Genomic DNA, 72,089 nt, shown 5'->3' with positions numbered 1-72,089 from the left:
AGAAGAACTAAAGAGCCTCTTGATGAAGATGAAAGAAGAGAGTGAAAAGGTTGGCTTAAAGCTCAACATTCAGAAAACGAAGATCATAGCATCCAGTCCCATCACTTCATTGCAAATAGATGAGGAAACAGTGACTGACTTTATTTTTCTGGGCTCCAAAATCACTGCAGATGGTGACTGCAGCCGTGAAATTAAAAGACACTTACTCCTTGGAAGGAAAGTTATGACCAAACTACACAGCATATTCAAAAGCAAAGACATTACTTTGTCAACAAAGGTCCATCTAGTCAAGGCTATGGTTTTTCCAGTAGTCATGTATGGATGTGAGAGTTGGAGTATAAAGAAAGCTGAGTGCAGAAGAATTGATACTTTTGAACTGTGGTGTTGGAGAAGACTCCTGAGAGTCCCTTGGACTGCAAGGAGATCCAGTCAGTCCATCCTAAAGGAAAACTTTCCTGGGAGTTAATTGGAAGGATTGATGTTGAAGCTGAAACTCTAATACTTTGGCCACCTGATGTGAAGAGCTGACTCATTTGAAAAGACCCTGGTGCTGGCAAAGATTGAGGGCAGGAGAAGGGGATGACAGAGGATGAGATGGTTGGATGTCATCACCGATTCATTGGATATGGGTTCAGGTAGACTCCCGGAGTTGGTGATGGACAGGGAGTCCTGGCGTGCTGTGGTTCATGGGGTCGCAAAGAGTCAGACACAACTGAGCGACTGAACTGAACTGATACCCATGACCTATATACTGTATGGTTCAGTCATGGTACAGTCAAGCTTCCGATAATCCTTCAACAAATGTAGCAGCAATAATATAGCCAGAGCAGCATGGTTCCTTCAAGATGAGGCAATGATTGGTTATAGCAGAAGAGTAAGCACCCCTCTCCCATGTTGGGTGACTGTCCTTCAACAAGTCCAAGGCTCCCCAGGCTGCCCAGATGGTAAAGAATCTGCCTGCAATGCTGGAGACCCAGGTTTGATCCCTGGGTTGGGATGATCCCCTGGAGAAGGGAATTGTGATCTACTCCAGTATTCTTGCCTGGCAAATCCCATGGACAGAGGAGCCTTGCAGGCTACAGTCCATGGCGTTGCACAGAGTCAGACACGACTGAGCCACTAACACACTTTCTTTCTCCTTCTCCTCTTCCTCCTCTTTCTTTCCTCCCTTAATTTATTTTAATTATCATCTGATTATGTGGCAGTGTAGAAATTTAGGAGTCATAGAAAAGAATTAATAAACAGAAAAACATCCCCATGCATGATCCCACCATCCAGCAATAACCAGTATTAACACAGTAGCATATTTATCTCCTAACCTCTATTGCTACATATTTTCTTGATATGGTTGAAATCCTGATACTTCAAACTTATCACTACCTTGTTATTGCCTGTTTCCCCCTTAATGACTTTAGGAATTGTTACCACAATTTTAAATGGAGGCATCATCTTCTGTTTTACATATGCACTGCCATTTGTATAACTTTGGGGAGAGTAATTCTTAACCCTTTGTCTTTCAGCACTAAATTTCATAGAAAAGTCTGGTGCTGTGGTATTATGTATCCTAATAATCCCTGGGGTCTTTGCTGAATGCCAAGATTTACCTCAACCCATTTGCTGAAGCTGAGAAAACCTGATCCTGAAAATTTTTGCTGTCAACCTCATGTTTAAAGTTGAAGCATCTTTAGCTGTGTGGCTTCCACGTTCTTATGTGGCAATGCCTAATGTTGTCCATTCCATGCTTCTAACATGCAGCTCTGTTTCCTATATAATATGATGCCCAATTCATCTAGGTTTGACTAGGACTTTCTGGTTTCAACACCAAAAATCCCATCCTGGACAGATCTGAACAGCACAGAGACTGTATTTTAACACTGAGAAGTCCTACATTTCCCAGAAACACTTCACTCCCAGGTAAACATATATATTTGGTCGTTCTCTACAAGATTCCATAAGGAATTGGCTGATGGCACTCCTTTTACCAGGAGTATTTGCTTTTTAATAAAGAAATTTTCTAAATCGTGAATGAACAATCCAGAGAAATGAATGTTTAATAGTTGAATCACAGTTACTGGGAGAAGTTGGTGTGATAGAGACTTTCCTCCTTTCGCATGCCTTTCAGTTCTCATTCAGGTGACTGCATACTCTGCCAGTTCCTTCCAGCAGGCAAGCTGCAGTGCTATATTGCAATTGTTGTGAGTCCTTATCCCATAGGACATGGTTTTCAGACTTGAGCTTAAATCAGAGTCACCCAGAGGGCTTGCTTAAAACATAGATTTCTGGGTCTCATTCCCATAATTTCCGATTCAGGTGGTTTGGGGTGGAGCCAAGAATTTGCCTTTCTGAAAGTTGTCAGGTAATGCTGATGCTGATGGTCCTGTGATCTTACTATCGTAGTGAGTGAAGTCACTCAGTCGTGTCCGACTCTTTGCGACCCCGTGGACTGTAGCCTACCAGGCTCCTCTGTCCATGAGATTCTCCAGGCAAGAATACTGGAGTGGGTTGCCATTTCCTTCTCCAGGGGATCTTCCTGACCCAGGGATCAAACCCGGGTCTCCTGCATTGGAGTCAGACGCTTTAACCTCTGAGCCATCAGGGAAGCCGTGATCTTACTGAGAACCACAGTATATTAATTAGCACAATCTCTGTGGACCAACTGCATGAGTTTGAATCTTTACTTTAATACTAATCAGTTTCACAATCTTAGCTAGTTACCTAATGCCTTGTGCCTCAGTTTCCTCATTGGTAAAAATGGAAGTAATAACAAGACCTCTTTCATTGGATTATTTGAGGTAATGAAGCAGTACTAGGCTATAGTGAGCTATGTATGTGTGTATTATCATTACCCTCAAGCTCATAAGAACTGATCTGCTATTTTTCTTCTTTAGACTTAAAGCAAGCTGCAAGCACTTTGCACTCCTACAAGCATTCCTGCCATGCCCAGCCCCTGGGTAGGATTTGCAACTGCCCTGATTCTCCCAGATGTTAAATGCCCTTCTGGAAAAGTTTGGCTGAGCTAGCATTTGATATTCTCTCGATCCCACCCTGCAGGTTTCTAGAGAGCTTCCAGAATGTTTCCAGGAGAATGTCCAGCAGTGTATCCACAAAGCAGCCTAAAGTATTTGACTAACTCATGGCCCTATAAACTCCGTAGACAAAGTCTTAGTTGTTGAGGAAGCAAGACCACTTAGTTGAAATAGATACACGCAGACTACCTTGTTTAAGGAGGGATGAGTTCATAGCAGGATGCAAATATTCAGTGTCTATATACATGTAGATATATGTATTTTTCCCTTCTGTGTTTTGTTGTTGTTGTTTAGTTGCTAAGTGTGTCCAATGCTTTTGCAGCCCCATGGACTGTAGTGCACCAGGCTCCTCTGTCCGTGAGACTTTCCAGGCAAGAATACTAGAGTGGGTTGCCATTTCCTCCTCCAGGGGATCTTCTCGACCCGGGTTTTGAACCCACATCTCCCATGTCCCCTGCACTGGCAGGCAGATTCTTTACCATCGAGCCCCCGGGGAAGCCCCTGTTCTCTGTTAAGAGGGGTCATTTGGCCCATTGTCCAGCAAAAGTGTCCTTCCCCAGGAGAAGGGACACATCTCTTTTCTCCCCTGTCAGAAAGTAGGCAATTGAGTTTCGTGAACACTTGAAACCCTTCCTTGACCCCCAGGGAAGATAAGCCTGTTTTCTGTTGCCAATGATTGGGACTCAAGTTTTAAAAGACCCACTGAGGCTCTTCCTGGTGGCCCCTGAAGGGCTTTTGTTGGAGTCCATGAAAGAGAAGTGGATCTGCTGGGGATAACAGCCAGCCTAAGAGTGCATGGCAGATTTTAAGAGGGCAGGCACAGTCAGAGGAGACAGATATTTGCCAATTAGAATTTGAGCCTGTGTTGCTGTATCTTAAGACTTAAAAAAGGAACAAGAAAAAAAAAAGCCCCAAATCCAGCTTTTAAAGAAAATTTCCTTTTGTGTTTTTTCTGCTGTGCCACTTGTGGGATCTTACTTCCTTGACCAGGCATTAAACCCTGACCACAGGGGAAATTCTGAAATCTCTTGATTTTTAAATATTGTCAACCCATTGAAATCTTTTTAAAAAATATCATGTAAGCCAAACAAATATATTCACAGCACATACTTGCTGCCAGCATATGACTTCCCAGTCATTACGAGAGAAAAGACACTAGGGCTTTTAGTATGGATGGCAAATGAGGTTAGCAGCAGGCAAGCAAGAGAGGCTGGGTAGGTAGAGCAAGAAGAGAACAGGAGCTCTGAATATGGTCCTTGAATGGGGGTGAGCACTGCCAGCTAGCTACCCAACCTACAGTGGGTAAGAATAACAACTAACATTTGTTGGACACTTAAACTGTGCCAGGCATTGTTTTGAAAGTTTTACTTGTATGGCTTAATTCAATCTGCACAATATCCCTGGGAGGTCAATCTCATTATTAAGCCCATTTTACTTCATTTCACCTGCACCCCAGGCTTGCCCCAGTTGACTTCACGGACCAGGAGCTTTGCCCTGTCTGGACAAAGTAGCCTACAACGCAATGCACTGCTATAGGCAGAATGCCCAGTTGGTAGGTACCAGGGATATATATGCAGCAACACCACCTTACCCTAAGAAACTTAGGACTCCTGGCTAGGCATCACAGAGGAACTCCTGAACCTGTTGGCTGGGGCCGTGAACTGAGTATGCCAGAATTTAGACGGTGGGAAGTAGCTGCATTATTCTAGTCTTATCTCCTGTTATCTTAGAAACCAGTAGCAAGTAGCAGAACACTGAGGGAGTGACCTACAGGACACATCAGCTGTGATGGGAGAGAGAGAATGAGCTCACTATGCCTTGGAAAGCTACCTCATACAGGACATTGCCGAGTGGGGGTGGCAATTTGAGGGGCTGGAGCAGAACATGAAGATACTGGTAACCTAGAGCAGAGAGTAGTGGAAAGGAAAGCTAGAAGGAGGCAAAGAGAAAGTTAGCCTGCTACATGACTTTTCCAAGGGCCAGCCTTGACTGGAGGCCCTTAACCTGGCTGGGAAAAAACTGCAGAAGGAAATGAGGTTAGGAAATTCAATCAGTCCAAATGTTGGACTAGGGCCCCTAGTTCTCTTTGAACATTTTTTCCATTTCCTCACAGAACTACAGCCACAGAAGCGGGGGAGGGATTGTGAATTTGGCCTAAGGTCATGGTTTATCATTATCTAAATATATATTTACCAAAGACTTACCAAACAGGGTTTTTTTTTAAAGTTCCGGGTGATGTCCTTCCTGGTATTTTCTTAGGGAAATGAGATTGTTGCTTCATCAAATGATGGGTTATTTATTGATGGAGAAAAGTAGCCAGCAAGGCCATTTCCCCATACTGCTTAGTAACTTTTACACACACTCATAAGTCATATTTATATATTGGCTTAGCACTGCTGCCTGCTGCTAGTAATTACTAAATAACAGGAAATTCCTAAAAGGTTTTGGTATATAGAAGATATCAAAATTTTTTGACTACACAGTTTCATGTTCACTTTATGATGTCAAAGCTGAAGTTGTGGGCTTTCCTCTCTCAGCTACTAAATATGATTACTTTGGATCCACTTGTTAGTTGGTCATTCAATAGCATCTCTTGGGCATTCTCTGCTACCATCATTGGGCCTGGTAACAAAAGCTATCACTTATTGAGCACCTGCTATTTGCCAAACATTTGGCTAAGTTGATTATCTCATTTAACTGTAATAACCAACCTCCTCAGTAAGTATTGCTACCTCCATTGTACAAATGAAGAAACTGAGACCTAGAGGAGTTGAAGTAACTTGCCCAGGATAAGAATACAAGCCTAGGTCTCTCTGCCTTCAAAATCTGTTAAAATCTCCTAAACTACAATAACAACCACTACATCATCAATGACAATGATTGATTTTTATTGAATACTTTACATTCCAAACATAGCACTAAGTGTTACATATGTGCCATCTCATTTAATTCTCAGAATGACTGTGTGCTCAGCACTATTATGGTTAGCACTGTTCTTAATTCCAATCCCAAAGAAAGACAATGCCAAAGAATGCTCAAACTACCGCAGAGTTGCACTCATCTCACATGCTAGCAAAATAATGCTCAAAATTCTCCAAGCCAGGCTTCAACAGTACGTGAACTGTGAAATTCCAGATGTTCAAGCTGGATTTAGAAAAGACAGAGGAACCAGAGATCAAATTACCAATATCCGTTGGATCATGGAACAAGCAAGAGAGTTCCAGGAAAACATCTACTTCTGCTTTATTGACTATGCCAAAGACTTTGACTGCGTGGATCACAATAAACTGTGGAAAATTCTGAAAGAGATGGGAATACCAGACCACCTGACAGGCCTCTTGAGAAATCTGTATGCAGGTCAGGAAGCAACAGTTAGAACTGGACATGGAACAACAGACTGGTTCCAAATTGGAAAAGGAGTACATCAAAGCTGTATATTGTCACCCTGCTTATTTAATTTTTATGCAGAGTACATCATGAGAAATGCTGGGCTGGAGGAAGCACAAGCTGGAATCAAGATTGCCAGGAGAAATATCAATAACCTCAGATATGCAGATGATACCACCCTTATGGCAGAAAGTGAAGAAGAACTAAAGAGCCTCTTGATGAAAGTGCAAGAGGAGAGTGAAAAAGTTGATTTAAAGCTCAACATTCAGAAAACTAAGATCATGGCATCCAGTCCCATCACGTCACAGCAAATAGATGGGGAAACAATGGAAACAATGACAGACTTTATTTTGGGGGGCTCCAAAATCACTGCAGATGGTGACTGCAGTCATGAAATTAAAAAAACACTTACTCCTTGGAAGAAAAGCTATGACCAACCTAGAGAGTGTATTTTGCCAAGCAGAGACGTTACTTTGCCAACAAGGTTCTGTCTAGTCAAAGCTATGGTTTTTCCAGTAGTCATGTATGGATGTGAGAGTTGGACTATAAAGAAAGCTGAGCACCAAAGAATTGATGCTTTTGAACTGTGGTGTTGGAGAAGACTCTTGAGAGTCCCTTGGACTGCAAGGAGATCCAACCAGTCCATCCTAAAGGAGATCAGTCCCAAATATTCATTGGTAGGACTGATACTGAAGCTGATACTCCAATACTTTGGCCACGTGATGCAAAGAACTGACTCATTGTAAAAGACCCTGATCCTGGACAAGATTGAAGGCAGGAAGAGAAGGAGGTGACAGAGGATGAGATGGTTGGATGATATCACCGACTCTATGGACATGAGTTTGAGCAAGCTCCAGGAGTTGGTAATGGACAGGGAAGCCTGATGTGCTGCAGTCCATGGGGTTGCAAAGAGTCAGACACAACTGAGCCACTGAACTGAACTGAACTGCCCCCTATTTTGCATGTGAAGGAAATGAGGCTCAAAATGTTAATCTGCCCAGATTCACACAGCTGATGAGTGAAGGAATTATGATGTAAAATAGCTCCATATAACTCCAGAAGACAACTCAAAGGGCATGACCTCCAGGAAGATTTCTGTAAACCCTCTAAAATGTTTTAGGTGTCTGTATACCATGTTCACATTGCATCTTGCTTCTTCTATCACACAGTGACTATTAATACTAGTATTTTAATCTTTTGAATGTTTCATGCAAATGTTATACACACGTTATCTCTAGACCTCACAATGGTATGGGGGGTGAAAAGCATTATTCAACTTATTATCTGGAAAACAGGTTCAGAAAAGTTAAGTAACTTGCCCAAGATCACACAGCTTGCAGAAATGGATCTGGAATCCAAATCCAAGTCTGTTGGCCTCCATTGAGTCAAAACCCATATTCTTCCTACCCAAAATGTTACCTTCCTTCATTTTTTAATTGAAATTATGTTTATGTATCTGCATGCCCCAATAAACCAGGAATCAGCACACTTGTTAGATAAAAGCTCAGGTAGTAAATATTTTAGGCTTCACGAGCCATACAGTCTCTTTCACAACTATTCAAGCCTTCTGGTTGTATCAGGAAAGCAACTATAGACAATATATAAACAAATTAGTCTGTCTGGGTTCCAATACATCTCCATGCATGCTGAAATTTGAATTTCATATAATTTTCATGTGTCAAAAGATATATATATATTCCTCTTTTAATTGTCTTTTCAACCATTTAAAACCATTCTTTGCTCTCAGGCCATAAAGAAGCAGGCAGCAGGCTGAATTGCACCAATGGGCCCCAGTAACAGACGGTAAATCCTTGAGGATAGAAGTTGGTGTTACACATTGCTCTTTTCAGAATTTCACCCAGTGCCCACAGTTAGCTGAGAGGCAGTCTAGAATAATGTTTGTTGAGAGGTGGATTTTAGCCAGAGCATAGACTCTAGCGGCAATTTACTTTGTTTCAAATCCTGGCTTTGTCATTTTCTAACTGAGTGACATTAGACAAGTCACTGTGGGGTTACGCTCAGTTTCCTCATCTAAAAATGGATATAGTAACAGCACCTCTGACACAGGTTGTTGTGAGGATTGAATGTGTTAATAAAGCACAGTGGTATCTAGCAACGTAGCATTTATTATTAATATTATTGAAAGGAGAAAAAGACAACCCCATTCCTATCTTCAAGGAACCTATAGCCTCACCTGCCAGGTAACAAAATATAGCAGAAAGTAAGTGTGAAACCCTTTGCAAACAAGCATGATGACAACGAAAGACTTGGCAGCAAAATCCTGTTTCTGAAAACTTCCTGTCTCCTGTTTTTGGCTTGAACTCTTGGGTGACTGGGCTTCCCAGTTGGCACAGTGGTAAAAGAATCCGCCAGCCAATGCAGGAACTGCAGGAGACCTGGGTTCAATCCCTGAGTTGGGAAGATCCCCTGAAGGAGGAAATGGCAACCCACTCCAGTATTCTTGCCTGAAAAATCCTGCAAACAGAGGACCCTGGGAGGCTACAGTCCAAAGGGTCGCATAGAGTCAGACACGGCTGAGCATACACCCTATGAGCACGCACCTATGTGACTATAAGAACTCTCAGGAAGCCTTCTAACAGGGGTCCAAAGAAGATGTGGTTCATTTTTCCTGCACAGTATTTTGCTGTTTGCTTTTGTCTTTGACTTTAATATATTAAAGTACAACGTGTGCAATCCACCTCACTATGGGCACTACTGCTCTCTACTGTTTTAAACTCTCAATATCTCTGCTTAGCCCTTGAAGGTCTTTGAGTTGGAAAGAGTCAGACATGACCGAGCAACTAAACAAATAGTGAGTACATAGATTGCTATATTTGATATCAAAATCTTGATTGTAATATTTTTCTATTGTTTTAAATTGCAAACTTTTAAAAGCTTCTTCCAAAGAATAAAGGTTAAGCATGAAAAAAATGAAACAAAACCAAACAGCTGCCCAGGAGAGCTGTTTGAACAAGATCTGCCTGTGACATGAATGACAAACTTTTATTGTGTTGAACCACTGAGATGTGAGGATTGTTTCTTACAGCAGCTGGAAATAATTACCTTGATTAATATATCTTCCTTATGTCATAGGACCTAAAGTATTATTCGCTCAGTTGTGTCCGACTCTTTGAAATCCCCTGGACTATAACCTGCCAGGCTCCTCTGTCCCTGGGATTCTCCAGGCAAGAATACTGGAGTGGGTTGCCATTGCCTTCTCCAAGGGATGTTTCCAACCCAGGGATCGAATCCAGGTCTCCCACATTGTGGACAGATTCTTTACTACCTTAGGCACCAAAGAAGGACCTACAACCCTGATAGTGACTGCCAATTTGCTCATCTTTACTAGTCATTAAAATGTAAGCTGGAGAAGTTCTGTCTGTTTCGTTCTCTACTATTTCTTTAGCACCTAGGGTGCCTGGCACTTATTCATTACTCGATAAGTATTTGTTGAATAAAAAATGAATGAGCATCTTATTTCTTTTAAATCCCACATTGAAAGAGTAGAAGGAGCCATACCATGCCATCAAGGCCATCATAATCAATGCTTCCTGAGGGAATTGGCCTTGACCAATTGATGACATTCTAGATCACAGCTCTAGAACCAACCTTATGGGGATAATCCCATCATCTCTTATATTTCTGTTAATGTCAGCCATTGCCAGTCTAACCCTACCACCCCCCACCACCCCCATCCCAAAACATTTTGTCAAGGTGACTGAAGACTTCCATGTTACCAAATCTAATAGGGTCCTTTTTGTTCTCATCTAATTTGATCTTTCAACAGTGTTCAATACAGTTTACTACTCTCCTCCAACAGTCTCCTCTCTAAGCCACTGTAACACTATAAATTAAAACAAAAATTCTCCTGTATCTCTGACTGTTTTTTCACTCTGTTTTGAAGTCTCCTCCCCTAGCCAGTGTCAGCAATTTGGAGTGCCCCAGCACCGGTTCCTTGTCTCTAGCTGCACTCTCTCCCTGAAAGTGAAACTATTAGTCACTCAGTTGTATCCAACTCTTTGTGACACCATGGATTGTAGCCTGCCAGGATTCTCTGTCCATGGATTCCTACAGGCAAAGATACTGGAGTGGGTAGCCATTGCCTTCTCCAGGGGATCTTCCTGACCTGGGAATCAAGCCCGGGTCTCCTGCATTGCAGGCAGATTCTTTACCATCTGAGCCACCAGTGAAGCCCTAAGTGACCTCTATTCCCACGGCATTAAATATCAATTGTAGGTTGATTTCTTACATATTCATATCCCCAACCCAAGCTCTCCTCTAAATGCTAGACTCACATCACCCATTGTCTAGAGATCTACTTGGAGTTCTCAGAGGCAGTTTAAACTTCAGCTGTCCAAAAAAAAAGCTCTATTAGTGCCCTCTTCCCTACCCCTTCAGTATAACTGTTCCTTTCCGTCTTTTCCATCTCATCAAAATGAATCACAGTCTACCATGTTATTGAAGCCAGAAACCTGTAAGTCATTCTTGATTCTGCTGTCTTCCTCACTTCCAACATCTAATCAGCAGGTTCTATAGTTTCTAGCTCCAAAAAACACCATGTACCATTGTCCTTTACTTCCACGGTCAACTTTTTAGTCTAAACCACTATCACTTCTTGCCCGTACTACTGTTATATGCTCTTCACTGGTTATCCAACTTACACCCTCCTTCCTTCTAGTCTAGTCTCCACATATGAGTCAGAATAATCTTATAAAAGGGTTTTCCTTGGACTTTCCTGGCTGTCCAGTGATTAAGACTCCATGATGCCAATGCAGGGGACATGGGGGTACATTTATGATGCCTGGTCAGGGAACTATAATCATACATGCCACAGGGCACAGCAAAAAGAAAAAAAAGGGTTGGGGAGCTCTTGCACTTGAAGTCCACATTCTTTCAATGGACTCCAAGTCTCTATGTAATCTGGCCTTTGCCGACTCCCATCTGCTGTCCAGTGCTACTAGTCTAGTCTAGTGTTAGTTAGCTCAGTCGTGTCTGACTCTTTATGACTCCAGGACTATAGCCTGCCAGGCTCCTCTGTCCATGGGATTCTCCAGACAAGGAGTGGGTTGCCATTTCCTTCTCCAGGGAATCTTCCTGGCCTAGGGATTGAACCTAGGTCTCCTGCACTTCAGGCAAATTCTTTACCATCTGAGCCATCACTGTTTCCTTTCAGGTTTATTAATAATGCAAGCTCTTTCCTGTCTCAGGACCCTAAAACATGCTAGGCCTTCTGCCTGGAAAACACTTTCTTTCCTCTACTCCTGGTTGTTCTTCATCAGGCTAACTCTTTAATAAAAATATCTCCATATACAAAATCTTCCTTCCCTGACCACAATTTCTAAATATGCTCCCTCCTCATTCTTTACAACTGCTCTTCTGTTTTCTTCACTCACCTATCACAATTTGAGATTACCTATTTATTGCTTATTTACTTGGTAATTGTCTATTTCCCCTCACTGTGCTTTAACTTTATAAGGGCATAGACAGCATTGGCTTTATTTATCAGTGTATTACATAGCACCTAGCACAGTGCTTGGCACATAGTAGTTACTGAATAATGTGTATTGAATGAAATAGCAAGCATTTCCACCTAGCATGTGGGATTTGAAGAGGATGGTGAGGTGGCCTCCAATCTCATCCTAGAATAGTCTCTCTCAAGAATTCGCTGCTCTTTTGTTCCATTTATTCCCTTCTCCATTAAGGAGTTTATTTTCTGCTACAGTCTTAGGGCCCTAGGGGACCCCCAGAGCCATTGTCAAGGTAATTTAGGGGGAAAGCCCTATATAAACATTCTCACGGACCTAGGTGGGGGGGTCTGATATCCTGGTGGTTCAGTGGTTAGGACTCCGCTTCCATGCAGAGTGCATGGGTTCCATCCCTGGTTGGGGAAATAAGATCCCATATGCCACATGCCAAAAAATAAACTTTCTCTCTCTTCCATCTCATTCAATTATAATAACATGTATAATCCCCATTTGAATTGATTGCCTAGACAAGGCACTAGTTGACAAACTATAGCCCACTGGCCAAATCTGTCCTGCCATCCAAGAATTGTTTTTATATTTTTACATGATTTAAAAAATTTAAAAGAAGAAAACTATTTCATGACATGAAAATTACATGAAATTCCAATTTGTTTATGAATTATGTATCGCTGCTGCTGCTGCTGCTGCTGCTGCTGCTAAGTCGCTTCAGTCGTGTCCAACTCTGTGTGACCCCATAGACGGCAGCCCACCAGGCTCCTCCATCCATGGGATTTTCCAGGCAAGAGTACTGGAGTGGGATGCCATTGCCTTCTCCGTATGTATCGCTAATGTCATCCTATAATAGCAGAGTTGAATAGTGGCAGCAAAGACTACATACGGCCCTCAAAGCCTAAAATATTTAGTATTTGTTCCATCCCAGAGAAAGTATGCCAATCCTTGGGCTAATCTATTGAAAGTTCCTATTAAAATATGTTGCCTGAGAAAAGTAGCTGAGTGAGCCATTATTTATCTGACATCAACACTCAAACTTGTATTTGTCTATCTGATCTCTTTCAGTCACTCAGAAGGGGCCAAGGAAAATGGGTTACAAATCAGGAGAAGTTTTGTTGGGGAAGAGAGTAAGACAGGTCCAAAGCACGTATCCCTGACCTTCTTTGGGGACGAGAGCCATAAGTTGTTCCGCAGTTTGAAGTCCTGAGTGGGGACCAGGAAAAGGGGACAGTGGTACCTTTGGATGAGCCTGTTGAATGGACATTGGGGGGGGGGGGCGTGATGTCTGACCTTGGACAGTGGGAGAAAGGCAAAAGAGTATCTTCTTGCCCACATCTCCTCCTCTTTGTTTGACACTGAAAGTACATAGGAGCTACAGAGAAGGTAACCCAGCAGAAGCTAAGAACCTGCCATGGAGTAGGTCAGGCTTTCCACTCAGTGGAAATTTATATCACAGTTTCCACTGTGATGAACACATGGGCTAGAGCACCATCAGTCTGGGGGGAAGAAATGGGCCAAGTTACTTCAAGGAGCACAGAGCAACAGGAAAGCCTGGAGTCCCAGCAGGCTCAGGGAAGGGATAAGACTGAAAGTCAGCAGCACTTCATTCACTGTTTTACTCTTTGCTCTCCTTCATACACACCCTTCAGATCACTAGGATCTAAGAAACCCTTCAGATTTACACCCTTCGGATTTACACCCTTCAGATCACTAGGATCTAAGAAACCTCATCACTGTGAAGTCTTCTGTGACCTCTTTCCCCCAAACTCAAAACATGACAGTTGGGATTAGGGCAGGGGTTTTCTACCCTCTCCAGCTTCTTTCTTACATCAAAAGGATGTCATGCCCCTGGGCCTCAAGGGGTTTTCTCAGGAAAGTTCACTTATCTACTGGTTTAGCTGAGTATGCTACCGCCCAGGCAACTGCCCTTCATGCTCACACACTGGCCCAACTCCCTCTCCCTCCTCTACCAGTCAAATTATTCCTGCTGCTCAGCCTGAGTCACCACACAGCAAGAGCTACCACAGGGTCAGGGCCCCCAACATGCTGTTTTTTCACAGAGGGTGGGGACACAGGAGGGAGGGAAAGAGAGAGGGCAGAAGTGGGGAATGGAACAAGGCGAGCAGACCACAAACTGAAGGGGTATTCTTGTCCTCGACTTCCTATTGGCATGGCAGGCCCTTTGATGTGTTAGGCAGTCTTCCCCTTGCTACTTGGTTTCACTTCCCTTGCTCTTTTGTTCTGTTTATTCCCTCCTAGGATAAGGAATTTATTCTTTGCTACAGTGTTAGGGCCCAAGGGGGGCCCCCAGGACCATCGCCATGGGGATTTCCAAAAAGAGGCCTGTATGAACATTCTCACGGACCTAAGTCAGTTCAGCTCAGTTCAGTCTCTCAGTCATGTCCGACTCTTTGCGACCCCATAAACCACAGCACGCCAGGCCTCCCTGACCATCACCAACTCCCGGAGTCTACCCAAACCCATATCCAATGAATTGATGATGCCATCCAACCATCTCATCCTCTGTTGTCCCCTTCTCTTCCTGCCCTCTATCTTTCCCAGTATCAGGGTCTTTTCCAATGAGTCAGCTCTTCGCATCAGGTGGCCAAAGTACTGGAGTTTCAGCTTCAACATCAGTCCTTCCAATGAACTCCCAGGATTGATCTCCTTTAGGATGGACTGGTTGGATCTCCTTGCAGTCCAACGGACTCTCAAGAGTCTTCTCCAACACCACAGTTCAAAAGCATCAATTCTTCAGTGTTCAGCTTTCTTCACAGTCCAACTCTCACATCTGTACATGACCACTGGAAAAACCATAGCCTTAACTAGATGGACCTTTGTTGGCAAAGTAATGTCTCTGCTTTTCAATATGCTCTCTAGGTTGGTCATAACTTTCCTTCTAAGGAGTAAGCGTCTTTTAATTTCATGGCTGCAGTCACCTTCTGCAGTGATTCTGGAGCCCAGAAAATAAAGTCTGACACTGTTTCCACTGTTTCTCCAGATGCCATGATCTTCGTTTTCTGAATGTTGAGCTTTAAGCCAACTTTTTCACTCTCCTCTTGCACTTTCATCAAGAGGCTTTTTAGTTCCTCTTCACTTTCTGCCATAAGGGTGGTGTCATCTGCATATCTGAGGTTATTGATATTTCTCCTGGCAATCTTGCTTCCAGCTGTGCTTCCTCCAGCCTAGCATTTCTCATGATGTACTCCGCATATAAGTTAAATAAGCAGGGTGACAATATACAGCCTTGACGTACTCCTTTTCCAATTTGGAACCAGTCTGTTGTTCCATGTCCAGTTCTAACTGTTACTTCCTGACCTGCATATAGGTTTCTCAAGAGGCAGGTCAGGTGGTCCGGTATTCCCATCTCTTTCAGAATTTTCCACAGTTTATTGTGATCCACGCAGTCAAAGGCTTTGACATAGTCAATAAAGCAAAAATGGATGTCTTTCTGGAACTCTCTTGCTTTTTTGATGATCCAACAGATGTTGGGAATTTGATCTCTGGTTCCTCTGCCTTTCCTAAAACCAGCTTGATCATTTGGAAGTTCACAATTCACGGACCTGAGTAGGGAGAGTCTAATCCTACAAAGTTAAAGGTACTGTTGAAATACTAAACATGGTACTGAAATCCAAGGGCAGCATAGAGAACTCGTGACCATAGTAGGACAGGGGAGACTGAAAGAGTTCTTAACCCTGGTAATAATAGTATTAATAAGTTATTATTAAAACACTGTTTTAAGTCACACTCATATACACACATACACACATATATGTATATAATGTGTTTAATAACACAACAAAATGAGGTATAATACTGTAATTAATGCCATATCCCAGTGAGAAAATAAGGGCTCTCAAATAAGGCAATCAACCCCATTGTCTCTAGGCTACTAAAACACTGAGCCAGAATTTGAGCCTAGGGTCCTGGCACTGGAGTCCATGCCCTTAACCACTAGATCGCTGCTCAAAGCCATAGTGCTTAAATATAAGTGACTATTTTGACCCTAGATCTGAAAAGTCCTATGATCAACCCTTTCCTTCCAGGGTAGACATTCTGACATATAGCTTTGGGGAGAGAAAGGGAGGGGGAGAAGGAAGTAGAATATGAGATGTTCTGCACTGCCACTTGCCCCTCGCCCCCCGTCTTCATACTGAGGCACGTGCTTAGCTTTGGATGGGATTGGCAGAGTCTAGCCCACCAAAAGTCTTTGAGCGAAACCTTCACACTGCTTGTGTTTCCTTGTGCCTGTATCATGGATTTGTTGCTCCTTGCCACCCACCATTTCCTCTCATATGCATGCTAAGTCACTTCAGTCATGTCTGACTCTTTCCGACCGCATGGACTATAGCCTTCTAGGCTCCTCTGTCCATGGGATTCTCCAGGCAAGAATACTGGAGTGGGTTAGCATTTCCTTCTCCAGCGGATCTTCCTGACCCAGGGATCGAACCTGTGTCTCTTATGTCTTCTGCGTTGGCAGGCAAGTTCTTTACCACTAGCTCCACCTGGGAAGCCCCTCTTCTCATATAATAGGGTTTTATGGGGCCACTCGCACTCTCAGACGACAGCATACACATTTTGAGCTTTAGGAGGGAGGCTTTTTGGTAAGAGAGAAAGAGGAAGTGACTCACAACTGAAATTTTCCAGCTGGTCAGAACACTCTGTCTGATGCATCGACCACTGATAGAACAAGAAACTAGTGTATCATTCCCATCTTCAAAAATGAAAGCTGCCTGGGGTAACTATCATGCTTCCCACTGACAGAGAGTTCACCATCAGAAACTTTCTGGGTTTGACTCTTAGACAAAATTGCAGTGGTATGTGCCCAGAATCACATTGTAGGTTTAAGCTGTAATGAAGGACCTTTGCTTTACCAGTAAAATCCAGGAGCTGGGTTAAATATTCAATGAAGGTCAGGTCCTGGAACACAGCCAGTCTACTTGTTAAGAAACAATAATCATTGAACAGAGCTTCTCCAGGATGGAAAATGGATGGCTGTCCCATATTCACCCAGCTGCAAGATGATAGATTGAAGTGGGATAGCCACAAGCAGGGTAGACAGAAATGTGGTCTAAAGATGTACCAAGTCATGACTTTAAAACACAGACTGCAGTGACTGGGGAACACTACAACAGGTGGAATGTAGGTATGCCACGAGTCAGACGAGAGCTGCTGCTCTTTCTAAGGAAGGGCATTGCGAAGACCAGGGGACAAAGAGCTTCAGGCTGAAACTATAGTCCAAACGACAACATTTACATGTGGAGTATATGGAATGTGGATGATACTAATTGTCATGGCTATAGATCTGAATGTATAACTGTATAGGGGTAGAGTTGTAAGACCTAACAGTGATTACTTTAAAGAGCATTAATGGTTAACATATGGAGTAATACAATTAAATTACTTAGATTAAAATGCTTACTGACCACCAGCTATAGACCTTCCCAACAGAGGGAAGTGGAGAGGAACAGAGGAAAATAACAGACGGAAATGTTACAAACCAGCAAGAAAGACTTCTGTTCATCTTTAAAAAGAAGAAAAGGAAATAAGACAAAAAGGTGGAAACTGAGACTGTGAAGCCAGGTTCTTTCAAAATGAAGCTTTGAATAAAAGATAATAACTTAAAAAAAATCTCCATTCACCTAAAATTTTCTGCAAAGAATTTTACAGGTTTATTAACTATCTGAAGAGTTGCCCAACCTTTCAAGTCTTGTGTGCCAGAGGTAACCTGGGGTTTCAAGAGCCTGTGAAACCCATGAGATTATATGCAGAACTCAGTGCATTTATGTGTACATTTAAAGATGTGTGCATATTTTTCCCTAAAGAGGGATTTCCCCCTTTTTTTTAATATTGGCTGGGCAATGTTGACATTAGTTGATATTTAACATTAATATAATCAAGACATACATTTCTAACTTCATGGGAGAAGGTATTTGCAAATGACATATCTGACAAGGGATTAATATTCCAAAAATACAAAGAACTCGTACAACTCAACATGAGAAATACAAATAACTCAATAACAAAGTGAGCAGAGGACCTGAAGAGACATAAACACAAGATGGTGCCCAACATCACTAATTAACTGGGAAATGCCAATCAAAACCACTCTGAGATATCACCTCACATCTCTTATGAAAAAGACAATAAATCACAAGTGCTGGTGAGGACGTAGCGAAAGGGAACCCTTATGTACTGTGCGCAGAAATAGAAATTGGTGCAGCTACTGTGGAAAGCAGTCTGGTGATTCCTCAAAACATTAAAAATAGAACTACCATACAATCCAGCAATCCGTACAATCCATCTAATCCACTTCTGAGTATTTATCCTAAGAAAACAAAAACACTAATTTGAAAAGATACATGTACCCCAGTGTTCATAGCAGCACTGTTTATAATAGTCAAGCTATGGAAGCAGGCTAAATGTCCATCAACAGATGAATGGATAAAAAAGATGTGTATATCATTTTGAAATGTATAGAAATATCAAACCATTATACAGTGTTGTAGGTCAATTATACTTCAAAAACAAACCCAAAATCTTATAGAAAGAGAAGATATTTATGGTTACCTGAGGTGGGGTGGAGGAGCGGGAATTAGACAAAGGCAGTCAAAAGGTAAAAACTTCCAGTTATAAGATAAATAAGTACTCGAGATGTAAAACATGATAAATACAATGAACACTGCTGAATGTTATATATGAAAGTTGTTGAGAGCAAATCCTGAGTTCTCATCACAAGGAAAACATGTTTTTCTATTTCTTTAATGTTGTGGCTATGTGAGACAGTCGATGTTCATTGAAACTTATTGTGGTAGTAATTTCATGATTATGTAAGCCTATTCATTATGCTTAAACTTATACAGTGGTCTATGTCAATTATATCCGAATAAAACTGAAAGAAAAAAGATACATTTCTGGACAGAGTAGTACCCATGGGGGGAAAAACACAGAAGATGTAGACCAAACAATTTCTAGAGTATTAGGCTGATATCTGGATCCTGTGACTCTGTGAGAATCTCACTATATGGTTCCATTTCATATATGGCTGGGAAAGAAAGAAGAGGAAACTACATCTAAAAAACATCTATTATGTGCCAGGCACCACCATTCATTTATTGAGTCAACAAATATTTATTGAGTGCTTACTGGCTCAGATGGTGAAGAATCCACCTTTAATGCTGGAGACCTGGGTTCGATCCCTGGCTTGAGAAGATCCCCTGCAGAAGGGAAAGGTTACCCACTCCAGTATTCTGGCCTGGAGAATTCCATGGACTCTATAGTCCATGGCGTCACAAAGAGTCAGACACGACTGAGTGACTTTCACTTTCACTACTATATTTACATATATATTTTCTTTCCTAAGCCCCACACTGTAAGCATCATTTCCCACACTTTATGGATGAGGAACCAAAAGTTCAGAGAGGTTAATTAATTGCTCAAGATCAAAGAGGAAATGTTAGAGTGGGGATTTGAACCCTGGCCTTCTTGGATTCAAAACCTGAGTTGCTACCCTTAATCCCAAGTGACAAACAAAAATATTGGGACCTAGAGAGTCAAAATGCTTAACAGGATGTAACAAGTAGCAAAGTGATGAGAAGAACTCAGGGCTGCCTTAGGCTTCTGCTCTCTGGGTAAAACCATCTGAGGAGCCAGTACCTATGACCTGCCTCTGGGACTCCGCCAAGTGACCTGGCACTGCTCAGGTTGCCTTCTCCAAAGCAGCCTTGCCCCTATGCTCTTGTTTCCAGCAGAACTGATGCTATTAGATTACAGACTTCCCTGGGTCAAGTGACAAATGGCTTTTCCAACCTGCCAGCTGCCTGACTGAATCCCCAGAAGCAGACTCTCCTCACAAGGCAAACTCTAAAGAGTCAGCTATTGGTGACGCTATTGTTCGACTTCACATTTTGGCCTACCACCAGCTTGCAGTGACAGAGACTACCTTTTGGCTAGCCATTTCTGATTTGTAATTGATCAGTCTCTCCCCTTTAACTCCCTTCAGAAACCTTAGACAGTATTTGACATCTGTTTCTTAAATTAGGGCTGTTTTTTGTCCAAGTCACTCCTCCTCACACCAGAGCTGTTAAAGGATATTGTCCTTGAAGATCAAAGCTCCCACGAGTTTTTTTTTTAGGACTCAGGAGCACTCATGATGAGGAAATAGAAGACAGTGCTTCAGGGGATCCCTGAGAATATAGGAGCTATATACTGCTTCGGGGCTTCCCAGGTGGAGCAGTGGTAAAGAATCTGCCTGGCAGTGCAGGGGACACAAGAGACATAGGTTCCATCCTTGGGTCAGGAAAATCCTCTGGAGTAGGAAATGGCTACTAACTCCAGGATTCTTGCCTGGGAAATCCCGTGGACAGAGCGGTCTGGCAGGCTACAGTCCCCTGGGTCGCAAAGAGTCTGTTAAGTCTGAAGCGACTGAGCATGTGCGCTCACACACACACACACACACACACACACACACACACACACACACAAACACACACACACACACATACACTGCTTCAGCAATCACACAGATCTGTTAGACCCAACTTCTGGAGGCTAATGGTGAAATGCTTGACATAGCAATCACATACGTTAGGGTCAGAGTCACATGCCCAAACTCACACCCACACTTCTAATGTTTCCATGGCAACAGTGAAGGCACAAAGGCTCTTCTCTCTCTTATATATGATAGCAGTCCCAGATTGCCCAGTGCTAGTCCTCTGATTGTGCAGTTCCCTGGAGTCTCCTGCCTCGGTTTTCCAAACAAGATTCCAGGAAAATGTAGAAAGGAATTCAGGACTTTCTGGTGGTCCATTGCAGGGTGGGGTGGTGGTATGGGTTCCATCCCTGATCAGGGAACTAAGATCCCACATGCTTTTCTGCTCCATAATATGAAACAAAAATACTGGGGGTTATTTAGCAACACCTACAGTTAGTTTGCCAGGGCCCTGTATCTCCAAAAAACTGAACTTGAGCTGCTTTCAGAATCACAAAGCAAATAATGAAAAAGTCAAGAATTAGGCATTTTCAGGGCTAAGGACATTATAGGCATACTTTGGAATGCAAGTATTGACCAATTACAGTATCTTTACCATCAAGATAAGAATACCCTGTGTACTGTAGCATATTCTTTTTAACTCTAAGATTTCTCGGAATCATCATTATATTTATGGAACCACTAGGTATACTTCATTGGAAGCTTGAATGACCCAAGTCCACCTTTTGGTACATGGCAAACTTGAAAAATCCAAAATGATCTATTTTTAGAAACCACTGCTGTCCATGGGATTTTCCAGATAAGAATACTGGAGTGGGTTGCCATTTCCTTCTCCAGGGGATCTTCCTGAGCCAGGATCGAACCTGAGTCTCCTGCATTGACAGGCAGATTCTTTACCACAGAGCTACTAGGGAAGCCCTGAATTTTGTTTTCTAACACCAGAGACCGTAAGTGTCTTTGAAGTAGAAAAACTTCATAGAATAGAAAGGTACCCAGTTTACCTCGTCCTACTGTTTTGCCAAAAAAAGACTTCTTTGGAAAGCCAGGGGAAAGATCAAATGCCTTCTGGGTAAAGCTCCTTTAGAAGTTCATTTTTGGCCATGCTCTATACTTTTGCAAGCTCATTGTGCAATCCTGTAATTCAGGAGAGGTGGTTGTTGGAGAAATGTTGTAGGGCCTTACTTGACTGTTTATGTGTGGGAGTTCCACTTGGTGTATCCAGCTCAAGTTCCAGGAAGGAAAGATAGGACGGAAAGATGTCATCACTCAATGAAATTCCATTAATATGACTTCAAGTTCAGAAGGAAAACTGAATCATATAATAATGAGCACTANAGCACTATTTACAATAGCTAGAACATGGAAGCAACCTAGATGTCCATCGACAGATGGATGGATAAAGAAGCTGTGGTACCTGCTGGGCATAAACACCAAGGAAACCAGAACTGAAAGAGACACATGTATCCCAGTGTTCATCACAGCACTGTTTACAATAGCCAGGACATGGAAGCAACCTAGATGTCCATTGGCAAATGACTGGATAAGAAAGCTATGCTACATATACACAACGGAATATTACTCAGCTATTAAAAATGCATTTGAGTCAGTTCTAATGAGGTGGATGAAACTGGAGCCTATTATACAGAGTGAAGTAAGTCAGAAAGAAAAACACCAATGCAGTATACTAACGCATATATATGAATTTAGAAAGATGGTAATGATGACCCTATATGCGAGACAGCAAAAGAGACACAGATGTAAAGAACAGACTTTTGGACTTTGTGGGAGAAGGCGAGGGTGGGATGATTTGAGAGAATAGCATTGAAACATGTATATTACCATATGTGAAGTAGATCACCAGTCCAGGTTCAATGCAAGATGTTCAGGGCCAGTGCACTGGGATGACATTGAGGGATGGGATGGGGAAGGAGGTGGGAGGGGGGGACACACGTACACCTGTGGCTGATTCATGTCAATGTATGGCAAAAACCACTACAATATTATAAATTAGCCTCCAATTTAAATTAATTCATTAATTAAAAAAAGAAGAAGCTGTGGTACATATATACAATGGAATACTACTCAGCCATAAAAAAGAATGCATTTGAATCTGTTCTAATGAGATGGATGAAACTAGAGCCCATTATACAGAGTGAAGGAAGTCAGAAAGAGAAATATAAATATTGTATACTGACACACATATGTGGAACCTGAAGAGATGACACTGATAAATTTATTTTCAGGGCATTAATGGAGAAACATACATAGAGAAAAGACCTATGGAGATTGGGGAAGGGGAGGAGGGAGAAGGGGAGATTTATGGAAAGAGTAACATAGAAATTTACAACACCATGTGTAAAACAGATAGCCAATGGGAATTTGCTGTATGACTCAGGGAACTCAAACGGGGGCTCTGTGACAGGCTGAAGGTTGAGATGGGGATGGAGATGGGAGGGTGGTCTGGGAGGAAGGTTTGGGAGGGAGGGGACATGAATGTACCTACGGCTGATTCTTGTTGATATATGACAGAAAACCACAAAATTCTGTCAAGCAATTATCCTTCAATTTAAAATTTTTTTAAAAGAATAATGATTAATATATAGTATGGTTTCATTTTTGCAAACCAACAAAGAGGAGAAGCCTATGTATTTATGTGTGCCTTACATACAGAAAAGTATGGAAATACACACATTAAACTGATAATACATATTTCATTAGGAAGATAGAACTGGAGAAAGAAGAGAGGAAACATATTTTTCCCCTCATACACTACTTCACTTTTTGTTACAATGGAATATATTACATTTTTAAGTAGAAAATATTAGCAACTGTATTTAATATGAGGAAATATCACCTTTTTTAGTTAGCAAAATTTAAAGTGAAAATACTTAAGGCATTTGTGACTTATAAATTACTTTATCCCAATACTCCAAGGTCTAGTAGGAAACAACAGATGACTTTCCCACTCCTATGAGTGGAGTGAAATCCATTCTGTGAAAATCCGAGAGAAAGAATCCTTTCTCCCCACTGATTAGAAGGTCTGTCACAGTGGAAGCTGGGCTCTTGGGAAACTATGTTGTGGGATAAGAGCCAGAGGCCAGTGCTGACGCCCGATGTCAAACGACAGAGTGTATGGTCATTGCACAGGATGTGTGACTACAACTAAAATATGAAAAACCCAACTTTTTATATGCCTCATAGAACAGTTCTAAAGGCATTAGCCCAAAAAGAAGTCTAAAACATTTGGAAGGACAGCACTCAACCACTTTAAAGTGATCCTCATCTGTTAGCATAAAATGTTCTGGTCTGTTGATTAAAAAATAATAATAATAACACCTTGTCTTGTTTGATGGCTCCACCAATTCTGCTAAGTGCAATACCTACCTAACCCTGGATATATGCACCACTTAATTCAACCTTTATGGGAATTGCTGCATTAGTTTCACATGACGTATCAGAGCTATTCTGTTGTCACAGCACCCTCGGGATCCTGGGCCCTGCACAGTGAAAGCCTACCTCAAGTGGAAAACCCAAAGGTTGTGATGGTTACTACTTCTACAACTACCACTTTTGAGAGAGGTTACCATTTTTTTTAAGAGAGAGAGTTATTCTTTAATTACATAGCATAAATCTCTTACTAGATGATCCTAAAAAAAAGTTAAAAGAATATTCTTTAATCTTTATTTTGGAGGAAGAGTATAAAATTGGAGAAGCTACCATTTTTGAGTGCCTATTTACCATGCATCTAAAAAGGAAAAGGTAGAAAGAGCTATGTGAAAAGAACACAATCTTACCTTTAAAAAAGTTGAGAAACATTGAAGTACCTGAAACTAGTATGATGTGGTTACTCATTACTTTCCCTAACACAGTTAAAAACAAAGGCAAAGCTCTTATTTGAATCCATTCTAATGAGGTGGCTGAACCCAAAGCCTATTATACAGAGTGAAGTAAGTCAGAATGAGAAATATAAATACCGTATGCTACTGCTAAGTCACTTGAGTCGTGTCTGACTCTGTGCGACCCCATAGACAGCAGCCCACCAGGCTCCCCCGTCCCTGGGATTCTCCAGGCAAGAACACTGGAGTGGGTTGCCATTTCCTTCTCCAATGCATGAAAGTGAAAAGTGAAAGTGAAGTCGCTCAGTGGTGTCTTGCACTCTTAGTGACCCCATGGACTGCAGCCTACCAGGCTCTTCCATCTATGGGATTTTCCAGGCAAGAGTACTGGAGTGGGCTGCCATTGCCTTCTCTGAAATATCATATACTGACACATATATATGGAATCTAAAGAGATGGCTCTGATAAACTTATTTTCAGGGCAGCAGTGGAGAAACAGACATAGAGAACAGACCTATGGACATGGGGGAAGGCAGGAGGGAGAAGGGGAGATGTATGGAGAGAGTAACAGAGAAATTTAAAATGCCATATGTAAACTAGATAGCCAATGGGAATTTGCTGTATGACTCAGGGAACTCAAACAAGGGCTCTCTGACAATCTAGAAGGGTGGGCTGGGGAGGTAGATGGGAGGGAGGGGACATGGGTGTACTTATGGCTGATTCTTGTTTATGTATGACAGAAAACCACAAAATTCTGTTAAGTAGTTATCCTTCAGTTAAAAAAAAAAAAAGCTCTTGATGAATTGCAAACAGAGCAAAGCTATTAGAGCTTGAAAGTTGCTTGAACTGCTTGAAATACACAAACAGGTAACTGTGGGTCAACTTTCTGACATCTAATGTGTGTGAGGAAGATTCTCCAGGGGAGTAAATACTATCTGGAATAGATTATTTGAACTTTATTCTGAGAAAGGGAACTAGGCATATGTCAGAATTTATGTTTTAAAAAATTATTTTATGTTGTTTTTTCTTAAAAAGAATATTTAGAGTTAATAATTGATGCTGTTACTTTAATGAGGGTTTTTCTCATAGGATAAAGAGGTATTGGGTTATGTTAATCTAGCTTCTCCTATTTTCACATAAGAAAATGACCATGGAGTTAGCAGACAAGACCCAAATGTTCACCTAGGCCAAAAAAACTTGTCATTACCATGTATCTAAGCAGACAAAGGCGTCAAGTTTGTTCAGGAGGTTGAGTGCTATGGAGGAGACCAAGGATGTGAGTATGGGCTCATTAGATTGAGCCATGTTTAGAAGAAAAAGAAAAAGGAACCAGCTACACTCTGCCAGCAATGTCAGTGAACACCAGCTTTGTGAAGAATAGCGTGCTATCCACCTCTAGGATAGGGACTTCCCTGGTAGCTCAGCTGGTAAAGAATCCACCTGCAATGCAGGAGACCCCAGTTGGATTCCTAAATTGGAAAGATCCCCTGGAGAAGGAAATGGCAACCCACTCCAGTATTCATGCCTGGAGAATTCCATGAACAGAGGAGCCTAGTGGGCTACAGTCCATGGGGTCACAAAGAGTTGGACATGACTGAGCACAGTGAAGAAAGTGAAGTCGCTCAGTCATGTCCGACTCTTCGTGACCCCGTGGACTATAGCCCACCAGGCTCCTCTGCCCATGGGGTTCTCCAGGAAAAAATACTGGAATGGGTTGCCATTTCCTTCTCCAGGGGATCTTCCCAACCCAGGGATCGAACCTGGGTCTCTTGCACTGCAGACAGACGCTTTACCATCTGAGCCACCAGGGAAGCCCAAAAATCATAATAAGCATTCATGCTTTGGAATGATTGTTTCTGAAACACTGTAAATAAGCCATGAAATAAAAGACCTTTAGAATAAGGCATATTGGCCAAGAACAAGTGATGACTTGAAATCCATAGCTCATGTGGAAAGCTTGCTGTTCACTGGATCAGGAGATCTTCTTTCAAGGAACTCAGTAACTTGATTGGACTTGCAGATCAATCCTTCAGGGTGGTTTTTGCCCAGAAAGAGAGAGAAATAATGCTGGGAATAGCAGTTATCTATTGCTGTGTAACAAATCACCCCAAAAATGATTTAAAACTGCAATTACTTCTTTGGTTCATAGTATTCTGGGTCCTCTGGGTGGTTCACTGGGCTGGGACTAGAGGGAAGCAAGGGAAATGCCTAGGTCACAACATTTAAGGAGGTACCCAGTCGTAGGGGCATGCAATTGTCAACTCTGTACTTGCATCATCCTGAGAGTGAGTGCCTACTTAAAATTTGTGCTCTAGGCACTTTACTTGCCTCACCCCAGTGCCTGACCCTGATGATTCCTCTGATTTAAGCCAGCTAGGGTGATCTCTGCTAGGTTCTTTTATGCTATGGAATAGTGGTCAGGTTGTGAGTCAGCTAAGAGGTAGGTGATCTAAAACAGCTTCACTCACATGTCTGGCACTTTGTAGACTATTGACAGGGGCAATAAGGGTGACTGGGCCCCATATCTCTCCCCATTCAACAGACTAGCTAGCATACACTTCTGTTGTCCTTTATAGATTCCTGTAAGCCGTAAAGGAGGGCAAGTCTCAATATGTGAGCAACTTTCAAGTCTCTGCCTGCATTGCATGTGCTACTTGTTCCAATGGCCAAAACAAGTCACACAACCAACCCCAGAGTGAGAGCTGAAGGAGACTATATAAGAGCATGGAACATGGAGACAGGAACAAACTGGGACAGGAACAAACTGGGACCACAATGTCCAATGGTAAACTGGAGAAATGGAAGAGAATGGCTGTGGTGAACGCATCAGCTGAATAGATAAACAATTCATAATGAGGATTATGTAACCAAAGAAGGATTCCCTCCAGATTTTGTCAACCAGTCAGAAAGGAACTTCCTCAGAGTTTCAGACATGGGCTCTCCAAGGACCTGTCCCATGTGTGACTTGTTCCCTAAATCTCTACTTGGTGAGAACCCTGACCAGGACATCTCCAATACTCCCACAGGGCACACACCAAGAAAGAAATTAGGGATTCTAGCCATGACAATTCCTCCTCTGGGAGAGGTGGAGAATCCTTATTTCAGAAGAAAAGTAACCTTAATTTCTATCCCTAAATACATGAACACCATTTTGCCATTGGATGTAAGCGCTACTTCTGTTTAAAACTCAACTACTCTCCAAATCTGCCTCTATTAACATAACAAAAGAAATGTTGCCATTTTCCTCATTGGTAGTGGATAGAATTTTGCAAATAAGCCAATAAAATATCTGGACATTTACTATTCTTTTTAACCTCATCTCTTATTTAGCTAACCCACTGCTGTTGTATCTGGAATTGGGAGCTTGACAGAACCAACCACATTGCCCCAAATCTGTCTTGTACCAACTCTGTGGCCATGTTGACAGTGAGAAAAGATTCTTTATTCTTGTCTTGGGAACTCTTGAAGAGAAGAAGTCTGAAGAGCAAGCTCCTTGCCTGCTAGGAATTTCCAAACACCAACAACACTGATGTGTGTAATCAGGAGGATGAGGGAACAATGGTTGGATGACTGTGGAAGGAAGCACTTTAGATGGTATATAAGCCTGTCCTAAAACAAGCTTTTTGGAGCAACTGTCAAAGATACCAAGGCTTGTTCTGCAAAGTGTCAGCAGTCTCAATCACTCATGCTTCCCTGGAAATCATTCCAGACAAAAAGGATCTGAAAGGTTCATTTTCATTTGGTGGAACCAGAGAGCACATTATTCACTGATGAGATGAGCTGACTGTATTTTATCCATTTACAGTTATTCCCCAGGCAGATCCTCAAAATGCAGCTGTTGGGGTAATTATGGGAAATGTACTTAAATACACGTGAGATGGGTCTTCTTCAGATGAAAGGCCAGGCAACTGAGTTGGGGCTGCTTTGTGAATACATTGTTTGAAGAAAACTCCCAAACGGTTGGCTTAACCAGGAATCTGAAGCAGTAAGGGGAGCACCAGGGGAAAGAATGTCTCAGACCTCACACTGCACACAGCTTGCCCAAGATGTAGATCAATTCCATCAAGAGCCAGCTCAATTCTCTAAAAATTAGGTCTTTTCCTGCCGTTATTTAGGAGGAACTTTTCTCTTTCACCAAATCTTAACTGTAAATGAGAAGGATAAATAGGCTCTTTTGAAACTGAAGGCAATTAATTCCAACATCCAACATTTCCAAAACTGTTTCCATGACCTTCCCTATGATCCCTAACAACAGTGCTCATTTTAGGACAAAACATTCATTTAAGGAGCAGTGTTCTACATTTGCTTTTTGGATACTCACACTGATTTAATAGGCTTTGGTGGAGTTACCTCTTAATTTTTGAAATGCAATTGGTTTTGGTCCCAGCTTGGTGTGGAGGAAGGTGACACCACCAAGACATTAGATTTTATCGGGATAATGATCCTCTAGCCTGTCCTTTGGAAAGAAGAAAAGTCATTGGATTGCAACTTGATTACACAAGGACAGATGATGTTGGGTTTGAATACTAAGCAGGGGAGTTTGGGTTGAGCTTTCCCATGGGCTTCCCTTGTGGCTCAGCTGGTAAAAAAATCTGCCTGCAATGTGGGAGACCTGGGTTTGATCCCTGGGTTGGGAAGATCTCCTGGAGAAGGGAAAGGCTGCCCACTCCAGTATTCTGGCCTGGAGAATTCCATGGACTGTATAGTCCACAGGGTTGCAAAGAGTCAGACACGACTGAGCGACTTTAACTTTATCCCTCCCAGAGTGCTCTCTATTCCATTTATACTGATTATCTCATTGTCATCCTAACTTCTATGTTTCTTGCTCCTATATTTCTTATGCTGTTTCTCTACCTGGAAATACTTTTCTCTGATTCCTTTGCCTATTAAAACCTTAGTAGGTTTTTGAAGCCTAGATCAAATCCCATATCTTCTGAAAAGTCTTCCTTGAATGTTCCCAGACTAAGGACCTCTCTCCCTTTTCATAATCAGTAACACCTACGCTAGCACTTGACTGTGTACCTCTTGTATTGTATTATGTACCTGTTTCATAAGTATTAGCCCTTCCTCCCTAAATGGAGTCTAAGATCCTAAAAGCAGGAACTTTATATGCTATGTTGCTCACTAAATGCTATCTTTCTACATATGCACAGTGTCTATAAGAGCATCTTGGATGAAACAAACAATAAATATTTGTTAATTATCTGTGTGTCAGTGGGAGGTCAATAAAGAGTCTTGGATAAGTCTTTTAGTGAAAGCAAAGTTCCTCAGAATTGTTCTGAAGCAAACTTAAAGAAACAAAACATACCAGATTGTTTCCCTGGCTTATATATCATATTCCAACACAATTAGCTAAGTTGATTTGCCCTACATGGAGAATTTATGGAGCAATGGCTACTTGGAGGAAGAGTGACAACTTGTCTTTCTACATGTACATGTAGTCATTTTGGTTGAATAATGAGTTAAGTGACTGGGGTTCATGAACTATTATTTTCTACTTTTCAGTGAATAGCTAAAATGCCAGATAGATATAATCTCAATGGTGAGACAGTCATAGAGCCCATCTAGCCCAGTGAAAATGAGCAATGTCACCACCACCAGGATGGCAGCATTGGAACATCAAAAGAAACCTGAACCAGGGAATCAGAAAAGCCAAGTTAAAGTTTAGTTCCACATTTAGCTGGGTGCTTTATGGATTGGTCTTTTACCTCTTCAAGTTTCCTCATCTATAAAAAAATGACAGCTCCAAAGGACAGTTAGAAGATAAAAGAGTTACCGCATCTTAAAACTGGCTGAAACAAGATCTGGGACAGACAATAAGATACTTTCTTTACCATTTCTGGGCTGCACCACAGCTACAGCCCACTAGGTGTAGCTGATAGGCATGAGGAACAGTCTGCTGCTGTATAGTTCATCCATCAGACAAGGCCAGGCTTACTCTGCTTTATGAACTCAGGCTGTGTTGAAACCCAAGACAGTGCTGAGCTTACCACAATCTCAGTTCACCCGCCTGTGATCCAAGTCTCTCATGGAAGGGGATGTTCTTTTCAAGCAAGAAAATTTACTGAATGCCATAAATATAAGGTGTCACCCCACCTCAAAGTTCTCAGGTTTGGTGTTGCTTAAAACACTTCTTTTTTAGGGAGAAGTCCAACTGCTCTTCAATTATGTAGGCTGTGCTTTATCACTGTTTATTGGAGGAACAGAGGGATAAAGATCAATTACTTGGTTGGACAAGAGTATTGAGGCAAAAAAAAAAAAGACGCTTCTAACAACTTACAGATAATGTTAACAGAATAAGTGGGTTAAGGCAGCATTTTAAAAAATTCACACAGCTGTTCATTTAACAAACATTTTCATGAGTAAATATTCTGTCAGGAATTGTGCTACGTGCTGCTTCAGGAAAAGACCAAGTAGGGTTCTCTTTCTCCATCCAGAATTCTGTCTCTCATTCTGACTGCCTCTTCTTGATGTCATGGTTAACATGCTGGGGAGATTAGGGCTGTAGTTTGACTTCCTTGGACCACTAAGTCAAAACCCCGCATCTCACACTAGGATAAGTCATCCTAGAGGGTAAGCCATTCTAGAGGGTAAACAGTCACACTGCAGTCTTCCTCAGCTTTCTCAGCCATCAGAGGCAAGGTGCAGAAATATGAAAATGAGACACATTAAAAAGAAAGTAAGAAAAGCAAGCAAAAATGATACTGGGAATGTAAATGGGGAACAAAAAAATAGCATGAAAATCAGATTAGTCAGCTTTAAGATGCTCAGATGAGTGAAATTTTCCATGAACTTTCATAGACTATATGATACGTCTTTCCTCAGCCAAGGCTGGTGTTCTTGGACCGCTAAGGCTTTAATCCATTGTGGGAAGGCCCAGAAGTAACCATTAGGGATCTGGAAACCCCTAAATTGAATCAATGTTAGTCTCTAAAAACAGGAGAAAAAAATCTTCTGCAGGGACTAAGTAATCACTTGTTTAAGGGCCCAGTTACAGGCACTTGGGCATCTAAAATGAGATCATGGGTACCCCACAGCTGGAAAGAATATTAAAAACTGGTTATCCAGAGGTGGGGCTTCCAAGATGGCGCTAGTGGTAAAGAACCTGCCTGCCAATGAAGGAGATATAAGAGATGTGGCTTCGATCCCTGGATGGGGAAGATCCCCTGGAGGAGGGCATGGCAACCCACTCCAGTATTCTTCCCTGGAGAATCCCATGGATGGAGGAGCCTAGTGGGCTATGGTCCATGGGGTTGCAAAGAGTCGGACACAACTGAAGTGACTCAGCATGCATGCACACACCAGAGGTGAGGGGCACTTGGAAATTCAGGTTGAAAATCAATATCCAGGAAATATGTTGGGCTCAAACCACTGGGTTAGGGGTTTATGACAGGATTCCTGTTCCAAGAGCACATAGACAGAGTAGAACTGGAAGTACTAGATAGTTAAACAAGACAAAATGAGTAATCAGTAAATAAGGCTACAGGGCAGTTAGAGCTGGGACACGGAGTCAGGTCTCACCTAAAACAAGGTTAATCTAATGCCCTCTCCCATAGTACCAGAGTAGGAAGCTGTTAATCTTTCCTGACCAAGGGTGGGCTTGGTCCTTGAGCATAGATGGAGCCTAAGTCTACAAAAGGAAATCAAGTAGCCCCAGCTCTGGGAAAAGGAGACTACAATCTCCAAAGTAGGGAACTTTTGATACTCAAAGTCCTGCCATCTGATAGGAAGCTAATAAAAAGAATCCAACCAAGGTTTATTGGCTAACTGTGTCATCCTTTTCCAGAGCACATTTATATTTTAATCCAAGATAAGAAATAACTCAGAGTGCCCTTGTAAATATAGTTCTGGACGGAGTTGGTGGTAGAGAGTGTAGTGTTCAGGAAGAAACCTAGTGTACCTAAATGTCACATGGTCTAGGTGTCCCAGAAATACAAATTGCCTATTTTCTATAAGGAGCCATCTGAAATTTTTGCCTTGATTGCATCTTGAGACTGTACGCCAGGAACATGGACCTTTATAGAGTTGAGTCCACTTGCCCATTCCTACATCCAAGAGAAAAAGAAGGCATGGAGCCAAGGGTAAGGTCCACCCACAGAACTGAAAGCAACCACCTGCCATCCATCTGGACTTGGGTTTTCCATTTTAGCAGTCAGAAACAGTTGACCGGAAACTATTACATAAGAACTTGCAAATTTTACAACTTGGCTCCATGTTTGTTATTTGTGCTTGTTCTCCTGTAGTGATTAGCCTGCAAACCTGTCAAGCAGCAAACTTTTTCTGTAAATTATCAGATAGTAAATAGCTCAGGCCTTGTAGTCCACATGTAGTCTCTTGTTACTCCCTTCTCAAAACTTTTCACAGAGGTCATTGTAGTGCAGAAGCAGTCATAGTCAATACAGAAACCAATGGGCATGGTTATGTTCCAATAAAACTTTATCTACAGAATGCTCAGATTTGGATAGAGGACTATACCTGCCAACCACAGCTCTAGACCCTCAAATGGCCTGTAAGTTTATCATTAGAAGCATCAGCAGAGGTGAGAGGCCAGGGTGATTGACATCAACTCTGCAACAAGGTTTATGGGCAAACAAGTTGGGCAGCTATGGAAAAAAGGTACAAGGAAAGAAAGGATTTCAGGTCTGACTCTTAAAAGAGACACTGAGTTTAAGCAGTGGAAGTTCTTGTGTGGTGCTCTCTGGTGATGTTTCTGAAGGCAGTACACAACTGCCTCTTCTGTTTGTCCACGTGGCCAATTCTGGAACGGACAAAATATAGGTGAAAGAAAAGTGAAAGAGGAAAATAAACTCAAGGGAGCTTGGGAAAAAAGAAGCCTGACTCCTTCTTATTGAAACAACTTGGGCAGGAAAAAGTCTGAGAGTGTCTTGGACCCTGGCATAGAGCCGTGAGATCTGTGTGGAGATTTGAAAATGCAGATCATAGCTATAGCAGGTAAAGGAGGGACTAGCAGTCAATCTACTTGAGGTCTGAATTGGACTGTTAGGTTTCTTGCACACTCATTGCCTTGAGTGTACAAATGCTACACTTTGTCTTCCAGGGCTCTCCAGAACTAACAAGTGTGCAAACCAACTCCAAACTACACTTAAAATGCAAAATAGATTTACTAGGGTGAAGCAACATGTACATATGCCTCAAGATAGTCTATTGGGACATTTTTCTCAACCGTGCCCTGCAAATAACAACTGGATCCTAGACACATAGCCAAATTTTGTAGAATCCAACAATAGCCCCCATGGGAACAAAAACTTCTGTTTCACACTATGTCTTCTGACATTTCAACAGACACTCAAAGGTGAGGACACTTAAGAGACAAAAGTTTTGCTATCCCAAAGACAGAGGGTTACAATGGAATAACAACCCCAACTTTAGTCTGCTCCAAGTCAAAATGATCTGATCCTGCTTCTTCTGAACTCTTTCCAGAATGAGAAAGGCACACCCAGGAGGACTGTTCCAACTTAGTCACAACTATGGGGTAAGCCAACTAAGTAACTTAGGAGGATGGGGAAGGAAGGTTTACAAAAACACACCCTCAAGCATGTGCGTTCACTCTGGAGCCAAAATGAATCTGAAGAAGAAACAACTCTTCATTTTCCACTTAGTTCTCATTAAGTTTTCTCTCTTCTGTTGTGTGAGCAGAAGACAGTCTCCCTGGTGAATAAGAAATGCTTTAAACAGAATCTAGACAGAGCTCATGAATCAGACATGATGGAAAATCAGTGACTCCAATTCATTAACCCAGGACCATGACCTCTCAATGGCAGAGAAATAGAAATTCTACTCTCTTGGTTTATAGGCCATCGGAATAAGCTAAGACAACTTAGAAACACTGAGCCTCTTTCAAACACACTCAGCTCAATCATGTGTCTGTAGATGTGGCCTGAGTTGAAAGAGACTCCATCTATTGTAAACTTGTTTGCACAGTTAGAGTCATGCTTGTATATGTTACGAACCAGGTTTCATTCAAATATGGCTCTCCTTATACCAAGACCATGTCCACAGAAATAGTCAACTATTTTGGTTGAATTAACCAGAAACAATTTCAATCTATTCTACCTGCTAGGTGAGATTGAACTAGTAGTACTGTTTCCACATTTAATTGACCTAAATGAAAATGTATTCAATGATAATAGCAACAATTTACTATAGAGTCTGCATCTTAAACCAAAACACACGTCCTTTCCTTCTTCTTCTTCCTCTTCTCCCTGCCAAAAAAAAAAAAAAAACACTAACAGACTTGAATGGCTAAGCAGTTTTTTAAACATTAATGTTGATAAATTAACAATTTTGATGCCAATTACCAAACTGTGTTTTTATCAAAGAGTGGTCTAGTTCATTAGTGGAAATTATGTTAAGAGTTGTGATTTCACTTTGTCAGGTTAGCTTAGCATCAGAATTGGGTGTGACCTGTAACATATAGGTAGAAAAAGCAGGCAAATGTCTATCTCTTGGTTGATATATGTCTCTATATACTCCTATGTATATCATATGTTTTGATATACTCCTCAAATCACAGCTAGTGTCCTGGTTTCCCCAAGGAGATTCAACCATTTAGTGACCCATGTCTATCTTTTAGATTGACTGGTCAGGAACCATTTTCTCATCATTATCCATTCAATAACCATCTTCAGGGCTATTCTGGTGGCAGAATCTATGGCAGTCACCAATTGGCTTTGTCCCTTTTACTGACTTTGGAGTCTCAGCCTAAATTTTAGATCATGGCTTAATAACTCTGACTCCTGATTGGGCGGGGCCCTGGACTGATTCCTCCTGGAACTCATTGAGTGTCCTAATTTCTAACCTTAAACTAAGGTTCTGAAATTGACTCACACATGTCTGTCTTGTTCCTGATACCTTCATTTGGGGAAAAGATTGATCTTCTGAGAAAAACGTTTGATTCTATCTAGAAATGTGATCAATATGTTAATTTCATGTTTTCTTGAGCACAAAAGAAAGAATGCTTTCAATTGCTAAAAAATGTATAAAGTGTTTTTCTAGAAGAGAAAGCAAGTATAATTTGTGGCAAGAGCAAGTTGATTTTGACAACAAAAATTCTTTCTGCTATAGTCTGTAGTTCTCACCTATAAAGTAGGGATAGTAATGTCTATTTTGCTTGGTTGTGATGAGGATTAACAAGGTCATTGCATAGATTGAGGCTGAATACATGTTTCAGTTGAAGCAATGTTTACTGAAAGCCTACCATGTGCCAGCCACTGAGAGTTACAAAGATATAGAGAAGAGCTCTTGGGTTAGTGGGTGAAGTGTCTACACATACAATGTGATTAACAGAGTGCTATTAGAGCCAAGAGGAGAAAGAACAACTGACTACTGTCTGGGAAAGTTTGAGGTGGGCAGACAGTAAAGCGTCTGTCTACAATGCGGGAGACCCAGATTCAGTCCCTGGGTTGGGAAGATCCCCTGAAGGAAATAGCAATCCACTCCAGTACTATTACCTGGAAAATCCCATGGACAGAGGAGCCTGGTAGGCTACAGTCCATGGGGTCACAAAGAGGCCGACACGACTGAGCGACTTCACTTCACGATGAACATAGGGCTTCCCAGGTGGTTCAGTGGTTTAAAAAAAAAAAAAAAAACCTGCCTGCCAATGCAGAAGACATAAGAGATGCAGGTTCAATCCCTGGGTCAGGAAGATCCCCTGGAGGAGGGCATGGCAACCCACTCCAGTATTCTTGCCTGGAGAATCCCATGGACAGAGGAGCCTGGGATTGCAAAGAGTCAGACACGACTGAAGTGACTTAGCATGCACTCATGCATGATGAATATAATTTGCCAGGTAGAGAGGAAGGAAGTGGAGTGCAGTTACCTAGGGAGTATATTCCAAACAAAAGAAACAACTCAAAGAAAAACAAGGCTAGATTAAAATTTTAACACCACTAAGCACTTGAAAGGTATTAGTGCCTCTTTCCATATGTCATTCAAAAGCTAGATTATATATAAGGAAATATAACTAAGCTCTGAAATCTCCTAAGAAATAATACATAATAAACACTTCAATAGTTCTTAGTGTGTCCCAGGCACTCTTGTAAATATTTTACGTTTGTTAATGCATTTAATCATTATAACAATCCTATGAGACAGATATCATTTTTTTTCCATTTTACAGATGCAAAAACTGGGACTCACAGAGTTTAAGTAACTTGCCCAAGGTCATACTGCTGATAAGTAACAGAGTCAGGATTTTTACTTCAATTTATGTTCTTAATTACTATACTATAAAGCCTCTTCAAGATGATGCTTCTCTCTCTGTCTCTTGCTTCCTCCCTCCTTCATTTCTTCTTTTTTCTTTCTTCTGAGAAGTCAAATATCACGGAATTAGCCCTTTATTTTTCCTAAACATACCTTTAGACTTTATGTAATTGTATGAATGCTTCTCATGTTGAAATATGTGTCATTATATACACAGGGTATATGAAGTTAGAGGATAAGCAAGGTTCATCTTTTTGGAGCATCAATCTTATTCAAGCATATCTGGTTATATGGGGCTAAAATTTACTGAACACTTAATATGAGTCAGGGATTTAGTCCTCAAAATAACCACATGAAGTGGATGGATAATATTATTATTCTCCTTTTAGTTTTGAGGAAACAGACTTATAGAGACTGAGTAACTTGTCCAAGGTAATAGCTAATCATATAGCTAATAATCAGTGGACACAACTTGAAGGCTAACTTGAAGCCTAGCCTCACCGATGCCAAGTACTCATAACTACTATGCTCCTTTTTTTTAAAACACAAGGATTTGGTGGAAAGTAAAATTCAAGGCATAACACTTTGAAGAAACATCAAACCTGTAGCCAGCTACTTCAGGCTATGAGCCCAGATCCCACTGATAGGGTAAAATTTCACCATCTATAGCCACTAGAGGGAAATGGCAACCCACTCCAGTGTTCTTGCCTGGAGAATCCCATGAATGGAGGAGCTTGGTGGGCTACAGTCCATGGGGTCACAAAGAGTCAGACACAACTGAGTGAGCTCACTTCTTCACTTCTATAGCCACTATGGCTACCTTTATAGGGGAAAATGAGAAGCCCTTCTAAAAGTGTACATACCCAGAATTGGAAAAAACTGGTGGATTCAATGGGCCCCATTCATACTGACTAACGAAGATTGTCTTGTGAGCATCTAATTCTGCTTCCCTGTACCATTGTGGTGGGGGGGGGGGTGGCGGGGGCGGAGGATCTCAACAAGAAACAGATGACACATTCAAAATAGGAGAATTCAAGAAATGCTGAAAAGGGGCCTATTTTTTTCCTCCAGCTTCATTAAGACATAACTGACACATAACTGACACATAAAAGGGGCTATTTATATAAAAGTGGAGGGGATACACAGGACATGTCATGGGTAGTACAGTCACTCAGAGCTAGTAGCAGCAAAGCTACTACCAGCCCTAAGCCCAAAGATTCAAAGTGAAGGATGGTTGCTGGAAGCCAGAGGGGAGAGTGGCGTAGAGAAGGCTGCCTTGAGAGGAGCAGTGGCCTATGGTTGAGAGACACAGCCACCCCAACCTCACAGTGAGAGAGCTAAGGGAATCAATACTCTGACCTCCCTCTCCTTCTTGCCTCTGACCTCCTGTGGGAGCTTCCTATTAGCCAAACTCAGCCAGATGCCAGAGGGCAAGAGAGCTGGCTGATGCAATCCCACACAGTTCAGATTACAGAGGGCAGAGATCAGGGAAGAAAGGGGCGGAGAGGGGATTTGGAAAGAGCAAATAGAAGACATCCCACACAGCTCCCTCGTGACAGCGCTGTGGCAATGGCAACCTACAAGAATGTCCTATTACCCTTTTCTGCTGATACCAGGCAGTATCAATAGTAGCGACTTCCAAGAGCTCATTCTAACACTTAGATACTAAAGTTCACAGTATATGAATTACGATATTGCTACTTAGATACTAAAGTTCACAGTATATGAATTAAGATATTGCTAGCTGCTCTAATACATAAACTTTAAATTCTCAGTGACACAACACAGTAAAAGCAGTTCCCAGTCCAATGTGAGTGTTCCTAATTGTGGAGGGTTCACATGGACAACAAAGATCCAGATCCTTCCATCTCATCTTTTTGTCCTTCCCTGAGCCCCTGGAGCTCTCTCCATTCAGCAAGTAGATAGGGAGATGGACCAAAGTCACTGCTCCTTAACTACTTTGGCTTAAAAACTGACACAAAGCAATTCCTCTAAAATTCAATTAAACATGAGGTGTCCTCATCTAGCTGTGAGATGGGGCTGGGAAGTGCAGTTCCCAGTCATGTAGTCCATCTAGATATGATTGAGGCTGGAAATGCAGTCCCTGGATGGATAGCCCACTACCCAACAGCACCCCCTACAGCATGGAATGGAAGCAGGAAGTTTTGGGAATCATTTAGACATCTTTGCCACAGATAGCTCTGCAGAATGATATAAACTTAAGTTCTTCATACAGACTGACAGATACCCTATCAATCATTTAATCAAGCAGTTATTTTTGGCTGTTCTATGGTAGCCAGTATGTGGGAGAAAAGGGAAGTATCAGGAATGGTAACTACCCTTAAACAACTTATAGATTTTGCAGAAGCATCTAACTAGAAAAGTTAAAATTCAATAATTATTCAACTGTTCTCCCATTTCTTGTGCTTGGTACTGTAGAAGCCTAAACATATGAATGATTGATTGAAGTTATTCCCATTTTTCATCTAGATATTTGCAGTCTCTCCACACAGACTCAAATAATTCTATCACTCCGATTAAAATTGGCTCATCAGTTTTGTTAAACTGCCAGTAAGTAAACTATTTGGTTATTCAGAAAATACAGTCACATTTTTTTTTTCTGGAACTGGAGCAAGAGCCTTGGGTTCCCTAATCACTACGGACTAGCCTCCCTCATCACCCACCCTCAGTATCCTCAGGCCATTCATTTAATCCCAAGGAATAGTTATTAAGGTGCCTAATTTTATTATCTCATGAAAAGAAAAGAATTCCAATTAGTTATATGTAATTTTACCCCAAGGTTCCAACCTCTTATTCAATTTCTATTGATTTAGGCTTTTCCTTTTTCTTCCTTTCTTCCATACAGCCTTTCAGAGTACTTTCTTTACGTTATTCTTTGAGATTGAATTTTGTCAAGAAGGGCAGTGACACACAGGTCAGGTTTGTTTTGTAAAAGTCAAAAACCGCCTGGCAGAACAATTAGCAAGGGGACTGTGAGAAAGGCTGGAATCCACAGATACAGACAAACAGTTGCATTCCTGACATGCCAATCTCATGTTTTGCTGGGGGAAAAAAGTTACACTTCTAATGATGTGAATATGTGAAATTTTTCTTTCTCCTTTAAATCAAGAAAAAGCTGAAATAGGATTTAAAATAAATAAAGCACCAGCTACTGCAAGGCCTGCCAATGAAGACATGGAGAAATCTACATAAAGAGCCTGGATAATTGAAATTCACAGTTATTTTAAAACCTTAAAAAATTACCCTGCCAATTTTTCAACCTCCTCCCTCAGCCAAGGGCTGTGCATCGGAAGCAAGACCAAATCCTTAAATTGCACCTCCTTTTCCTGGCCTTTCAGGCTATGGATTTATGACAGAAAGGAGAGCTTGGAGCTGACTAGAAGCCCTAGATTATGAAGACACTACCATTGTTACAGCTGTATAGTGCTGATCAGATAGAATCAAAATAAACTTCTTACAGAACTCACTGGACATGTTTCCATGACATGGCTCTTCCTCTAGTTCAACCTTAAACTACAATGTGATAGGGAAGAAGGGATTCACACCAGTCCAGCAGCCAATCTTGTGCTGATGTAGAACAGGTGGCCATTTATAGAATATTCTTTCAGTGTTCCAGCAAGGTCCTTTTGTCCAAACTAACTAATCTTCCCTATTTCTGTGCCTAAATTTCTCTTAACAAAGCCTAGATCTTCCTTTCACAAATAGAAGTAAAATGAGAATACTAACCCCATAAGAGAGCAGGACCAGATATCTGAATGACAAGATTAAGAGAAAAAGAAAACCTGGAAGCTCAGAGACCATACTCTTCAGATTTCCCATGCAAGCTCATCAATTTGTCTAGGAGGAAAGAGAAAAAGAAGATTCAGGTAGTCAGAAAGCAACCAAGACAAGAATCAGCAAGAACTTAAAATCCTAAAGGGTTGCTATAGCCAACTCTGATGTTTTCAAGTTCCCTATATAGCTGAGAATGGATTCATTTATATTTTTCCTGCTTGAGTTTCAGTGGGCATTTTCACTTGTGTCTCTGTTCCATTCTGGAAAATTCTCAATCATTAAAACCAGGCCTCTTCATTTAGGATTAACAGATACACATTACTGTATAGTATATAAAATAGACAACAAGGACCTACTGTACAGCCCAGGGAACTATATTCAACATCTTGTTAAATAACCTATAATGGAAAAAAATCTGAAAAAGAACATATGTGGATCACTTTGCTGTACACCTGGAACTGACACATTATAAAGCAACTATATTTCAATTAAAAATAATAAAATAAAATCAGCCCTCCTCATTATCCCTATTTTTTTTATTCCTGGAACTCCTATTAAATAAATATTGTAACTTCTTTTTCTATCCTTCATATTTTTTTCCTATTTTCTCTCTCTTTAACTCTCTGTAGTGCATTCTCAGTCAGCTACTCATTGAGAGATCTCGTTGAATGTATCCCTCATTCAATTCAGTAATTCTCCCTTCAGAGATGTCCAGTCTCTTACTACATGGATCTACTAAAGTCTTGTGTTCAGTAACATATTTTATAAGTTGACTTTATTGAGGTATAAAGTACATGCAATAAAATATACCCATTTAAATGTGTGATTTGATGACAAATATATATATATTCATGTAACAGTCACTCCAATCAAGACATAGAACATTTCCATCACACTAGGAAGTTCCCTCATGCTCCTTTGCAGTTCACCTTTCTCAAGTCTAAAGCAACCACTAACATTAACCATATATCATAGGTTACTTTTGGCTGATCTAGAATATGATGAGTATGCATGCTCAGTCGTGTCCGAATCTTTTGCAACCCATGGACTGTAGCTCACCAGGCTCCTTCCTTTGTCCATGGGATTTCCCAGCAAAGAATACTGGAGTGGATTGCCATTTCCTTTTCCAGGGGATCTTCCTGACACAAGGATATGGAAGCATAAATATGTAATCTTTTGTGTCTGATTTCTTTTGTTCAGCTTACTGTCTTTTGAAATTCACACGTTATTGACAGTATCAAAAATTTATCCCTTTTACTGCCAAGTAGTATTCCATATATGGCTATGCCACAGTTTATCTGTCAACTAGTTTATGAACATTTAGATTGCTTCACACTTTAGCTCTTACAAATAAAGCTAGTATGAATATTTGTATGCAAGTCTTTGTGTGGACATACGTTTTCATTTCTATTGAGTGAATACCTCCAAATGGAATTGCTGAATCTTGACTAAGTATATGTGTAACATCGAAGGAAACTGCCAAACTATTTTAAAAAGTGAAAAGAAGAGAAGCGAAAAGCAACAGAGAGAAGGAAAGATATACCCATTTGAATGCAGAGTTCCAAAGAATATCAAAGAAAGATAAGAAAGCCTTCCTTAGTGATCAATGCAAAGAAATAGATGAAAATAATAGAATGAGAAACACTAGAGATCTCTTCAAGATAATTAGACATACCAAGGGAATATTTCATGCAAATATGGGTTCAATAAAGGACAGAAATGGTATGGATGTAACAGAAGCAGAAGATATTAAGAAGAGGTGGCAAAAATACACAGAAGAACTGTACAAAAAAAAATCTTCATAACCCAGATAATCATGATGGTGTGATCAATCACCTAGAGCCAGACATCCTAGAATGTGAAGTCAAGTGGGCCTTAGGAAGCATCACTATGAACAAAGCTAGTGGAGGCGATGGAATTCCAGCTGAGCTATTTCAAATCCTAAAAGATGATGCTGTGAAAGTGTTGCACTCACTATGCCAGCAAATTTGGAAAACTCAGCAGTGGCCACAGGACTGGAAAAGGTCAGTTTTCATTCCAATCCCAAAGAAAGGCAATGCCAAAGAATGCTCAAACTACTGCACAATTGCACTCGTCTCACACACTAGTAGAGTAATGCTCAAAATTCTCCAAGCCAGGCTTCAACAATATGTGAACCGTGAACTTCCTGATGTTCAGGCTGGTTTTAGAAAAGGCAGAGGGATCAGAGATCAAATTGCCAACATCCACTGGATCATGGAAAAAGCAAGAGTTCCAGAAAAACATCTACTTCTGCTTTATCAACTATGCCAAAGCATTTGACTGTGTGGATCACAATAAACTGTGGAAAATTCTCAAAGAGATGGGAATACCAAACCACCTGACCTGCCTCTTGAGAAACCTATATGCAGGTCAGGAAGCAACAGTGAGAACTGGACATGGAACAACAGACTGGTTCCAAATAGGAAAAGGAGTACATCAAGGCTGTATATTGTCACCCTGCTTATTTAACTTCTATACATCATGAGAAAGGCTGGGGTGGAAGAAGCACAAGCTGGAATCAAGATTGCTGGGAGAAATATCAATAACCTCAGATATGCAGATGACACCACCCTGATGGCAGAAAGTGAAGAGGAACTAAACAGCCTCTTGATAAAAATGAAAGAGGAGAGTGAAAAAGTTGGCTTAAATCTCAACATTCAGAAAATTAAGATCATGGCATCTCGTCCCATCACTTCATGGGAAATAGATGGTGAAACAGTGGAAACAGTGTCAGACTATTTTGGGGGGCTCCAAAATCACTGCAGATGGTGATTGTAGCCATGAAATTAAGAGACACTCCTTGGAAGAAAAGTTATGATCAACCTAGATAGTATATTCCAAAGCAGAGACATTACTTTGCCAACAAAGGTCCGTCTAGTCAAGGCTGTTTTTCCTGTGGTCATGTATGGATGTGAGAGTTGAACTGTGAAGAAAGCTGATTGATGCTTTTGAACTGTGGTGCTGGAGATGACTCTTGAGAGTCCCTTGGACTGCAAGGAGATCCAATCAGTCCATCCTAAAGGAGACCAGTCCTGGGTGTTCATTGGAAGGACTGATGCTGAGGCTGAAACTCCAATACTTTGGCCACCTCATGTGAAGAGTTGACTCATTGGAAAAGACCCTGATGCTGGGAGGGATTAGGGGCAGGAGGAGAAGGGGACAACAGAGGATGAGATGGCTGGATGGCATCACTGACTCGATGCACATGAGTTTGGGTGAACTTTGGGAGTTGGTGATGGACAGGGAGGCCTGGAGTGCTGCGATTCATGGGGTCTCAAAGAGTTGGACCTGACTGAGTGACTGAACTGAACTGAACTGAACTAGATTTCACTTTGTGAAAGGGCTCCTCCAACTGAAAGGTCATAAAAAAGGAACTGGCAGTCCTCTAGTCTATTTGATCAGTGTAGGCAATCACCCCAGATAGACTGATGCATCCAAATAGATTTTAAGAGGCCAGTTATTGGCTTTGCTTGTCTTCACATTAGATGCTCACAAACTCAGCACACTAATTGCAAATCATCCCCTAGTGTTAAGTAGGCCCAAGTCTAATGACTTTTCTCATAACTCTGTCAGACCCCCAGCTTCTAAAACCCCAAAAAGAGTATTTGAGTTTGGGGAATAGGACAAAAGTGGCACATGAATAGTTCAAAAACTACTCAACTGAATTGGCTAGGCATATACTTGAAAGGGGTCTAGTGCAAATTAGATGAGCTGCATTACTCTCAAAACATGCAATAAATTGTCCCCAGTAGCCAGATTGTATGTTTTTATTTTCTGGCGTATCAAACTTTCTATGAAACAGGCACTCAAGAAAATGAAAGCTCTACATTTCCTGAGCCTTCTCAAGCTAAGAAGTCTTACATAAGGACCCTGTATGAGTATGATCTTAAACACTAGCTGCTTTTGAAAAGTCCCAAAGATGCTTACAATTTTGCTTGTCATTCCTCCTGACTAAAAGCTTGAAGTACAAGCATGATCATAAAATTGTCTTGATACCCAACTGCTAAGTATTTTATTTGACTCTCTGGGTTTCAGCTAATTCACTTTCATTTCTCTGAGTTTCAGTGGCCTCAAAAACATAGCATAATTGAACTTACTCGGGTCTCTCTCCTTGATTGCATTTGGTTGCCTGGAAAACCAGGTCTTTTTCAAAACTGAGGTCTAAAATTGTTTTTATATTCTACTATCATAATGCCAGAACATGGTGGGATTTTTGAAAAGTCATGCAAATAATTGAACTTATTTTAAATCATATCCAAAGAAGAAAAGCAGGCTTCCTTTTTAATTTTCATTTTCAAATTGATTCCACCTATTCAAATTTTTACTAAATTAATGTTTAATATTAAATTGAAGCTGTTGCCCAAGTTACAACATAAGGACAATCTTGCTCATTTCCTTCCCACTGTATAGATCCTTCAAATCTGCTCCTGTCCTCTCCCCAACTTGATCAAGGTGACACAATAATTATCTTTCTTTGGTGGTCCTGTCTCAGTGTCTTTTCTGGGTCCTAAATAGACATTCTTGTTATCTAGACTATATAACCAAAACATTTGAAAGAGAAGAGTGGAGAAAAGCTAAACACAAGATGTTATCAATGTTAAGATTATATATAATAGTGGGTCATGGGTATGATTGGAGGAGCAGAAATTGGGAACACTGAGGTGGGAAGCAGGACTGGGAACTAGTGTGAAAGATGAGCTGGTGTCAGGAGGCAGGTGTGCAAATACATATCACACAGGTCAGTGTATAGAATCTGTCTTAGTCTTTTTGAGTGTCTATAACAAAGTGTCAGAGACAGCGTAGCTTACAAAAAACATAAATTTGTTTCTCATAATTCTAGTGTTCAAGACCAGGGTGCCAACATCACTGAGTGAGGACCCTCTTCCAGGTAACAGACTTTTCAGTGTACCTTCACATGGTGAAGAGCGATATGGAGCCTTTGTGTGATATTTTTATAAGGGCTCTAATTTCATTCATAAGGGCTCCACTCTCATGACCTAAGAACCTCCCAAAGATCCCACTTCCTAATAATATCACATTGGGCCTTAGGATTTCAACACATGAATTTTGAGGGCACACATGCATTCAGACATAGGCATTTCAGACATCATTCACAAACTGTTTATTGAGCACCTACTATGTGCCAAGGACTATTCTAAGTGCCTGGGATATAGCAATAAACAAGACAGACAAAAAGCTCCTGCTCGTTTGGAGTTTGAATTCTAGTGCCAATCAGATATCATTTTATCATTTAACTGCTTTTGCTTTGTCCTTTCATGTCTACTTCCACTGCCCTAGTTTAGTCCCAAATACTAACTACCTGTTGAGGTAGTAGCAACTATCTTTTAACTAGTTTCCCTGTCTCCAGGTTAATATCCTTGAAACCCACCCTCCTTATTATAAACAAATCAATCTTTCTAAGGCATATCTCTAAGCATGTTTTTCTCTGCTCTAAAACTTTCAATAGTGTCTCACTATTTTGAATTAATTCTGTAACTCTTCAGCTTAGTGTTTAAGACCATTCACAACGTGTTCCCAGTTTGCCTTTCTAGCCTTGTCCCATACCACTCACCTCTACTACCTTAACAATTCAGCCACTCTTTGCTTTCTTAACTCCATTTCTTTGCCTGCCTTAGTCCCTTTGACTTGAATGCCTTTCTTCCCACTAACAATCCCACATGTCCAAATGATACCTTCAAGGTTTAACTGGCACTAACTTGGATACTCACAGATAACCTGTATACTCTTCTCCTCCAGCCACTCTTGGTTTTGCTCAGCTTTCTCTCCGGAATCAGATCTCAGAGCAGGGGCTGGGGCCTCCACTCCTGCTGCACGTGCAGCACTCCATGGTGACCTAGCTGACTTTCAAGCACCACTTGCCCTGGTTCCCTGCACTGTCCTAGTGAACAGACTTTGTCCTGGGTTCCTACTCCCTCTCCTCCTCTGCCATATGTGGTCACCAACAAACTTCATATCTTGTATCTGAGACTCAAAATGACTATGATAGCCTTGGCTTCATGTACCAACTCCCCCACTTTCCTTGCCTCTGTCTTGTTTGATTGGTCAATTGCTGAAACAGTTAGGTATGGGGAATTATACTCAGGCATTTGGCATTTGTCTATATAAAAAAGTAGAAGCAGTGTATGTATAGAACTGACCCTCAGTGCCAAAACTTTAAAACGTCAGATAGCTCACCTTCCTCTACCCAAATCTGGCCATTGTCCCAGGCTGTCCAGAATCTAGGAAGTTCTCCAGAATCCACCACATCCTGTAGTTACTGGTGTCAGCATTTAGATGGTGATTCATGCTTGCTGCCCTGTGGATAGATATTTTCAACCATAGCTCTTTGTTTGGTGGATCCCTAAAAGCCACAACAGTTTTGACTTGTAAAATACTTATAATAAAAAACCATGTGAGAAGACTCTTAAATGATGATGATGATGGTGATAGGTAACATTCATTGACTGTTTATTGCATGCCAGGAATTGTGTCAAGCACTTTCTCTGTGTTATCTCAATTCTTACAACAACCCTGTAAGGCAGGAACTGCACTATTTTTGTCCTCATTTTACAGATGAGAAAACTGAAGCACATAGAAATATAGTATTTGGTTGGCCAATAAGTTCATTCGGGTTTTTCCATTTAACGTAATGGAAAAATCCAAACAAACATTTCGGCCAACCCAATAATTCTGGGAGAAAAAAATCACATAGCAAATAAACAGCAGAAAACCTGACATCTGTGGATTGTGTTCCTACAGTTATCACCCCCTAAGGTATTAACTCCAAATGCCTTTATCTAGCTAGATTTCAGAGCCCTTGGCTTACATTTCCTCTCACTCTAATTTCTGATTACTATTGGACAAGAACCTTTCCCGTTAACCGATCTAATCATTCCCATCTGGAGAATAGTATGTCTTCAATTTGGGAGGTCCTTCTTTTATTCTCCACTATTCTTTGTCCTTCACTCTTTTAAAAACACACTTCCAAATTCACCTTTCTGGGAAGCCTTACCTGAGCTACTCCAGCTCCATTATTTAGCCCAGAAAAATCTATAAAGAAACTCAGAAGTATCAAAATATCAGTAACCAGTGTACAATATTGTTCAAAGAGCTGTCCTTCTAGAAGCCAAGGAGCATTTAAAATTTTTTTTTCACCCAACAAATATTTATTAGGAGCCTACTATGTATGAGACACAATTTCAGACTTTGAGAATACCATAGTGAGCAATTCTTGCCTCTGGCAAGCTAATATTATGGGTGAGGGAACAATGAACAAAATAAACAGGTGGATGTTATAGTATGCTAGATGGCAGTGTGTATTAAGGAGAAGAATAAAGCAAGGAAAAGGAATATGGAGTATTCAAGGTCAGAAAACATTGCAGTTATTAACAGAGTGGGCAAGAGAGATTTCACTGAGAAGAGTGTTTGATGCAATTCTGATAAAGACCTGAATTGACTCACCTGACATTCACCTCTAGATACTCACTAGTTGAGTAGCAAAGGGGATCAAATAAAAGCTTTCTAACCAATTTGACTCTTTTAATCTCAATCATAAACAGAGAAAATATTTAATATGTCTTCATCACAGCCTCCACCATATTTTCTCCTTTTCAAAACTATTTGGACTGTCTACAGCCACAGCCTCACTTGAAGAGGTAATACAGCAGCATGGGCCTTCTGGTTAGACCAACTTGTGTTCCTGTCTCTTACTTGCTGTGTGACTTTGAGACAAATCACTTAGATCAGCATATCCTGCAAAATGGGGATATAATAGTCATCTCAGAGGATTGTTGGCATGATTCAAGAGAATGAGGCAAGGCATGTGACATATTTAACATGGTGTTCACAGAAGTTGGGTGGCTGGGAAAACTGTTGGGCTCTGTCAGCAATATATAAATGTACTGGTGGCCACAAAACCCTAAAACAGACATTAGATCCTGGTTTCTCAGCCTCCACCAGGAAAAGTAACTCAGTCATGGTTCCATGTTGAAAGTAGATTTTATAATGGTTATTAGGTTCAACTGTTTATACGAAAGTGAAAAGTGGAAGTCACTCAGTCATGTGTGACTCTTTGTGACTCTATGCAGTATATAGTCCGTGGAATTCTCCAGGCCAGAATACTGGAGTGGGTAGCCTTTTCCCTTCTCCAGGGGATCTTTCCAATCCAGGGATCAAATCCAGGTCTCCCACATTGCAGACAGATTTGTTACCAGCTGAGCCACCAGGGAAGCCCAAGAATACTGGAGTGTGTAGCCTCTCTCTTCTCCAGTGGATCTTCCCGACCCAGGAATTGAACCGGAGTCTCCTGCATTGCAGGTGGATTCTTTACCAATGGAGCTGAGGGGAAAGCAATTGTAGAGCAACAAATCAACCAAAGAGCTGAGGGGAAAACAATAACACTAGTGAAAAATGGTTACTTCAATGGCTATCTGGAGATGTGGACAGAAATTCTCTTTAGAAGGAAGGCCTTCAACAAAGCTGGAAAGTGAGTTATTTTGGTATGTGACTCAATGCCAGAAATATTTAAATTAATAAGGATGCATTTCTTGCTTAATTTGAGTAGGTATTTTTCTATTTTAATGACAAATATTTGTGGGTGGAAAAATACATCAAAAATATGCATCAATCTAGGAAAAAATGAACCTTACTTTTGAACATCTAAACAAACTTGTTTTGAATCTCAGTGAAAACAAATTTTTTATGGAGTTGACACCTAATATGCTATATTACAGCCTCAAGTCTAGTTTTTTAGACAAATAATAAGCCCATTAAACAGAAGTACAGAAGAGATACATTGACATACTCTTCACTTCATATTGAGTAAGTACATGATCCAAAATTAGTGCTATTTGAGTCCTGAGTTTCCATAAATCTTTTACATGTTTTCAAAGCTACTGAAAAGTTTTTCAAGAGGATTTAAAAAATAAAGTGACTCAGAGAGAAAAAGAAAGAGATCTAGAAATTAGATCTCTGTTCCAGCCAACTTGGCTGGTCTTCACCAAAGACCTGTATATATAAATACACCAGATTACATCCTAATTGCTGCATTCTACTAGCAAACAAGTAGAAAAAAAAGCCAGTAAAATGACTTGTCCTTTAGAATTTCCTTCATGGGGCTTAATCATTTCATTTTTTTTTTCCTCATACCATTTGGATCTTCTCTTCTTCTAAGATACTTATGGTACTGTATTTCCAGCAGAATCTCAATTTCTCTTGCCATGCTTCAGACCTAGGTGCCCACAAAAGAATAGCTGGAGGGCACTGATACTTTGAAGGAAAAGAATATACTCTTTGTGGTTTTGTGGTTTTCTTTCTTTGATAGGCTCTTATCTACACTATCACTATAGGTGCTTCTCTACCCATATTCTTTTCCCCAATCTGCCTACTCTTAGACTCTACATACTCTTCTCTGCCTACTCTTAGAATCTGCATGCTCTTCTCTTCTTCTCCCAACTTTCTATCACCTTATCATGGTCCTCCTCAGCCCTAGGCTTTTCTTATCTCCATAATAACCCACGCACATGACTCTCAACTCTGGCTTTAGCAAAAATCTCAGCAACAGTCTTCTAAGTCAAAAGTCTTTCTCCAACCACCAACTCTACATCACCCATGTCAGTGGTCCTCAGTCATCTCAAAATCAAGCTTCTCTATTATCATTTCCTCTAATCTATGCCCTTTTTCTACTGTCTCCCCAGTGGTCCAAGTTTGATCTTGGAATAAGTTGATTTTTACTTACCTTCAGCTTCTTGTGTCATAATCAATCAGTTTTCAACTCCTCTAATCTTAATGCCTACGTTTGATCATTTAGCTTAAAAGAACTGCCTTCTCCCCTCCCCCATGTCTCATTTTAAGGAATCTATCCCTATGATCTCATTTAGCTTCACCCAGACCACCTGACCTGTCTCTTGAGAAACCTGTATGCAGGTCAGGAAGCAACAGTGAGAACTGGACATGGAACAACAGACTGGCTCCAAATAGGAAAAGGAGTATGTCAAGGCTGTATATTGTCACCCTGCTTATTTAACTTATTTGCAGAGTACATCATGAGAAATGCTGAGCTGGAGGAAGCACAAGCTGGAATCAAGATTGCCAGGAGAAATATCAATAACCTCAGATATTCAGATGACACCACCCTGATGGCAGAAAGCAAAGAGGAACTAAAAAGCCTCTTGATGAAAGTGAAAGATGAGAGTGAAAAAGCTGGCTTAAAGCTCAACATTCACAAAACAAAGATCATGGCATCTGGTCCCATCACTTCACGGGAAATAGACGGGGAAACAGTGGAAACAGTGTCAGACTATTTTGGGGGGCTCCAAAATCACTGCAGATGGTTATTTCAGCCATGAAATTAACAGACACTTACTCCTTGGAAGAAAAATTATGATCAAACTAGATAGCATATTCAAAAGCAGAGACATTACTTTGCCAACAAAGGCCCATCTAGTCAAGGCTATGGTTTTTCCAGTGGTCATTTATGGATGTGAGAGTTGGACTGCGAAGAAGGCTGAGTGCCGAAGAATTGATGCTTTTGAACTGTGGTGTTGGAGAAGACTCTTGAGAGTCCCTTGGACTGCAAGGAGATCCAACCAGTCCATTCTGAAGGAGATCAGCCCTGGGTGTTCACTGGAAGGACTGATGTTGAAGCTGAAACTCCAGTACTTTGGCCACCTCATGCAAAGAGTTGACCCATTGGAAAAGACCCTGATACTGGGAGGGATTGGGGGCAGGAGGAGAAGGGGATGACAGAGGATAAGATGGCTGGATGGCATTAGTGTTATACAAAATTTAATCAAAAAAGGGGGGCTTCCCTGGTAGCTCAGCTGGTAAAGAATCCACCTGCAATGCAGGTGACTCCAGTTCATTCCTGGGTCAGGAAAATCCCCTGGAGAATGGATAGGTTACCCTCTCCAGTATTCCTGGGTGTTTCCCTGGTGGCTCAGCTGGTAATGAATCTGCCTGCAATATGAGAGACCCATGTGGGAGACCTGGGTTCGATCCCTGGGTTGGGAAGATCCCCTGGAGAAGGAAATAGCTGCCCACTCCAGTATTCTAACCTGGAGAATTCCGTGGAGTATACAGTCCATGGGGTCACAAAAGAGTTGGACACGACTTGAGTGACTTTCACTTTTACTTTCACAATGGCCGAGAACTTCCTAAATTTGAGCAAAGACATGGATATCCAAATACAAGATCAATGAACTTCAAGAAGACTAAACTCAAAGAGACTCAAAATGACTTACAATCAATTGTCAAAAGACAAAGAGAGAATTTTAAAAGCAGCAAAAGAAAAAGTGACTTATTATGTACAAGAGATCCTCAATAAGAGTATAGGTAGATTTTCCAGCAGAAACCATGGAGGCAGAAGGTAGCAACATGACATATTTAAAATATTGAAAGGAAAAAAATAGTCAGCTGAGCATTCTATTCAGTGCTTCCCAGGTGGTGCCATTGGTAAAGAACCTGCCTGCCAGTGCTGGAGACATGAGAGACACAGGTTCAATCCCTGGGCAGGGAAGATCCGCTGGAGGAGGGCCTGGCTATCCACTCGAGTATTCGTGCCTGGAGAATCCCATGGACAGAGGAGTCTGGCGGGCTACAGTCCATGGGATTGCAAAGAGTCAGACATGACTGAAGAGACTTGGAAGGCAGGCAGAGCATTCATACCCAACAAAACTCTTCTTCTAAAAAGAAGGCATTGGATTTCCCTGGCAGTCCAGTGGTTAAGACTCCAGGTTTCCACTGCAGGGGGTATGGGTTTGATCCCTGGTTGGGGAACTAAGATACTGCATGCTATGCAGATGATGAAAAAAATAAAGAAGGCAGAGAAATTAAGACACTCCCAGATTAAAAAAAAAAAAAAACTGAGTGAGTTCATTACCACTAGATTTGTCCTGAAAGAAATGTTAAAGGAAATCCTTCAAACTGAAATGAAAGAATACTTAAGAATGATTTGAAATAATATGAAAATATAAACATCTTTGGTAAAGGCAAGCATGTGGACAAATATAAAAACCAGTATTTTTGTAATTTTGGTTTGTAACTCCACTCTTATTTTCTGTAAGATTTAAAGATTTAAATGCATTAAAAGTGATAAATCTATGTTAATTGGCATATATTAATTAAAATTTTGACCCCAATAATATAAAGTGGAAAAGGGCAGAGCTGTAATGGAGTAGTTTTTGTATGTGATTAAAGTTAAGTTGGTAACAATTTAAAATAGGTATCTCTAACTTTAGGTTATTTATTATATGTAATCCCTACAGTAACCACAAAGAGTATATCTATTGAATATAAACAAAAGAAAATGAAAAGAGAATCAAAATGTGCCATTACAAAGAAATAACAAAGCACGAAAGAAGGCAGTAAGGAAAGAGATGAGGACCAAAAAGAGGCATAAGTAAGTTCTTACTATCAGTAACTACTTTAAATGATTAGAATGGTTAAAAGTATATATATATATATATATATATATATATATTTTACCACAATTTTTAAAAATTGGGAGACAAAAAAATCACATCCAAGAGAGAGTGATAAACTGAACTGAAATCAATCAATACAGGAGTGACAGGAATCAAAGTTTATGAAATAGAACAAGAGATAAAATCAGATTGGTGGAGGTAGTTGGACACTAGGTGGGGAATTTGGATTTTTACTGCAGGTAAATAGGAATCAAATAGAAGTTTTTATGCAAAGGAATAACCTGATGGAATCAGTGTTTTAGGAACATGGAGATACCGTACAATAGCAGGGGCCTGGTAAGGGGTGCTGTAGTGATGGCAGCTGAAGTCATGAAGGTAAGTGAAAGTGAAAATGTTAGACACTCAGTCGTGTCTGACTCTGCAACCCCATGGACTCTGTGCATGGGATTCTCCAAGCAAGAATATTGGAGTGGGTTGCCATTTCCTTCTCCAGGGAATCTTCCCAACCTAGGGATCAAAGCCAGGTCTCCCACAATGCAGGCAGATTCTTTACCATTTGAGTCCCCAGTGCTGTGCTGTGCTTAATCAGCGGCATCCGTCTCTTTGTGACCCCATGGACTGTAGCCGGCCAGGCTTTTTTGTCCATGGAGATTCTCCAGGCAAGAATACTGGAGTGGGTTGCCATGCAACCAGGGAAGCCCCAGTAAGTAAAGACAGAGGAGAGAAAAATTGTAATCAAGATATCTTCTACTCCTGAAAGAAACCGAGCATGCTCCTACTTCAGGATCTTTGTACTTGCTATTACCCCAGCATAGACCTGGATTCAATCCCTGGGTTGTGAAGATCTCCTAAAGAAGAAAATGGCGACTCACTCCAATATTCTTGCCGGAAAATCTTATGGACAGAGGAGCCTGGTGGACTACAGTCCATGGGGTCTCAAGAGTCGGACACAACAGAGCGACTAAACCACCACCACCATTATTTCACTTGGGTGGCTGTACAAATATCACCTAATAAATGAAGACATACACAAACACCCCACCAAACATATCATTTGTCCTGTCTCCAGAACTCTCTTTCACCAATGATTCTTTTTTAATGCCTGAGGGAAAAGACTGTTCACATTGAGTGAGCCTTGAGTCAGGTCAAATGAAGTCAAGCTCTGCATGTGGGAATGTCCAGAAAGCTGCCAGGCAGCTCAAATAATAATTACAATTCTCTAAAAATAGGGCTTTATGGGGAACTTTTAAGCCTATTTTGCCTCCTCCAGTGGCTGCCAGATTGCCAGTTTTTGCAACTACCGTAATTGTGAAGCTATTAGTTTTTAAAGCTACCACTGAGCTGGGAAGAGAGCAAGTTAAAATACCATAAAGCTCATGGTTCTTACTGAGATTCAGCCATTTTTCTTGAATAAATAGTTCTTGGATTGTTGAAAGACTTTGGTTAATTTCCAGAGTTCTGAAAAAGTTGATTTTGAATATTTTTCTTGTGTTCTTGTCACAATAAGAACTAGGGATTAGATTTGCGAACATTCTTACTCTAACAATCCAAAAGTGCTTTCTTATAGCTGCTTTAATCCTAAACTATTTGTCATTCCAAACAAGGACCATGTATCACCAAACCCATTACACTTATATACCACTCACAGCCATGTATATCACATTATTAGTTATACACACACGCAGAGTTTTCACTTCATTCTATCAACAGTCGAGTGGATTGGGGAAAAAAGAGAGGGACTTGAAAATTTAGCTGACTTCCTACCTGGGACTATCTTGAACATCCCATGCAGGTTGATAACTATCCAAACCATGAAAACCAGTGCTGGCGTGCGTGTCTCAGGGCTTAAAGGTCATGATTGGCTTAATGAAAATAGACTACAAACTAAAGAGAGTCATGAGGAGCTGCTTTTTAAAAAAATGACATTCTATATACTAAAATTCCTATTTTTTGTTTATTTTTTCATAATTTGATTCAACATGATTTTATAGAATATAGTTTCAAACAATGGAAACATGTAACTACTCTTCTCACTGTAGTAGGGTTGTTTCCAATGCCTGCTTGATTTACTGTGAAGATGCTTTCTCCTGGCTTGAGTAAAATGTTCCTTTTAATTCACTCTAGGGACACATTTTTGGGGAATGCATTTGAACCTTCAGAGGAACTTGACCAAAAAAAAAAAATCTATATCTGTATCTACATTTATATATCTTTCAGACTTTCTTCTAAGATACAATTAAGCAACTGATCAGAGGAATGACTCTCTTTAACAATGTCCATCTATAGTAGAGAAAAGGGGTCTTGAAGACCCTCATGCTCTGTTCCCATAAGCTACTGCCTTGAGGAAGAATAAATTCATCCAATTAGGAGGGAAATAGTATGAGCAAAATGAAAAGTGTTCTTTGAGCTCTTACAAGTGATTTGCCTTCATACTGGTTTTGAACTCCTAGCAATGCAAGATCTCTTTAAGTTCTTCAAAATTTATAAATTACTTTTCCAAAAAATCAAAAGTACCTGGAATTGGAAGAAACATTAGTGATGATATAGTCTTATCCAGTTTACTGCCCAATACTTGAAATTCCTCTATGTCTGCCTACTGATTTTTAAATCTCTGCTCATTTCTAGTGATGGGGAAGCTCACTATCTCCTGAGACAAATTTTTCTCACTTTGAATGGTACTGAACATTGATAAATTGTCTTTTTTATATTGAGTTGAATCCAGTTTCCATGAAACCTACACACATACACATACAGATGTGCACAGTGATTCTGGTTTACTCTTTAGAAAAATAAAGAAGGTATCTGAGCTCTCTTTCCATAGTTATAATTCACCAAAGTCCTATCTTCTGCAAACAAAACATTACTCATTCTATTTTTAAAAAATATTAATTAATTTTAACTGGAGGATAATTACTTTACAAAATTGCGGTTGTTTTGCCTTACATGGACATGAATCAGCAATGGGTGTACATGTGTCTCCCCATCCTCAATCCCCCTGCCACCTCCCCCCCACTCCATCCCTCTGGGTTGCCCTAGAGCACCAGCTTTGAATGCCGTGCTTCATGCATCAAACTTACACTGGTCATCTATTTCACATATGGTAATATACACAATACATTCTTTAACCATATCTCTCAAGCCCAGCCTGTTTCACTGTACTGTAAGTCCAAGTGTGTTGGTAGATGTTTAACCAGCTCTCTAGGGGAAGGAGTTTGGCATGGGAGACAGATTTGTACATTTACCAATTTCTGTGATAAAAAATATTCCCATCGTGACCTATCATCATGATGATACTGGATGGCAGAGATATACATAATCACTGCTAGTGAACTGATGCAAGTCACCTCCAGCACACCACTGGCCTTGGCCCCCTTCTTCCCTGCTGAGGCCCTTGGAGTTAGCTCTGAATCAGGGAATATGGTATCATGGCGGTCATATGTACATATCCCACCTTCTTGTACAAAAGTAGGCTTTCTGCATTCTCCATCTTTCCCTCTCTGTAAATGTGTATAAATCCTTCAGTCCCTTGCTAGATCAGAAAACAGCTGGAAAGTTACAATGTCTTCATCAGAAGATTGGCAATTAAGTAGTGTTCTCTAGTGATCAGAAAGATTTAATGTGGCTCTCTGAACTAACATCACCTATATGTCACGGACAATCTGCTACAAGAAATTTTGCCTGAGTCTATAGGAGGAAGTAGATGTGAAGTATATATAATTTGTTTTTGCTAAAGACATAGTTAATTTCATATGCATCCTGTTCTTTAGTCCTCATTCTTCAGAAAGCAACTCTAAGCTTTTCATCATCTAGGCTCAGAACTCCAAACTCCAGCTTTCTGGTGCCAGTAACACAAATCTGGCTCACATTACTGTCTGGGAAGTAACAATTCTATTTGGTCAGGTATGCAACTGACTCTACTCTCTTACATGAAAGTCTTGATAGATCACCTTTTAAGACAATAACATGTTTCTGTCTTCCAGTGACTTGAGGTGCCTTACTAAAGGTGGCTCAATCAGTAAAGAATTCGCCTGCAATGCAGGAGACTTCAGTTCAGGAGACCAGGGTTCGATCCCTGTGGGGAAGATCCCTTGGAGAATGAAATGGTAACCCACTGTAGTAGTCTTACCTGGGAAATCCCATAGACAGAGAAGCCTGGTGGCCTACAGTTTATGGAGTCACAAGAGTTGGACACGACTTAGTGACTAAGCCACCACCACCACTGAAAATACAAATGGGATTTTATAAATAAATACACATCCAGGTGTTCAGAGGAGAACTGTTGCTGTTGCTGTTCAGTCGTTAAGTCGTGTCTGACTCTTTGTGACCCCATGTACTGCAGCATGCCAGGCTTCCCTGTCATTCACTATCTCCCAGATTTTGCCCATACTCTCATGTCCATTGAGTCGGTGATGCCATCCAACCATCTCATCCTCTGTCATCACCTTCCCCCCCTGCCCTCAGTCTTTCCCAGCACCAGGGTCTTTTCCAATAAGTGGACTCTTCACATCAAGTAGCCAAAGTATCGGACCTTCAGCTTCAGCATCAGTCCTTCCAAACCAGGGTTGATTTCCTTTAGGGTTGACTGGTTTGATCCATCCATTCAGAGGACAATGGATCTGCCAAAACAGAACCTAGAGGCAAGGTGCACCCATGGTTTAACCTTTTATTCCAGCTGCTTGGGAAATTGTGTTAATGCTCTTCTCATCTAGCCTCATGGCCCAGGGATCCTTGGGATTCATTTCTTTTGACTTCCTTGTCCTGCTGAGAAACAAACTGGTAGAATTAGGTAAAAAGAGATTGTTCTCAGTCAAATAAGATTTTCAGAGTTAAAATAGTGATACACAAATTTATCTACATCAGTGGTTCTCAGTCTTGCTCTAGGTTGAAATCAGCTGCAGAGCTTTAAAAAATATCGATGCCTGAACCTCACCCCCAGGATTTCTGATTGGTTTAGGACATGACCTGAGTATTAGGATTTTTAAATCTCTATAAGTGATTGTAAAGAGGACTTTCCTGGTGGCTCAGAGGTTAAAGCGTCTGCCTGCAATGTGGGAGACCTGGGTTCGATCCTTGGATCGGGAAGATTCCCCTGGAGAAGGAAATGGCAACCCACTCCAGTATTCTTGCCTGGAGAATCTCATGGACGGAGAAGATTGGTGGGCTACAGTCCACGGGGTCACAAAGAGTTGGACACGACTGAGTGACTTCACTTTCACTTTTCACTTTCACGTTTCACTATCATAAGTAATTGTATTATGTAATCAAGGTTGAGAACTACTAATTTAGATAGTTCCTGAGTGTATTAGTTTTCCTATTGCTGCTGCAAGAAATTATCACCAACTTAGTGATTTAAAATAACATAAAGTTATCTTGCAGTGTTGGAGGTCAAAAGCCTATCATGGGTCTCACTGGGCTAAAATCAAGGGATTGGCAGAACTGCATTCCTTCTGGAGGCTCCAGGGCTCATCTGCTTCCTTGCCAATCCAGTTTCTGTGGTTCCCTGTATTCTCTGGCTTGTGGCCCCTGTTCTCCATCTTCAGGGCCAGCAGCATTGGACCAAGTCCTTCTCACACTACATCACTCTAGTTCTCTCTCTTCTGACTCCCTCCTTCTCATATAAATATCCTTGTGGTTACATTTTCATACCCAGATGATCCATATAAATTTCCTCATTTCAAGGCCACTAAGTAGCAAATAATTCCATTTGTGATCTTAATACTCCTTTGCCGTGTAACCTAACATATTCACAGTTTCCAGAGGGTAGGATACAGACAGCTTTGGGGAGCCATTCGTGTGCCTACCAGAACTGAGTCTCTCCTGGATCATCTATAATAATTCTGCATGGAAGGTGGAGGGGTTAGGTGGAGGAAGAGAAATATATACCAAAAGGAAATTACCCAAATCCTTTTTTGTCTGTCTTTGGAGTATCTGAAGAGAGACACTGTCACACATTTATGTTCAGGTGCTCATTTGGCTACATATGTAGTCAATGAGCACTTTGGACAGAGCCTCATACATACTGGTCACTCACAGTAAATGCTCAATGAATGAATGAATGAATGGGCAACTGATGTTTTTGAACGTGCATCGTCTCAAGTTTTCTATACTCCTCTGTCTTGAGTTATCTGTGCCCCAGTTTAAAAAAAAAAAAAGATCACTCTCCTATCAAGCTCAAACTTTTGCTGTGACACAGTTTGAGTAAAGAGAGAAGTTTAGAAGTTGGGTATCCAGAGTTAAATAGAAGTAGAATCCTCAGAGTTAAGGCCAAGTGAGAGAAATAGCTGCAGCAAAAAAAAAAAAAAAAAAATGGCTCATGCCTACTGGGCCTCATCAGAGAAGAACTGTATTCAGGGACGCACCTGACACCTTCTTCTACTGGTGTCCAAAGTGAAGATAGTACTGGATGTTCTATAGTGTCCCGAGGTTTAATATATCAAGAAGTTGAATGCTATACCACAAAATTCCTGAAAAATAATAACATGAAGCAGTTTTTTGTTGGTTTCTGTTTGTTTCTTTGTGGATTAAGCCATCCCCACTGGACTCCACTTGAGAACTGCAGTTCCAAGTCCTTGCAAAGCCATTGCTACCTGGGTCAATTTTCATCTCACATTTATCTTTCTAGCTTAAAGAATGTGGTTTTCCCACATGATTCATATGGCCACACTCTTTCGATAATGAGAATATAGCCATTTTAATGGGGTTAGACCCTAATGATAATTCAAATGACAGTGAATGACCTCTGCTTCTGTCAGGGTTGCTAATTGTGTGCTCATTTCAAGACTTGGGGTTGGGGCAGTGTCTGCAAAAGCTTACTGCAATGCTAAGGGGAAAAAAATTGCAGACACCAAATGGTTTCTGACTGTAACTTTGTGCGTGCCTGTGAGCTATCCTCCAGAGCTCTTAGGGAAAACCTCTGCAGAGACTAGGAACCAGAGTCAGCAAAATAGGGGATTCCTTTTGACATTGACAGCTCACTTTGCCAGTCTGAGATTTGACTCCATTGCTTTCATAACAGGCTTTTACTGGGTACCGCTGCATCTGCTGCCACTGTTGACTCTGCCAAGCACTGTTCTGTTTGCACCAGGATTGCCACTTGAGTCCTCAGATCATCAAAGCTGAATGAAATTCTGTGGTGAAGAGAAGGGAATGATTTTCTCATTTTATTTACACTCCGTTAAATGGATGCTGAGTTAGGGACACAGCCAAATGACAGATATCACAGTGCTCGTCATATCAGCTCTCCTGTAACACACTAAGGATAGACAACTGGACCCTCTCCAGTTGGGATGAATCCTTTCCCAGGAAATTTTCCAGTCCCTCATACACGTAGACTTACATACAATGGTATATCTGAATCCTAGTCATGGTCATAGTTTAAATTCAGAATGGGACCTTTTGCTATACAAGGTTGATCGTTAGGCCCTTCCCAGTATTCACTCATCAGCGAACAATCTCTCCAGAGGGAAGATAAACACCTAAATGAAAGCCATGAGGGGAATTGAGATCTTGACTTTGCTCACACTTGGGCCCCATCCCTTGTTAAAGCCTATACATTTTCTTCAACTGTCACTAGTAGATTCAAGGGTTCTTAGCAAAGATCACATATCTCAATTATTTCAATGTATCCAGGGGATTTTTTTAAGTCCAAGATTCTGGGAAAGGAGTCTTGAATAAGTAGAGGAAGGTCATGGATACATAGAAATGCAAATACTTCTTTTTGCTCCATCTACAGTTGGATCTAGAGTCCCGAAGTACTACTGAGGAAAGAAGAAGTTGGTGACAGGTCAAATAATTGGTTTTAGAGTTTAAAACAGTCAGTTAATTATTTTGCAATTAGCCAGTTAGCATTGAATTGCTTGCTTTTAAAACATCTATCTGATTGAATAAATTAAACTGTCATTTGTGCTTCCCCCCACAAACTTGTTGGAATACATGTGAAAACAAAGAGTAAATCATTTTCCTGAAAAGTAAGAAAAAACAGTGGATTCAGACTAGTTGGGCTTCCCTTGTGGCTCAGCTAGTAAAGAATCAGTTTGCAATGAGGGAGACCTGGGTTCGATCCCTGGGTTGGGAAGATCCCCTGGAGAAGGAAATGACAACCCACTCCAGTATTCTTGCCTGGAAAGTCCCATGGACAGAGGAGCCTGGTGGGCTACAGTCCTGGGGGTCACAAAGAGTCAGACACGACTAAGCAATTTCACTTTCTTTCAGAGTAGTTGACTATAATATGAAAATATTGGGAAAGGATTATGCAGAAGGAGAGGATCGGGATCAAAAGCCATCATTTTAAAATTTGTGAATATGAACCTCATATACAAAAGTGAAGTTCGAAGCATGGCATTACCATCAGATTTCCTGTTACTTCTATTTTGCAGTGCCTGATTGAATGCCTTATAAGATTGATGAGCTGAGTTTTTATTTTTTATAGAAGAAAATGACTTCTTAATAAAAGGCAGAAAGTATAGTAATTTAGAGGCCTAATTGGATTCAAATAGATCTGGTTTCAAATCCCTTTTCCACCATTTACAATGTTGACTTTGCAACATTTCTGGGCATATGTTATATGGAAGGCTGGTGGTGGTTTAGTCACAAAGTCGTGTCTGGCTCTTGGACTGTAGCCCGCCAGGCTCCTCTGTCCATGGGATTCTCCAGGTGAGAATAATGTAGTGGGTTACTATTTCCTTCTCCAGGGGATCTTCCCAACCCAGGAATCGAGCACCGGTCTCCTGCACTGCAGGCAGATTCTTTACTGACTGAGCTATGAGGGAAGCAGGGAAGGCTAAGTAAGTAAGTGTTAGTCGCTCAGTCATGCCCAATTCTTTGCGACCCACCAATTCTTTGCAGCCCACCAGGCTCCTCTATCCATGAGATTTTCCAGGCAAGGATACTGGAGTGGGCTGCCATTTCCTTCTCCAAGGGAACTTCCCAACACAGGGATTAAACCCGGGTCTCCTGTACTGTAGGCAGATCCTTTACCAACTGAGCTACAATGGAAGCCCAGGGAAGGCTAGTGGCCCACTAAAATTTGAGCCTTTCCTTAGAGTAAAATGGTTCCAGGGAACCACCAGTAAGCAACCATATTTTCCTGCCCCTCTTGCATCTAAATGAGGCCACATTACTAATTTTCACCAAAGTAATGGAATCTGAGACTCTAGACATAGCCAAGGCACAATATGGAAGGAGCCAGGGTTCCTGAAACATCTCATGGAAGAAAGCTACTGACTAACCAAGAATACCCACCCTGGGCTGTCACATGAGTCAGAAATAAAATTCTACTGTGTTAAGCTACTGAAATTTTCAGGTTCATTTGCTGCAGTGGCTTTAGATCCCCTATGCAGGGTCTGATGCCCCTTCTCTAAAATGACGCTACGTATATGTGCATGCCACTGGATTTCTTACCTAAAGTCATGCAAGGGAGTGATGTCAGTAGAATGGTGGGAACAAGAGGTGTATATAGAGGATTTTGGTATGTTGGCAAGGGCTAGTAGACAGGCAGGGGTTAGGAAGATTTGTCTGTGAAAGAAGTGGGAAGAGCTGCTTAGGGAAAAGACTAAATCAGTAAGCAGACTGAAATAGTGGTTCAAAGTGAAAGTGAAAGTCTCTCAGTTGTGTCCAACAGTTTGCAACCCCATGGACTGTAGCTCGCCAGTCTCCTCTCTCCATGGGAATTCTCCAGGTAAGAAGACTGAAGTGGATTGCCATTCCCTTCTCCAGGGGATCTTCCCGATCCAGGGATCAAACCTGGGTCTCCTGCATTGCAGGCATATTCTTTACCATCTGAGCCACAAGAGAATTTACTACATCCAAATCTAAGCTTTAACACTACCACCTGTGACTTTGGACAAATCGCTTCACTTCTGTGTGCCTCAGTTTTATCATTATAATTATTACCATTATCACAATGTACATGTATAGAAATGGAGATGGCAAGAAGACAGAAAAGAAGATGAGGCTAAGAGCCAAATGGTCTAATCACAGCCAGACTCTGCCCCTGGTCAGTTCTGTCATCACAACTAGGTCGTTTGGCATCTCTGGGTCTCAGTTTCCACACCTCTAAGTTGGGAATAATACCTACCCCATCTATAAGGTTTTTAGCTACATTCAAGAGAAGCAACTTTTATAAGAAAAGGTCTTCTAAAATGTAAAGTGTTATTTTAGAGTTTGGACCACCCAGTAGTCAGACTGTTTTTTAATGTACATCCCAAAGCAACAGTTGAATGCCTCCACATGCCAATGAACACGGTATATGGGATCAGTCAGTGCTGGAGACTACCCACTTAGCCTAACAATGGATGTTACTGCAATAAACACTTCTGGATCCTCTCTTGGGGATATAATAAAACTACTATCATTGCTTTACATCCATGCATCTTTACTCTTGCCTGGAAAACCGCATGGGCAGAGGAGCCTGGAAGGCTGCAGTCCATGGGGTCGCTAAGAGTCGGACACAACTGAGCGACTTCACTTTCACTTTTCACTTTCATGCACTGGAGAAGGAAATGGCAACCCACTCCAGTGCTCTTGCCTGGAAAATCCCAGGGACGGGGGAGCCTGGTGGGCTGCCATCAATGGGGTCACACAGAGTCAGACACGACTGAAGTGACTTAGCAGCAGCAGTAGCAGTAGCAGTATTACCCAGCTTAAACATACATCTAACTCACTAGACTTGACCTTCAGTGATTTCTGGCCATTTCCAAAATAAAATCTACCTTCAAAGAAAGAAGAGTTCTTGTTGAATGTGTCCCTGCAACAAAGGCAGTTCTAAAGGAGGTCCTGCTCCACTGTTTTTTGCAGTTTAGTCCAATCCCTAAAATCATACTTTGCATATTAAAGGAGTCTCACAATGTTTTTTTCCTGAGTATCACCAAAGTATATCACTACTTCTGAGGAGAGAAGAAATTGGTGACAGATCAGATAATTGGTTTTAGAGTTTAAAACAGTCAGTTAATTATATTGCAATTAGCCAGTTAGCATTGAATTGCTTGCTTTTAAAATATCTGTCTGATTGAATAAACTAAACTGTCATTCGTGCCTCCCCCCACAAACATTAGAGTACATGTGAAAACAAAGAATAAATCATTTTCCTAAAAAGTAAGAAAAAAGAGTGGATTCAAAGTGGTTGATTATAATATGGAAATATTGGGAAAGGATCATTCAGACAGAGAGGATGGTTCAAAAGCCATCAGTTTAGAATTTCTGAATATGAACCACATATACAAAAGTATAAAACATATCATGGAAAGTAGGGTTCATACCAGTCCACATTCCCTTGGACAGCAAGGAGATCAAACCTGTCAATCCTAAAGGAAATCAACCCTGAATATTCATTGGAATTACTGATGCTGAAGCTGAAGCTCCAATACTTTGGCCACGTGATGCAAACAGCCAACTCATTAGAAAAGACCCTGATGCTGGGAAAGGTTCAGGGCAGGAGGAGAAGAGGTGACAGAGGATAAGATGATTGGATGGCATCACCAACTCAATGAACATGAGTTTGAGCAAGCTCCAGGAGATGGTGAAGGACAGGTAAGCCTGGCATGCTGCAGTCCATGGGGGCACAAAGAGTTGGACACGACTGAGTGACTGAACAGCAACATTCAGTGATGTGCACAATGAGTCCCAGAGAAGCTCAGTGACTTCAGCCTGGTCACATGTATGATAAGCAGAAGCTGGATGTAATTTAAACCTTTTTGCTTGGAAATAAATATGTATCTTCCCAAATGCTTAACTTGAGGGAAACAACATGCTTTTGGTTGTATATGATGCTTATTTAAAGGTCATTTGCCAGTGACAGCCTTACACCAGCTGAAATGACAGTGACTGAACTAAGAGATCATGAAAAAGCAAGAGAGTTCCAGAAAAACATCTATTTCTGCTTTCTTGACTATGCCAAAGCATTTGACTGTGTGTATCACAGTAAACTGTGGAAAATTCTGAAAGAGATGGGAATACCAGACCACCTAACCTGCCCCTTGAGAAATCTGTATGCAGGTCAGGAAGCAACAGTTAGAACTGGACATGGAACAACAGACTGGTTCCAAATAGGAAAAGGAGTACGTCAAGGCTGTATATTGTCACCCTGCTTATTTAACTTCTATGCAGAGTACATCATGAGAAACGCTGGACTGGAAGAAACACAAGCTGGAATCAAGATTGCCGGGAGAAATATCAATAACCTCAGATATGCAGATGACACCACCCTTATGGCAGAAAGTGAAGAGGAGCTAAAAAGCCTCTTGATGAAAGTGAAAGAGGAGAGTGAAAAAGTTGGCTTAAAGCTGAACATTCAGAAAACGAAGATCATGGCATCTGGTCCCATCACTTCATGGGAAATAGATGGGGAAACAGTAGAAACAGTGGCAGACTTTATTTTTGGGGGGGCTCCAAAATCACTACAGATGGTGACTGCAGCCATGAAATTAAAAGACGCTTACTCCTTGGAAGAAAAGTTATGACCAACCTAGATAGCATATTCAAAAGCAGAGACATTACTTTGCCGACTAAGGTCCATCTAGTCAAGGCTATGGTTTTTTCCTGTGGTCATGTATGGATGTGAGAGTTGGACTGTGAAGAAGGCTGAGCGCTGAAGAATTGATGCTTTTGAACTGTGGTGTTGTAGAAGACTCTTGAGAGTCCCTTGGACTGCAAGGAGATCCAACCAGTCCATTCTGAAGGAGATCAACCCTGGGATTTCTTTGGAAGGAATGATGCTAAAGCTGAAACTCCAGTACTTTGGCCACCTCATGAGAAGAGTTGACTCATTGGAAAAGACTGTGATGCTGGGAGGGATTGGGGGCAGGAGGAGAAGGGGACGACAGAGGATGAGATGGCTGGATGGCATCACAGACTCAGTGGACGTGAGTCTGAGTGAACTCTGGGATTTGGTGATGGACAGGGAGGCCTGGCGTGCTGCGATTCATGGGGTCGCAGAGTCGGACACGACTGAGCGACTGAACTGAACTGAACTAAGAGAAGGATACCTTAAGGAGGGAGAAAAGTGGATGGAGGTAGAAGCAGTGGAATTTGCTACACAATTGACTGTGAGAACTAGACGGTTTTTATTAAAAAGGCATTTAAGATGATCCCAGATTGGAAGATATCTGCTCCTTCCTTAATCCAGTAGCTCCCTCTGTGCTTCTGAGAATTGTCTCTCAAGATACCCCAAATTTGCGTCCCATCTGGAGCTGCTGTGTTTTCATGCAACTCCCCCTCAGTCCACATAGGAATGTTCTAGGGGTGGACCTCTGTTCCACACCAGTAAGTACCCTTTATATCATTTTTTGTGCTTTGTTCAAAGAATTCAATCACTCCCCGAGTAGCTATATAAGTTGTAATGCTGTAAAACAGAGGTGTCCAATAAAAAGATGGTGTGAGCCAAGTATGTATTTTCAATGTTCTAATTGCCACATTAAGAGAGGAAACAGGTGGAATTAATTTTAATAATATATTTTATTGAACACAATAAATCCAATATGTTATCATTTAAACATGAAATCTATGTTTTTTTAATTAATAGGATATTTTACATTCTTTTTTCCCCTAGTACTCTGTGTTCAAAATCCAGTTGTGTGTTTTACACTTATAAACCATCACATCTCAATTTAGACTAGCCACACTATAAAGAAAGCTGAGCGCCAAAGAATTGATGTTTTTGAACTGTGGTGTTGGAGAAGACTCTTGAGAGTCCCTTGGACTGCAAGGAGATCCATCCAGTCCATCCTAGAGGAGATCAGTCCTGAGTGTTCATTGGAAGAACTGATGTTGAAGCTGAAACTCCAATACTTTGGCCACCTGATGCGAAGAGCTGACTCATTTGAAAGGACCCTGATGCTGGGAAAGACTCAGGGCAGGAGAAGGGGACGACAGAGGATGGGATGGTTGGATGGCATCACCGACTCAATGGACATGGGTTTGGGTAGATTCCAGCAGTTGGTGATGGACAGGGAAGCCTGACATGCTGCGGTTCAAGGGGTTGCAAGGAGTCGGACATGACTGAGCGACTGAACTGAGCTGAACTGAATACTTTGAGTGCTCAATAGCCACACGTGATTGATAGCTGACAAACTGGACAGAATAACTCCAGAGGCCTAGATCACCCACTATGTGGAAAAAGATAGCCTATAGAGAAGAAAGAAGTAAGTCAATATGCCAAGAGATGCAGACATGAAAAGCAAAGAGAAAAACCAAGAATACTAGTGGCATTCAAGTCCCTGATTTTAAGGGTTCTTGAGGATCAATTATACCCTCTCAACCAGGACAAGCCATAGCCTGGATGTTTTTGAGATATCCCAGTTACCTTTCAATAATATGCTCTGTCCATGGGATTTTCCAGTCAAGAATACTGCAGTGAGTAGCCATTCCCTTCTTCAGGGTATCTTCACGACCCAGGGATCAAACCTGGGTCTCCTGCATTGCAGGCAGATTCTGTACCATCTGAGCCACCAGAAAAGTCCAATAATATAATACTTTGCTATTAAAAATATTATTTTCCTCATTATTAAGAATAAAGTGGAGTCATTTGCTTGAATTACCTTAAGTATGGTGATTTTTCTCGATTTATATGCCCTCACCCCTTAGCAGACATTACTAATGAATTGCTCATTTTCCCTCTTTCTTATGGATTCTAAATGTAGGCAGGAAGGATGGTCAAGAGGAAGAGGACATATGTATACCTATGGCTGATTCATGTTGATATATGGCAGAAACCAACACAATATTGTAAAGCTCCAATTAAAAATAAATAACTTAAAAAAAGAAACTAATGAACTAATGCAGCACCTCAAGAATAGAACCAACTGATAAAATGATGTATAAGCCAAATGATTCTGACCATTATGAATGTCAATAAAAAAGGTGGTATCTGAAAAAAAAAAGAATCTTTCTCAACAATGCTCTAAGCAGTTACTATCAAATAATTGGAGTAACCATGTAAATGGAAATGTATGTACCACCACTGCTATAGAGTTGCAATGCGTCCATTTCTTCTTTCCCTTAATGAATGATGAGAGCTATCTTTATGGGCATGTCACACATGAGACAATCCCTGATGCTCCTAGACAAATGTGTGTGCATATTGAGGTTAGAAGAGGAACATGATCTCATAGGGGCTTCCCTTGTGGCTCAGCTGGTAAAGAATCCACTTGTAGTGTGGGATCCCTGGGTTGGGAAGATCCCCTGGGAAGGGAAAGGCTACCCACTCAAGTATTCTGGCCTGCAGAATTCCATGGACTCCATAGTTCATGGGGTCACAAAGAGTCGGACACAACTGAGTGACTTTCACTTCATAACTCAAAGGAAAACTGAGGAAGCCACACTAACTGAAGGATACACAGCTAGAAATACATGGTTTGAACAGTTATTGCAGCCATATAGTTTTTTGCCTCAGACAGGTGATTTGGGAATGTCAGCTAGACATTCAGAAACTTAGCCATTGTAAAATGTAGCAAGTAATCAAAAGATTTAGTGGAGAAATTGTGGATAATTCTTTGTAACAAATCCATTTTCTAAGTATTCCATTTGGGGGTTGTCATAAATATCAGTCAAGGAAGGAAGAGATGCCATAGTAAGACGTCCTACTAAGAAATTCTGTCACTGAATCCATGAATCAAACCACTGGAAGAAGTTTCAAATAAATCTGAATACTTTCCTTGTAGTACTGGTGGAGTCTTCAAAGAGGAAAAGATATTTGTGCAACTGTATTCAAATAAGACCAAAAGTAAACAGGTTTAATTTAAAGTTAAAATGCACAATCTTTCTTTTCAATCTTATTTTGTTTTGTTTTAACAATAAAACTTGCAGAAAGCAGGACTTTCTTCTCTAATATTCTTCTCTCTCTGCAGATTTCCAGAAATTTGCTTCCTTTTGTAAGAATGCCATTTCTGGGAAAGTAAAAGACTACATTTTTGGATTAAAGAATTCTGAGGCAACCACACCTCAGCCAGCGTCATTAGAATAATTGCTGATACAATGCTGCCCTCTAGCAATGGCTCAGATTGGGCTTCTGCCCCAGTAGTCCTCTCCCCAGACCACTGAGACATCTTCCTACTTCCAGAGCACATCCAAATAGGAGGGGAGTTATCATTTTGTCTGGTTCCCTAATGAGAATTGAACAATCACAAAGATGAGGTTACTGATGCCCAGAATGATCAAGTGACTTGCCCACGGTCACACAACTTGTCACGGACTGGCATAGCTGGAATTGCAATTTAGATTTTCATTTTGTTTTATTCTCTGTCTCTTTCTCTCTCTCTCTCCGCTCTCTCCTTTTTTTTTATCAGGGTAGAGGATAGTAACTTGGTTATGGAGAAACTCTGAGTGGTATCAGAATGAGAGTCTTAGCCCAATGAATGACCACAAAGATGATTTATCTGTTTAGGTTATTTTAGTTTGGGATTGAAAGAGGAAGAATTCACAGGAAAGAGGCCATATTTCTCCAGGAATTTTCTTTTGAGTCATGGCTCCTGGGCCTCCAGAAAACCCCAAAATACAACCTCATATTCATCTTTATTCTGAAATAGTCTTTGTTATGGAAGGCAGCAGTTGAAAGAAAGCTATTATGGATCTGGGAAGGACCATGAGTATTTGCCTTTCTAATCCTAACCCACCTCCTAAATCCTGAAAAGATTTAGGGCAATAGCATAGTTAGGGTGGACTGGAGAGCAAGGGGAGCAGTAGCTTCTCCCAGAATACTCTTGAAAAGTGAAGTCTCTAACAATACTTACAGTAATATGTTGTAAGATAGTTGAGTTTGTAATAAAAATATGTTAGAGGGAAACTCAGTATCTTTAGCCATCAGGGAAATACAATTCAAAACCACAATGAGATATCTACTAGAACGGCCATAATCAAAATAGACAATAACAAATGTTGGTGAGGATGTGGAGAACTTGGATTCCTCATATACTGCTAATGGGGATGTAAAATGGTGCAGCCACTTTGGAAGATAGTTTGGCTTTCCTCACATGTTTAAACATAGAATTATATGCTCCAGTAATTTTAATCCTATGTGTACCCAACAGAAATGAAAATGTACATTCACACAAAACTTGTACAAGACTATTCATAGCAGCAGTATTCATAATAGCGAAAAGGTGGAAACAAATTGTCCACCAACTGAAGAACATATAAGCAAAATGTTGTGTATCCATACAATGGAATATTATTCAGCTAGAAAAAGAAATAAGTACTGACACATGTGACAACATGGATGAATCTTGAAAACATTATTCTAAGTGAAAGAAGCCAGACACAAAAAGGCACATGTAATAGGTAAAGCTGTAGACAGAAAGTAGATTAGTGGTTTCCAGGAGCTGGGGGACAGGGAGAATGAGGAGTAACTGCTTAATGGGTACAGAGTTTCTTTTTGAGGTGATGAGAATGTTCTTAAACTAGATTGTGGTAAAAAATAAAATTAGACTGTGGTTATGGTTGCACAACTGTGTGTGTGCATACACTGAAAAAATTGAATTGTATGCTTTAAATGGGTGAATTATATGGCATGTGAATCATAACTCAATAAAGCTCAGACCAAAAAATACATAAATTTTTAAAAGATATTACAGGATATTGTAAGAAAGCCATGGTTAGTCTGTCTAGCACCCATTTATACATCAATGCTTAGACCAGTAAAATTCTCAGCAAAGGTTGTCAAAGGGTAGGAGTTGTTTTCTTTTTAAATCTTGCCAGATTTCCCAAGACCAACCCAGCTTTAAGGGTCTTGGTGAATGGTGAACTGACTCAGTCTTTGTTGGAAAATGTCTACATTTCATACTGGCTCTTGAGTGATAGTTGAGCAGTGTATAGAATTAGAAGTTCAAGTGCTGTATAAATATTCTATTGTCAGCTAGTCTATATCTCTTCTAGGTCCATCACATCCCCCTGGAGGGCTCAAAAGTTAAGGAGTCTGCCATGAAGATCCCTCCTTGCTATTTGCTCCTGGAGATTTCCCTTTCTTTATTTCAGGCCCAGCTGTGAGTTCCCGCCCCCACACTTTATTCAGCATTTCTTTGCGTTTACAATGGGAGAAGCCACTCAAATTGTCTCTATTAAGCTGCTTAAACCAGAAGTATCTGGTGCCTTTTTTTAATGTGAATACTTTTTTATCAACAATGCTTCTAGATTACTTTAAATATACTCTGATTCATATATACCCTTTTAAAAATTGAGATAAAAATGGTATATAACATTATATAAGTTTCAGGTGTACATTACAGGTTTCAGTTGTATAACATTATAAATCAACATCTGTATGCACTACGAAGAGACCACCAAAGGTCTTGTTACCATCCATTACCATACAACTGACCTCCTTCACTCATTAAGGAAGGGGGTTGAAAGGTGGACTAAATGATGTCTTTTAATGTGTACACTCATCCCAATATTAGAACTATTAATAGGATCACTTTCCAAGGTGTGGTGGGAGAAGGCAGAAGAGGATGACATTGGAAGACAAGGGCATAGAATATCCAAATGATTGATCATCTTCCTTACTTATCCATTTCCCCCCATCCCCCTTTCTTGAGAGAGGAGCGGGAAAGAGGGGAAAATAAGTGCTGAGAAAGAAAAAACAGCTCCTGCTGTAACCACAAAAATTCCTTCCACTTTCAGAGTCCTATACCCTTCCATATATGCTGGGGTCCAAAATGCATTTTTTTTCCTCTATGGGGTGATGCACAGGGGAGAATCTTACCTTCCTTCTGTGACCAGAGCCCAGAACAGAGGCTGTTCTACTTTGGGGCTGCAACTAGCCCCTGGGCAGAACCTCCTGAATTCAGTACCATCCCTCAATGATTGATTCTTTTCCTTGAATATGAAAGACTTTTCTCAAATACCCCGGGAGAATTCACATCTGGATCTAAGATGGGGAAGGAAGAAAGCAGGGCCACTTTTGCTCAGGCCTCAGACTTTATGAACTTCAAATGTTGGCTACTGTTGGGTGGCAAAATTGCCCCGGGTGACAGGGTAAGCCTTCACAGTGACCATCTGGCTCTAAATAATGAAGCCGTGCCCATATCGTGGAGTGGTCGCGTGTGGGGCTCTGTGGTCAGACTCCATGTGCTCAAATCCCAGCTCTGCTCCTTTTTAGCCTGGGGCCACTTACTCAACCTCTTTGTGCCAGAGATTCTTGGTAAAAGAATAAAATAAAATAGGACTAATGAGAGCACCCACTTCACATGGTTGTTTTCAAGATGACATAGGATAATACAGATAAAGCAGGTAGTCCAGAATTTGGACCCCTGATAAATGCTCCACAGATGTCACCATTAAAGTGTGTCTTATGCCAGTCTTCAGCCAAGGGTTTACTTTTAGATCTTTCCTCACAGTTTAGACAGCATCTCTGAAGAGACTAGATGCTGATTATGTCCCAACTAGCCCTATCCTACCCACTCCCCAACTTCCTCAGGGCTGAG

Source organism: Capra hircus (assembly GCF_001704415.2).
Source record: "Capra hircus breed San Clemente chromosome X unlocalized genomic scaffold, ASM170441v1, whole genome shotgun sequence".
Taxonomy (NCBI): domain Eukaryota; kingdom Metazoa; phylum Chordata; class Mammalia; order Artiodactyla; family Bovidae; genus Capra; species Capra hircus.
This window is presented reverse-complemented; position numbering follows the sequence as displayed.